The sequence below is a fragment of the Triturus cristatus genome, chromosome 6 (genome assembly GCF_964204655.1).
Source record: "Triturus cristatus chromosome 6, aTriCri1.1, whole genome shotgun sequence".
Taxonomy (NCBI): Eukaryota; Metazoa; Chordata; class Amphibia; order Caudata; family Salamandridae; genus Triturus; species Triturus cristatus.
Window position 1 is genome coordinate 842942053 of NC_140589.1, and position 72089 is coordinate 843014141.

The window sequence follows — 72089 nt, forward strand, 5'->3', positions numbered from 1 at the left end:
CCGCATTGCCGATCTGGATGGTTGTTGAGAATATCGTGAAGTGGTGTTATCGTGAGTTTTCGGACGGGAACGCCTACTCTGCATATGATTAGCGTTAGTTGTCGCTGTCAGCCTTGGTGATGTTTTTAGCAGCAGCTACCGCAGGAAAACTGATTATGTCGTCTGTTAGCACAGGCTTGTGAAGGGGCAATAAATCTATTGCCACTTTCGTGGCGGAAAAGTGCAGCTAAATCATCGATGTGTCCCGTAGTGCGGATTGTGGGCTGCTCGCAGCCCATCTTACCCCACAAGTGGCGCCTTGCTGAACAGTAGCAGCAAGCTGCTGTTTATCAGACTGAGCACTGACAATCGGAAAATATTTTAATAAATGGGCAAGCATTTATTTATATGTATGTATAAGAAGCATAGAGGGTTCCTGCACCACTTTAGGAACACCTTCATGTTTAAAGAATTGCACAACAAACATCTAAAGTTAAGATAAAGTCTGTCCAGTATTCACAAAAGTGTATTTCTGTAACATGTCAAATTGTTTCACTTTAGTACATAGCATTCTATCATTGCATTGAGGGGCGTTAATTGTAAGTGATAGTTTTCAAACGTGAATCTAGAAACATTCATGCCCTTGTCCAATCCCTCAACATAATTCCATTAGTGAATCAAGAGGCAAGTAAGTTGTCATGTACATCTGTATGTGGCCTTGGTCACATTATACATGGAACAGCATTCTAGCTGATTTAATCAATCACAAGAGAAGTTTTTGTCAGCACAAATCCTGAACTCGTGTATTCCAAGGTGCTCTCATATGTGATAACGTAGAAACAGGAGTCAAGCTGAAATATCAGAATTGCCTTGAATCACACTTTGGTCAAATGGGAAAGTATGTATGTATTATGTATGTGATTTCTAGAGCACAACTGTTACTCCAAGGAGTGTCCTGGCGCTAATGCAGAAGAAGAGCTAACCAAGGGGTAATAAGGATATGGACTCAGAATTTAGGGAAAAGACACGTTATTAGCTTTTTTCGGAATAAAGGGGTAGTCTCAATGAGTCTGAGTTCCAAAGTTGAGATTGATCCTAGGTTTTCTGGTTTTCACACTGTGCAATGCAGCCACCAGATAGGTTTCTCTTTCTCTCCTTCATTTTACATTACAAATTAATGCATTGACTTTAATTCTTGGTGCACCAGATTAGAGTGTGGGTGGCACATAAGCCTCATGAAGGCTCTGCTCGTTTTGGGCTTGTAGTTTCAAGATAACCCCGAGCTGAGCAGGAGCTAGGCATCTGTCACAAGCTTGGCTAAATCCTTTGGTTGCTCACCCACCTCTATCACATAATAGTTGTTAAATTAACAAAGGTATAGAAAGTATATGATCTGAACATGATCAAAGAATTTGGTGAAGCAGTTGTACCAACTCCACAGTGCAGGACTCCTTGTTATAACTTCCACAACTTTCTTGTTACTCCACATTTGAGTGCATAGATTAAGAAACTGACAGGGTGGTGTCACCAAATGCAGTGCAGAAGTCAAAAATGCTATGCTGCATTCAGCGACACGGAGGGAGCAGGAGAGCACAATATCTACAGAGATATGGCTCTCTCTTCCCCTTTCCCAAGCACTGGTACAGAATTTTGCTGCCATATGCTACACACACACCTTTGAACTATAGTGCAAGGGTGTGTGCGAGAGTATAACATAGGTTTTGCACGGAAAGGGTTACATTCCAATACAAAATACTATGCCTAGTCAACATTGAAAACTTTTCCTACATTGTATGTGTGCTGTACAGTGTAGCACAAATGTAAAGTCGGGAAAGAAAGGAGAAATGAAAACATTTCTTCTTTTAACTCCTGTAAACAAAGCATTATTTTTCTATGCAAAACCCTGACTTACATTTTTGATAGATAGGGTTTTGCATCAAAATGTGTGGCCCATGTAACACCACTGTGATGCTAAATAGTGCTTTGCACTGCTTTGTGTTACTTTTAGTTATTTTCCAGCGCAAAACAAATTTGAGCTAGAAAGTAAAGAATTCAAAAAATATTTTGTGCTAGTTTGCGTCACTTTTATGACGCAAAGCCAGTGCAAAATGTTAGTAAATCACCACTGCAGGACTGTATTGGAACATTGCAGAAGGTTCTGAGCCCGGCGGTTTTGCACAACGCTTAGTAGGGACTCTAAGCTGCATACTACATAGTGACTGAAGATACCAATGATCGGCTGGAAGGAAGGGAGCGGAGCAGCCCACCTGCTCACACTATAAAGCACTGACAGCTTTCCCACTGCACAGGATGGCATTGGAACATTTGAGGGGGCTCTGAGCCCTGCAGTTTTGCACAACACTTAGCGCCTAATTCTGATGCGGTTTGAAAATCTTCCCGACCGAATCGGTTTGTGAATGGTTTCTGACTGACTTGGATCAGAGAGTCCGACCGGCCGTTTACGATGCATCCGGATGCTTCCAGATAGGATTTGGTTGGACTCCCATTGACTTCAATGGGAGCCTATGTTCCGACCGAATGCATAGGCTCGCATTGAAGAAAGGGTTGGCTGGGGAAAATCGGGCACCCTGTGGCGGGCACCCCTTGGTACCTGCCACACTGTGCATGGCTATTAAGGAGGGACCCATGGGTACCCACACGAGCCCGATCGGGAAGGCTCTGGGTACAGAGGAGACTGGTACGGGCCCTCAAAGTCTGATTCCGACTGCCGATTCGAGTTGGACTGCACGATTCGGAAAGGCTGTCCGAATCCAGCATCGTAATCAGTTGTTCAGAAACGCGGCCCATAGGGATGTACGATTCTGCTCCGTACGGCTCAGTCATTCCGAATGCCGTCAGGTTCAGATTGGGATATTTCTAACGCCTAACTCGCATCGTACTCGGTTGGTTGGAAACCTTTCCTATTTGGTCACAAAGACACATTCTCAATCAGATTCAAATGGAGCAAATGTCGTTAGGAGGCCTTCCAAACCGCATCGGAATCAGGCACTTAGTATGGACTCAAAGCTGCATACTACATTGTGCCCAAAGATGCCAAAAAGCAGCTGGAAGGAAGGGGCTGGGCCACCCTCCTACTCGTGCGAAAAAGTGCTGACAGCAAACCCGCTGCGCTTCACCTCCTCGGCAAGGAAACGGTACTATTGCATGTGCTGGTTTGTTTTCAGTTTGGCTACATTATTTAGAAAGCGACACTTTGCTTTAGTCCTTCCCTAGTGTCAGCTGAACATGGGGAAAAGAAAGGCACCTTTAAAGCTCTCGTCTCCGCAAGTGGCCCCACGAGTCACTACGATGGCAAGCTTTTTGTTACGTGCATTGGTGAAGTGTTAGAGGAGGTAAAACTCATCGAGAGTCGATTATCCCTGACTTGGGATGGCTCTGTAGTTCATTCTTCATGCCTTAATCACCCTTTAGGTGGCCCTTTGGAGCATCCGGATGCCCATAACTCAGATGTGGAATGCTTAACAGAAGGAAACTTGCCAGCAGCTTTAGTATCTTCATTTCTACCTGTAAGGGTGGTTCCCCCAATGACTTATCTTGTGAGCTCATACAAACTTTCAGGTCAAGTGCAAGAAACATGCCTTAGTGCCCAAAAGTTCAGGCGGCCGTGCAAACCAAGAGAATGGAGCCCCTTTCTTGACATTAGGGTACATGGTCTGATGCTTTCGTGAAGGAGTTTAATGATGTATTTTGGGCAAACATGGCTTGAATTCTGTCAAGGGTAACAAACATTGAATCAAGACTGGCACATTATTGGACTGTAAGAACCATAGAAATCCAACACCTGGTCTTAGTCAGTTAGACACTGGTTCATCTAATAAGCTCTGCCATGTTCATCAACGAACGTTGTAAGATGATGTTATTAGATCAGACACCCATGAAATACCCTAGCTTATAGGGCACTTAACCATTCCCCTTTGTCTCTGCAGGCCCCTCAGTCCCCACACTAGGCCCCACCCCAGGCCTTGTACCCTAAATGTGCCCTCCCCTGCCTATCCTAAAACAGGGACTGTAATCAATCTACTGCCTGAAGCCACTCCGTATGTTGTGGTTTTTGGTAATGTCCCTACTTTGATGAGTCCAAAGTCTGAATCTAATGATGAACTTAAGAATACAGTGGTGCATTGGTTAAATAGGCATCCTAACTTGGGGACGCAGTTATATGGAGTGAGCAACATGACTAAAAGGGTGAATTAGTTGGGGCCTGATGTTAAGAGGTGGGCCGGGGATTGTGGGGTGATACATTTCAACAGGCACACCATTGCGGCAAGAGTCCTGACAACCTTAGATGCAATCAGATCAAATAAGGCCCTTAGTATTGCAGATTGAAAGTGGGTGAGGTATATTTCCTAGAGCACAAGTTTTTAGGTAGAGAGCAGTCTGAACTGGTGAAACCAACGGTACAGGGTCTCATGGTATTAAAAACTGTTTTGTACATGGAACCTTATTTACAAATGGTGAAGAGACACAGGGACTGGGTTCTTTGGACCAGATTCAGATTTTATATGCTGCATAATCTTATGGCTTCTCGAAGGGGCTGGACTAAACCAGGCTCATTGGGTCCCTTAGGCTGCGACAATGTGTCTCCACAGGATACCCTTCATTTTATAATGTTTTGTTGTTATTTTAAGGGACCCATGAGATTGCATATGAAGCCTTTACTGAAGTCGATGAATCTGAAGCAAGATAGATGGGCTCTTTTGTTCCTGCAGGTACTCTCTACTGGAAATTTGAGAGCGAGGGATTCTGTGCTTGATTATTCCTGTGGCTTCTTATAGCGTGCACAGCATGTTAAACATTTTGTTAGAATTGTGCTGCTGTGTTTATTAGCCTTTTTCCAATATGTATTTTATTTGATGTGTATGCTCTTTCAGGCTTGATATGTCTTGTATTTGTTTTATGTGCTTTTTTGGTTATATTTCTAACCAAATAAAGACTTTTGAACAGAATACCCCTGGGTGTTCTCTCTCTCCGTGTACAATCTCATGATTGTTGGGTTACAGTCTTGTTTTCTGATCACTTACTATCAGTGTTGCACAATACAAAATAGCTGCGGAACCTTCCCTGGATAAATAAATGCTTTGTGTCATCTGCATACATATAAAAGTATGTAAAAGGCAAGATCAGCACAATTTTAGGCAGGCTAATAGCCATGCTTGGAGGTAGACAATAGGCTTGAATTGTTCTATCTACACCTAAACCTTGCAAATAACCACCCCAAGTTTTCACTGGATGGAAATACGGAAGAGCTTAGCTGAACACTCACTGGTTTTCCTTTCTGTCACTCAATAGGGAGTAGTTCAGTGATATTCCTGAAAAAAGGACCTGTTTGTAGAGGTGCCCAATGGAGGCGTTGTGTGCTTTACTGCATCACAGATGTGTCTCCAGCAATAGGTACATCATGAAGGCTGCAGCAGGGTCTAGATTCTTCCAAGGACTTTCTCCAGTAAGTAGAGTACATTCCTTTGTTGTGAACTTTAGTTTGGGAGGACAGAGTCCCACAAGCGAATGGAATATTGAACTCACCCTGCAGTAGTAAACTATTCTTGCATCTTCCCTATAGTTTGTGAGCAGCTTGCATGTTGCAATGCAAGTACCTGTGTGTACAACATTCATTTCTAATGTAACTTACAACTATTGTGTTATCTGTATGTATAATTAATATGTACAGCACTGAAATATAGGATCATGGTAAAAGTAATTTTATTTTGAAATAATATTTTCTATTACAAACATTTTCACATATTTGTCCTGCAACCCTACACACAACTGTGGAAACTGGATTGACTCTGGTAATGTGGGAGCAAAACCTTATCCCACCATTTGTACACCGTAATATTGACCTCATGCGGTTCTCCCAGTTTACTGTATCAGAGACAGTGGTAGTCCTCCATTTCATTAAGGCATCTGTTAAAGGAGTCATAACAGCTCATTAAGTAATGGGATCCACCCAATAACTAATTTTTTAGATCAATTAAAAGTTAAAAGATTTTATCACAAAAATTCAAACAGTACAAAGTCAATGGCATGAAGGCTTTCAAATGCAAAGTTATACAGAGTATTGAAAATCAGAATATATTCTAAGTTTCAAATGAGCAGCAAAATTAAAAAGAATTTGGGTAGCATCCCTAGTAGAATAGGAAAGTCTTCCAGCTCACCCACAAAATCTAGCGGTTCTTATTCACAATGATTGCACAAGAAATTTGTATTTCCGCAAAACCCTCATGATATATGCAAAAGCATAATTATTTTAGCAAATCAGAACACAAGAATAATTTGTCATTACCTTAACACATAAACACCATCCCATCACCATCTGTTTCAATTGCAAATATTAATTCAGTCTGTATGCGTAAAATCAAGTGTTAAATGGCATATCAGTCATCATTATTAATGCAGAAAATGCAAACTTGAAAACCTATTCCACAAATTACCAGTCTGATTATTTTATAATCACTAAAACAATTAATACAACTTTATAAATCAGGAATTAATCCAGTCTGCATCACTTTCCTCTTTTTTTTGGAACTCTCCTCCACTATATTTAACTGGTTGTAGATATGATCCTTGGTATTCTCCATCTTCTACTATTCAGACCACTTTCAGTTTGTTGGTCTCTTCTTATTTTTATACCCACATTTTTTAATCAGACAACCATTAAAATGAATATAGGGTTATTATAATACGTAAGTTCCCTCCACCCAAATTATTGATCCTTCCACCAACCATACCAAACCCTTTCCTTTGTCACCAACCCAGGAACATATAGCTTCCCAATAGCACCTCTCTTCAAAAGATTGAAGTTCACCAGAGATATTAGTCAAGTTTTTGATATAGCACTTAATAATAGGACTGTTGTCCGGAATAAATGTTCAGCATCTCTTAACCTTTAGTACTTTGCAAATACTGGCTTCCTTTGCAAGAAGTATTTCTAACATTGAGTGGTTCTGCATCACCATAGCTCTAACAGCAATTAGTTCTGAATTAATTTGAATTAGCACTCCAGCTCCAGCCATGCTTAAGGCAAGTCTATCCACCATTGTAGAGAAATGTCTAATTTTCCACATCATTAATTGCCACACCTATAGGAGGAACAATAGCACCAATCATATCTAGAATGATCTGCCCAAATCCGTGTTGAACTCTCCTCAAACCAACTGCATCATCAGTTCCACTCATATGATAAACTGTAGGAAACACGAATGCAAGAAGACAAGGTCCAATCCAACATAGTTACGTGGCAAATTAAAATAGGTAGTCTTACCACACACCTAATAACTTTCTCTAAGAACCAGTGATCCAACAACCAAATGATCACCATTTATAATATACCTCCTTCCTCAAAATCAGTCTCTCCCACATATTCAGCCATACCGCCTTTAAGAGGTTCAGAAAGCACCATACATATTTCACCGCTCCTCACTTGTTCCATTCTCAATCCTGGATGTAGACTTGAGAATCTAAATTTGCTCTCCTATTGCCTTTTCTTCCTCCCAATCTCTCCCAATCTTATCCCATCATATTATTTTCCTTAATGAATGTATGCTCTTCTTCACTCAAATCACACACCTATCCTTGTTTAATAGTGTTAGTTTAATGATTACCATATGCAATAACATACTTACTACCATTATTAGATTCTCTTTTTTCCAAGATAGATACATTCTCCAGTGACACATTGAAATCTGACACATAAGGAGACATACAATAATATTAATTATTATTATATATACTAACAATCACTGTGCAAGAAAAGCCATAGGAGATGGGAAGCTGTGTATATGTGATCCCCACACCTGCAGAAGAGGGAAAGAGAGTACAAATAAAACCATTTCTCCTGTTCATAATCTCAGAATAGCTTGTATCATGTTAGTATAATTGTTACCTTGAAATCAACTGACTAAACTTTCCCTCTGCATCAATGTGTTGTGTTTCACTTCATTATGTACTGTGGTTAATTTAACTCATGTGGAGATGTATTCTACAAGAGATAGTAAGCAGAAAAACAGACTAACTAACATGATTATTATTAATATTATTATTATTATTAAAACAAATAAATCAATACTTTTACAGCATTCGCTGTGCTCTATTTTCTATTGAGACTAAAATAAAATAATTATAATGCCCAGTAATTTAAAGGTAAGAAAAATGTTCTTTAAAAAATAATAGGTTTCTTCTTTTCTTAATATTTTAATCAACCAATATATTTATTCAGGGACAAATGAATAAACACACAATAAAAACAATATTATAAATAATATGAATCTCTACAAACAACACAGTATTATTATACAAGATAAAATCATTAAGTACAATAAAAAGGTCGAACATAATTTGATCTTAGATACTGTGCATGACTATACAGATCCACGCCTGACCTCTTACTCTTAACCCACACATAGTATAAACATTTACTGATACCGAACATAAAAAGAGGTGAAGTGTCAGTCTATAATGTTCTCAATGACGGCAAGTAATTCCTAAAGCCTAGGGAATAGCATATGGGGCATATCCATTTCTTCCAATCAATATTTTCTACAGGCTTCCATTACACATATTACAGACTACTCAGCATGGCACCTTTGATCCATTTCTGCATGAAATTCTTAATTCCTAGAGTACTATGTTGAATAATAAAGAGGGTTTTCGCCTGAATCAGTAAAATGTCATCTAAATATAATTTGAAAGCTGGTTCTGATTTCCCTTCCAAGAATTTTTCTGATAAACCCCTAAGGCTATTCTATTGACTGAGACCCACAATATAATCCCAATGTTACTCTTTTAATCTGACTTTGTAGTCCTCAGATATGGGAGATGGGTTTACCCACACAGTTTTGAGTCCTAAGGTTCCCAACTAAACCCTCATATGAAGATGCTAAGGCAAGGTATCAGTGGGGTTAAACCATAAGCTCCCCTGAAGGCCTTTCCTATAAAGAGCACGCTCAGGTGCCAGCCAAAGTTGTAACCGGTAAAACAAAGGTCAGATACAATGACAATCAGTTTTCTTTAGGCCAGGGTTAAAATATAATGGCAAAAGAGGTGTGCTTTGGGGTAAATTAACTATTGATCTAGCAACGTTGTTCTCTTCTGTGGCCAGTACATTAACATTTTCAACACCCCAACTCTAGGCGCCATGGAAAGCGTCTGATTGAACCTTCGGTCTCTAAATCTTTAAAGCAGAAGACACAGGGTTGGTGTTAGAGGCTCTCTGGAGCTTTAAAGTCTCTGTACCTCTGTGTAGTATTACAGTGCTACTATTTTCAATTTGAGATTTCCAAGATAAGCTAATTTCAACTCTAATTCCTCAAAAAATCTAATCTTATCCAAGGAAAATCCCCCAAGCTTCTTTTCCCTCTAAAGTTCTTACACAGATGTATTGCCATGTATTTTGTCTTAAAAATTTTCATTTCTAGGCCCTTAGAATCAAACAACTTTTGAAATCGATCCAACAAAATCTGGATGCCTATGGGGTTCATGAGATTAGGATGGTGTCATCAGCTAAGAGTAGGACTGGAATTGACATACCTTTTAATTTCTGTAAATCGGGAATTCAAAGTCTTGTGGTGGCATGTGCTGTGTGCATTAATACTGCCCTCACTCACACTAATAGTGTGACATGCTTCATCATAGGGCTGCTGCAAAACACCCCGGTGCAGCCAATGCCTGGGTTGGAGCAATAGGGAAGGGAAGACAATACAACACAAAAGAGAAACAATGCAAAAATAGTGCTTGGGAACGTCAGAAGTGAATGTGCAGGGTGGTGTAGATTAAAACTAACTTGGAGGTGCCACCATGCCTAAAACTGTATTCCTGGGTCCTGCGGCCAGGGTTAAAAACTTGAAAGATGGTGGTGGTATGAGAGATATAATGTGCTCCTTACACCCCTCCTTACTGCCAGGTAGTTGACATCTTTTGGTTGTGTGTCAGTGCCCCTCGGTAAGGGTCACGCCAGCCTTCTTCAGGACTCTTCCTGTCCCAGTGTAATAGTTAAATCCTCAACTTGAGATAAGAGGGTGTCAAGACCCCTAGTTTCGTCTCAGAGGAAATCCCTCAAAGATAATCGTGGCTTTACTAAAAACTAACAGGGGAACAAGAGACATGCCAAAGAGAAACATTAGAAGGAATAATCTCCGGCAATGGAGGCAGACGTGTCCGGGTAGAGCTCCGTCGGAGGCTCCCCTACACGGGCTCAATTTTCCGCTTACAGTCGCCTATTGGGACCTTCGCCCAGCGCGATATTGTTCTGCAAGAAGCCTGAAGCTCCGATGCTGATTTCGCCCTGCCCGACTCCTGATTTGCGGCCCCTGGCTGTGTGAGCGCGCCGGTGAGCCGCAGCCACATGGGAGAACTGGGCTACGTGAGCCCGAGGCTTGGCTCCTCCCACAGGGCCACGAATTATGGCACAGCTTGTGCAGGCCACCAGAAATACATCGCGGCTACCTTCCCTGTAACCGCCTGTCCCAGCGACAACAAATGTGTCACAAGATGCTGTCTGGATCACCGCAGGGCCGCCTGCCCGACATCGCTGCCAGGATTTGATTATCTGGGATGGTCATCGCTGCTGTGAGGAGGTGAGGATGGCCTGGACTGGGGCTGCCCCCGCGACACGCTGCTCTGCTGCGGCTCCAAACTGTGGCCATTCCCACAGCGCTGGTTATTGCTGTGCTTTCCTGCCCCCCCGGGGGTGACAGACGCTCCTGCCACACGCTGCATTCTGCCCTTGATATCAGCACACCGCTGGCTCCCCGACCTACCTGTGAGACTACTGACATCGTGGCGAGGGCTGTGGGACGCTGTGGGGAGATTGTTGGTGCCTGCCCCCGCCGGTGACCGTAGCACACCCATCTGTGGAACCTCCGGGTTGGAGCCATTCAGGAAGCCCGATGCCATTTTTTGGAGAGGGCTCTTCCACTGTTCATAACAGACAAAAGGTAGGCACCGTTGCTCTGGTTATAGGCGCTCCCACAGAGACAGCACGCCTACAACTTCAGTGCGCCACATCCTGAGATATTGGCGAGTCTCCTTTGTGTGGCCCTCCGGGTGGACCTGGCAGTCATTCACGGGGGCTCCTGTGACCTGCACCGCCAAACATCTATTGCTCCTCACTGGGGTGGCACCATGTATTGGACCGTGTGGTGTGACTGTGGCACCCTCCCCAGAGCACACGCCCCACCTTGGCGGGAGCCTTCCACAACTCTTAAAAGTTACTTGCGAGGGTGCCTCTCTGTGGTGTGCCCCACAGCCGAGTTGTGGTGCGGGTGCTAGCGGGTGGCCGTGGTGACCTGTTGTTGATGCCCTGAGCTGCGGGGCACCTGCTGTTTACATTTACTCAGCATTGTTGTGTGGCAGGTCCCGAACAATTGTACTGGAACAACTTTGAGCTGGACATGGCATTTGTGGACATATTCTGTGCCTCATGTCGGGTGGCACCCGTGCGCGGGCTGGAACGGGAGGAGCACAGGCCCCTCTGCCCTCTACCAAGACCAAACCAGAAAAGATGGCGAAGCAGGGCCTCGCGGACCAAACCGCAAGCAAAGTGGACGCAGTGCTCGCCGCAGTCGAGCGGCTGGAGGAAACTATCAACCAGACTCGCACTTCCCTGGAGTCCAAGATCGACAAGGTGGCCATAGATCTCACTCACCTACATGCGGATCACCGGAAGCTGGTGGATCGCACCACCGTATTTAAAACCACTCTTGCAGATGTCAAACCACAAGTGACTCAAACGCATACACATGAACAGAACTTATTAAATCGAGTGGAATTTCTGGAAGAGAGGGCCGAGGATGCTGAAGGACGGGCACCGCGGAATAATGTGCACATAGTGGGTGTGCCGGAACGCTGGGAAGGTAAGGAGCCTGCCTCTCACATGGAGACCTGGCTCAGGGACCTGCTGCCTGATGGAACTCTCTCACCCCACTTTGTCATAGAGCGTGCACAGAGTCCCGGCGAGACCCCTCCCACAGGTTCGAATCTGCGGCCCCTACTCATACGACTCCTTAACTACAGAGACAGGGACTCCATCCTGCACGAAACAAGGAAGCTTCAAGATGTCCAAATTGAAAATCATAAAGTAATTTTTTTTCCGGACTATACCATACAGGTGCAGAGACAGAGGTTTTCATTCATGGCAGTGAAGAGACGTCTTTGGCAACACATCTTAAAGTACTCGCTGCTCTGTCCGGCACGCCTGCGAGTGGTTGCGAATGGCAAAATGCACTTCTTCGCTACATCGGAGGAAGCGGAGGATTGGATGGACACCTTTGCTGCTGCGGAGTTGCGGGACCCTGCCACAACAGCGACATTACCGAAGCTGAGGGTCCCCTTTCGTCGGCATCGGAGGGAGCGGAGGGTTGCGAGGGAGCGGATGCCATCTTCACCAACTGTGGGGCTCCTCTTGGACCTGGTCCTCAGCGGGCAGCGGGAGGCTCTTCAGGCGGTAACAGAAATCAGTGGCTCCTTGGTGGTCGAGGATGCTTCCAACTCCAGCCAACATGAACAGACAAGTGATGATGACCGCGAGTACGGCCTGCAGCCTTCTCAAGACTCAAATGGACAACCAGATGTCACCCCACAAATGGCTGATACCATAGTCTAAATACTGTGGGAATCCGTCGTTGCTCACACTGCAATCAGACGTTCTGTGGTCTGCATGGGGGGAGTGCAGTTGTCTGCTGAACAGGTGCAAATGGTGGTCGCTGATGGAACTTTCAACGCTAACATGGGACAGGTGGTGTCAATTTGAGCCGGGTTAGGAGGGTGGGTTCACTTATATAATTTGCTTCTGACACTTGTGTTTCCGCACACGCCTTTACATTGGTGGGTTACATTGTGTTGCTGCGAACAGTCCTCCTATTCCATTAAACTTTGCCTGAAGATGAGGAACCTCTGCGGAATAGATCACGCACTTTGTCAGTTATCGCAGTGCAGTGTGCAGCGTACCCCCCCCCCCCGAATGTTTTGACTGTTGTCTCTATTGAGAGTTTGGACGATTGCTAGTTGCATTTCCGCCCTTTATTTATGATTTTGTTGTTTTTGGGGGTTTTTATTGAGATGTCATCTATCACATGCCAGATTATGCAACACGTCATGCCACGATTCAGAAAGCTGGGAGAGTCGTCCATTGTCAGATTATTTGCACCGATTATGTTTGTTGGGCTGCCGCAAATACATTTCCTATCGGTAGATCACACATGTCATGCCTACACTTAGAATGGTTACATGGAATGTGAGAGGCCTGCATTCATCATCACGCAGGTATCAGATATATTCGTACCTCAAACTGTTGAAGATTGCATTAATCTCTTTGCATGAGCTGAAAGCCATTTTGTACATAGCAGCCATTTTAGTTAGCTATGTGCTGGCCATTTGCTGTTTCCCTCTCCCAGAGTCTTGCACATGCTCAAATGGGCCTAGCTAGTAGAATGCACTTGTTCCTAGTATAGAACTGTCAGGCTGTTCTAACTGATGTCAGCAATTTATTACTCCTCCTACTTGTTGACTGTGCAGTTTCTGTATGACCATCTATGTGCATAACTCTTCTCATGTGTACTTGTACCGCCTTTTTCAGCCCCTGTGTGGGTATAAAAGGACCATGCTTCTTCTGTTCAGTGTGCTACTTCACTCAGCACCGAAGGGTGCTGTGTGAATGTAGTTCCACCTCATGAGGTTTATTAAACTTTGTATTTTCTATTCCAGTTTCTGTGCCAACTTCTTCCTATTGGTCTGAGGACTCTGTGCAGAGAAGGGCGAACCCCTTGCACTGGTTGGCCTAGCTGAGGTCACCATCAACAAAACGACATCACATACAAATAGCTCTTCTCCAAGAGACTTATTTAGCCAAGATGGACATTCAACGCCTACATGGTCAGCTATATGCTACGGGGTGCACGAGTTTTGCCCGAGGTGTGCTTCTGTGGGTGCGGCCAGGGGTACCATTTAAAATTACAGATTCATTGGTAGATACGGAGAGTAGATATGTCGCAGTTAAAGGCACACTAGATGGCCGGCAGGTTGTCATAGCATCACTCTATGCCCCTAATACTGAGCAAGCTGCATTTTTTTATAATCTCTCACGAGTCCTGGTGCCATGGCATGATATTCCCATGTTCTTGGGGGGAGATTATAATAGTGTGCTGGACGTCTCTCTGGACCGCTCCTTTCCGCCCCTTCCAGGCACGAGCACATATATTTCCATGAAGGCGCTAACTAGCTGGGCAGCACAGTCGCGCCTGCGAGATATCTGGAGGCATCGCAATCCCCGGGATAAAGTGTACTCTTATTATTCAGGTGCTCATAGGTTGCATGTGTGGTTAGACCATTACATGCTCTCAGAAGAGCTGCTTCCACACGTCTCACTACTATCTAGGTAGGACACACTCAGATCACAATTGGCATGTGCTGGAGGTGGTCTGGGAACACCCTCGAGTGCCGATCCCCACCGGGCAGCTGCAACCAGATCTCCTGCTGGACGTGCCTTTTCGTAACCTGATGGCCACCAACATTACTCAATATTTTTAAAACAATGTGGATGCGGCCACATCGCCGCAGGTAGAATGGGATGCATTTAAGGTGGTGATCAGAGGTGCCTGCCTCAGCGTGCAGATGGGTATGTGGAGGCAGTTGGAGGGTGAGCTCACGCAACTTGAAAACAAATTACTCCAAGGGGAGGGCGAGGCGATAAGGGGCCACACAGCAACACTGGCGCAGAATAGGGAGGAACACTAGACTGATGGAACGACTCTGCCACTTAAACTATGCGGCTCAATCGGCGCAAACTCACCATATGGGGGACAAACCAGGCAAACTGCTGTCGTGGCTGATCCAACAAGATGCAGTCCTCACGACAGTGACATCTATCAAGACCGCGCGAGGCATCACTGTACATACACAACATGACATACACAGTGCCTTTGTGGAACACTATTCTGAACTGTGCAAGACTTATCTGCAAGCTATGGACGCGGACATTCTGAACTTTCTCTCCGCCCCCGCATTACCACAACTGACACCGAGTCAGCAAGAGAAACTGGACGCTCCTTTGCTACCGGAGGAAATTAAGGATAGTATCTTTTCCCTTTCAAATGGCAAGTCCCAGGGTCCGGATGGACTTCCGGTTTAATTTTTTAAAACTTACTCAGGCATATCAATACCAGAATTGCAGCGGGTGTACACAAGGGCATTGGAAGACTCGGCACTCACGCCTACGCAAAATGACGTGCTGCTGATCTCCCTTCTGAAACCGGGCAGAGATCTGGATCTCCTAGGCTCCTATCGCCTGCTTGCTCTGTTGAACACAGACTATCAGAAATTTGCCTCTATCCTAGCTAAGAGACTAGCCCCATTTGTACAGACTTTAATCCACCATGATCAAAATGGATTTGTCCCGACCAGAAGTACTTCTTTTAACATACGTAGATTATACGCATCGGAATGCTGGCCACGTTCAGGTTGTCTGGTACTAGACCTGGAAAAGACCTTCAACTCATTGGACTGGCCCTATCTTGCAGTGGTTCTGCAAAAGTACGAGCTTGGGGACGGATATTTACAACTGGTGCAACTGCTGTACCAGTGCCCTACGGTGCGAGTCCGCACGGGTAAGCTCATCTCTGACGCAATACGCGTTCGGAGAGGTACCAAACAGGGATGCCCACTATGCCCGTTGCTATTTTCCCTTGCTATGGAGCCACTGGCAGTTCTGCTCCGGGAGACCGGTATGGAATGGGGGCATTCCTCTAGGCGATGGACTCCACGCAGTGTCCTTATATGGGGATGACCTGCTGTTATATATCAAAGACCTGCATGCTATACCTCCAGCTAGATCAACATTGTTTCGTAGGTTTGAAGCAGTATTGGGACTCAGAGTAAACTGGGCTAAGTCGGGCGTTTACTCTTTCCAAAACCACGTGGTGGAGGCTGACATAATCATTAACGGTACCACACTCGTTTGGTATCCGACTATGTTCAGATATCTAGGAGTTTACATATATAGGTTCCCAGCGGATATACTGGATGGCAACCTAGTACGCGCCATCTCATCTGTTAAGGCACAGATGCAGTTCTGGAAGACCCTCCCATTAAACGTCATGAGTCGTATTACCTTAGTCAAAATGATAGTATTACCAAGACTACTGTATTACTTTGCAAACCTGCCTGTATATGTTCCGTGGCGTGTGTTTCGGGAACTGGAATGCCGGATTCGCTGACTAATCTGGAATGCGGGAAGGCCCAGAATAGCATTTCAGAAATTATACGCGCCACCTGAGCAGGGAGGTTTAGCAGTTCCTCATTTGGAACTCTACTACCTAGCTGCCCAGCTACAATGGGTCACAAAATGGTGGTGTGGCAGGAACCTATTGGATACAGCAACCGAGTCGCTCCCGTGGACACAGTCCCAAATATATAGTTTGTTTTATCCACTGGCAAAACTTCCCTGTCCAAAGCAGGTCCATATAGGGCTGGCTCATCGATGCTTCCGTAGAAGTCTGCAGCTCACCAAAGACACGATCCCTTATGCCCCGATACTGCCACTCATTGGGACACCCAGAGGCGGAAGCACAGTGACAGATGTAGCACTGTCAGCCTGGCATGAGGCTGGGGTGAAAACAATGGGAGACCTATATGTAGATGGCACTCTTGTGCCCTTTGCGACTCTGGCAGCAGATAGTGATATACCGGAGGGACAGTTCCTCCTACATGCAGCTATTGTACGGACGTTGACGCTAGCATGGGGAGATCTGACAGCCGATCCGCCAACACACCAGCTGTTGCAGTACCTACATGTCATGAGGGAGGGGCCACATGTAGTCCACTGGCTGGTGCAGGCCTTACTCACACACATATTGAAACCACTGCAGAGTCTCCGAACACGCTGGGCTGTGGACAGAGGTGGACCCTGGACAGATAAGGAGTGGGAACGTGTCTTATCTAGCGCCATACACATACCACACAACTCACGGTTTAAACTTATACAAACGTACATATTGCACAGAGCATACCTCTCACCGGACAAAATAAACAAATATTTCAACATCAGCACCTCTGATTGTCTGAGATGTCAGCATACAGATGCCGACTTCTTGCATATGTTGTGCTCCTGTCCCCTACTACTGCCCTACAGGCGCGCTATAATTGAGACACTCACAGACTGCACTAACACTAACACGTGGGAGGTTTGTATACTGGGATTTTATACTCGCAATAAAGCTAACAAGGTAAGCTCTAGATTTCGCGACCTCGGCCTAATAACTGCAAAACGGCTAATTACTAAATGATGGAAGCATAAGGATCCCCCTGAAGCACTCAGTTTGAAAAAATCCCTAGAGGTGTGGGCACAGGCGGAGAGCATGGTCCTTCACAGGGAAGAAACGGCGGGGTTGCGGAAGTACCCCATAGCACAATCCTGGGATGATATTCTCAAAGCCCTTACACATCCTCATGTTATACCGCATACACCTCCCGTACAACAGGCAGGTGACGTTACTTGAAGTTTTGGTCGATGAGTACATTATGCCATGTACAGCGCTGATGTCTACCGTAGCTGCCGAGCTGGAACACAACCACGCAGGCATTGGTGACATTCCGTAGGTACATATTTAGTCATAAGCTGCCCTGGCATCTACACGACTGTGATTAGAGCAGAAAATGCAGCCCGCACTCATTACATATAATCCAGCTTAGCCGCACCTTAACTTGGATGGCCACTCGCCTAAAGATCTCATACTCCCTCTGGTATTTGATATCTCTCTTCTCTTTTCTCCATTCTTTCTTCCCCCTCTCTTTTCTTTTAGTTGAAGTTCATATTTTTGCAAAAATTTAAAAAAAAGTTGATATCCAGCATTACTTACTATTATACGTACATTTTGCACATGAGGAAATGCGATCTGAGTCTCAGAAGGTGCTAGGAATGCCGTGAGTATCTCTCCGACACCTGATATATCTGCGCACTGACAACTTCTGAATAAATGGTGCATACACGGGAAACACACTTTGATATGTCAACAAAGACAACAGTATGATTATGCAGTTCGAACTTATGGTACCTCATACATGCATACCGCTATGTGCGCTGCAGATGTAAGTTTTGTTACAATTACTTGGAGGGAACACCTGACCTTACGTGCATAGGCCCATGGCAGCATTTCTTTTACTGTAAGCTTAATATATGCAATACTGTGTTACAACTGTAAAATAAAAGATAAAATGCAATAAAGATATATATATTTTTTTTAATTAGAAGGAATAATCTCCCTCATTTTGCTCAATACATATGTATCAGTATGCATATACACTCAAGTGAATTTCATACAGTCAATCAATCCACCCGAGACCTGGGTGCACTACCTTGGGGTAACTCGTATCCATAATCCTTGGAATACATTAGGTATTGTTAACCAACCCATCGTACTTGTAGTCTTCCGGAAGAGGAATATGTACCAGCGTCGCTAACACCATACTCTGTATCCGTATAATCCACCAACTACATAAGGAAGAGTTTGGTGTGTCCTTACTCATCTAGGGGCATATTATCAAGGATGGCGTTAAAATTATCGCCGGTTTAGCGGCAGAAAACTGCCGCTAAAACGGCGATAATGGGCTTGATAATATGACCTTGAGAATTCCCATAGAAGCCCATGTTGACACCAGAAAATGGGCTTAAAACTGCCGCTAAACCGGCGATAATTTTTAACGCCGTCCTTGATAATATGCCCCTCAGTTTCACCGTCAGCAATGCTTGAAAACGAGGTAGGCAAGGAGAGACCCCCTATAGTCACACTATGGAAGGAAAGGCGAAATGTTGTCATTGTAAATAATCACAAAAACCACCCTGATATATCACCAAATTACCGCCACATAACTCTTTGTAGCACCCTCCCCACACCAAATAATGATCGGGTGCTTGTTCGTCGTTAAGCTACAACTGTCTGCTATCGTAGGCGCCCGTTGCATCAGAAATCTTGGGGCATATTATCAAGACAGGCGATAAAATTATCGCCTGTCTTGATAATATGCCCCATGATGTTTTCTAAAATGACCAAGGTGGAGAGTAATGATGCGCGACAGGGCAAACTACCAGGAAGTTTAAAAGAAAGCCTTGTGTTACTCAACAAAAACCCCAGTTCTATGCGACTGTTGCCGCCCCGTAGCCGACATGTGCGGTATTTCCAAAACATGTAACGCGCCCGAGGGCTGCAGGGCGTGATCGTTCAACTCATGATGATAAGGTGCCTAATGTCGGTCAAAGCACAGGATCAGTGCTATTACAGATTGCTCCCAGCGTGACCCCTGCCTCGTGTTTTCCTAAGCCAGACCCCAGTACTACGGGACAATTGCAGCACTATTGATGACATGTCTGTTATTTTCAAAGAATGTAAAATGCCCTAGTCCTGCAGGGCCTGATGGTGCAGCATACGATACAGAGCTTAGTGCCGGTAAATCTGTTATCCGTGCTAATTCCAAGTACCCCCAGTGTGCCCCTAGTGTGCCCCCAGCGTGCCCCCCTCTCTCCTTACCTCAATAGGTAATATTAAAATCACCTGCAACTAAGAGAAACGGGCTTTCACTAAGACTAGTCAAATGCATATCAACAAGGATAATGTGAAAGGCTCGCTATTTTGAGGCAGACATTGGTTGCAAATCCTATACACATTCGGAATGCCTTAATATATCTTCTCAGCACCAGAACTAAAATGTCAGGTGAATCAGTATCCAACCTTTTTACCTTGCAACTCATTGTTATTGTAACCCACATAATTAATCCAACAGAAGCCTTCCAATCTTGGATGGGAGAGAAGGGACAACACATTTTTAAAAAAAACAGCATGTGCCCCGGCATTTTCGCCAAAGTTTCCTCTAGCAAACAGAAATGGAGTTGTTCTGCAAAGGTATTCCAATCAGGATCAAGTAATTTGTTCTTAAATCCTGCAATGTTTACCATAAAAGACAATGAAGTGTTCTCATACATGACAAATTCCCAGAGATGTCCATGAAAGTACGCTCAATGCCTTGGCTGATGGAATCATTTCTAACTTCGAGAGATCTTAATGTTTCTACAGTTCTCCCACTAGAAAATTGAAGACCTCAGCCCTTTGTGTGATTATTAGGTTCAGCAAGAGCTATAGAATTATCATTAGTATGGGCCAGCATTAAATTCATTCAGTCCACATTGCTGAGTGATGGAACTGCAGGACGTCGATCCTTATAGCCCTGTTTGGGGGCACTATAACAGAAGAGTTTCCCATCCCTGAGCCAGAAACAGGGTGAAATTTGAGCTGGATTTTTAAACTTTGGCGAGCCATAGAAAGAGTGTACAAAGCAATTAGTCCCTCAACATGTTTGTGATCCTTTAGAATCAATTTCACCAAATCAAATGGTTCAGAAACACCTGAAATGCACTGGCCATTCACTATGTCATCTCAAATGAGGGAGTGGTAGTGACACTGGCTCCCGATCCAATAAATCACTTTATTTCTTAAAAACTCACCATCTCCCCTCACTCGAGCTCCCAACTTTGTAACATTAACTACAAATACTGATACTCCTTTATTGGAGGACCCACTTCAGGATCTACCATCCAAACTGTGCAAACTGGCCACTTGCACAGCATGGCAATGGTTGCATAAAGGTTTTCCACAGTTGCTCCCATTACTAGCAACAGGCGGGCAAAATGCAATGTTGTGCCGCACACCGCTATACCCACTCGTTCCACAGGATGACACATTCCTAAAATGGATTGGGTTACTTATGTGAAAACTATTGAAAGACCTGCTACAATCATGCCACATAAAGGAGGTGAAATAACCAGCAACACTGTACGATGCCACACCAGGTATAGGGGAAGACTATGATTTTATTTTCAATGTTTACACCAACAGGTAGCTTTCTATTAATGTCCAATGTCCAGGCCAAAAGGAACGTCTTTTCTTTCTTTGGATGAAACATCCAAGCTTTGGAGTTCATCTTCTCTCCTGCTTCTCTTGGTGGTGACCTTCAGGAGAATGATAAATGAACCTGAGAGATTAAGTCTCTTGCATCTACTCTAAACTATCACCATCACCCTTGTGTTTCACACACTGTTCATGTTTCTCACTAGCAGAAAGAGACACCTGACCTACATGAAGGCAGACCCAGCCCCTTAATCTGTTCACCCTACCACCCTTGCAAGCATGCGAAAATAAGTATTCTCCACACTTGCCTTAAGCAACAACCTGGGGTTTGAGTTGTGGCATTCACTTCCTCTTGGCCTCACTCCCGGTGGCAGATCTAGGTTTCTGCTGATCTTGCCTCTTCCCCATGTCTCTGGTTGTTGGTGGTCGCAGGACCCACCTCCTTGTTCTCCCTCTCCGTGGTTCTCTGTCTTTGGTGACTCTGATGTTCTCATCTCTCACCGCTTCTGGTTTTCTGGCATCCTCTTCCTCACCTCCCGATCATTGTGCCATCTGATACAGTTGTTCCACCACCATTTCAAACATGTCACTCCTCCCACTGATTTCCGATTAGCTTAGCAACCTGGAGGCATCCACACAATCTGGTGCTCTATCTGTTCTTCCTGACAGGCTATCTGTAGCTGCCATGTTGGAATTCCATCACAGGAGGGACCCTTCTGTTGCAATTCCAGAGTACAAGCTCTAAAAACTTTTCTTTCCAAAATTGCTCTCACACACCTGATTAGAGCAAGGCAGCCTGTTCAGCTGACATTGATTGATACTCTCTTGGTCTGCTCTGCAACAGAGAGATCCTATCACTTTTTGTCCACCTCTTTCAAGTCATTAACTATATGACCTAACTTTGAATATATTGTGTTTTTTAGGCCCTCCTCCCTAATTTGATCATCAGTGGCATATGTCTGACTGACATGTCAATGGTGCAAGTGTGTATGTGCAAATAACAACAGGTACCACATGTGGAGGGGCTTTTGGCTGGAGCGTGAGAGACTAGATGTCATTCAATTGGTGCTATTCTCGATACTGCACATTTGTTGTGGCTCCATGACTTGATTATCCATCACAAATTTGTCTGCCTCCACAGGTCTCTTCCCATGAGGACCGGATTTACTATGGTCTACTCAAGCATCAAGCTGCTCGCCAGTTCTTCTTATAAAAACAGTTGTTACTTTTGATGGGGTTTTGTGGTGATTAGTTGAGTCCTTCTCTTGGTGTAACAGGGCCTCTACCTCTCCAATGACTGAGAGCTTCTAATTCCCTTAGAGTATGGTTCTCCCCTGCATGCTTTTTCACTTTAGGTGGCTTACTAGCCCTCTCAACAGGTCAGCTGCCTTTCTCTTGCCCATTTAGGCTATGAGAAAGTTTCTGTCAGCCTTGCTCTTTGTGAGGAATTCAAGAAAGATGTCCCAGCCTGGCCTCTTCTGGGAGATGATTGATAAACATGGTCCTGCCTTTGGCCCTGGTGTGTCCTGCACAGCAGGGATGTTAAGAAGATTTATAGCTTACAGGTGTACACCTCCTCCACCACCCCTCCTTCCTCCAACAGGCTCTTTGGACCTGCAGTTCCTATGAAAGTAGCCTCTTCATTGCGCACAGTGAGGATAGTGAAGACACTTTTTAGCGCAAGCAGCTGTCTCTTTCTCCTTCCTCCAACAAGCCTTTGGGACTTGGAGTCCCCAGGAAAGCAGTCAGGCATTCCACACAGCTGGGATTGTAATGGTGCACTATAGCACTAGTAGCTTAGGGAGTCAGCCTCCTATGCCCCTCCTCCTCTTTCAACAGGCTTTTGGGACTTGGAGTCCCAAGGAAAGCAGCTGGGCATCCCATCTTCTTATTAATTTCAAAATAATCAAAACAAAAAGTTCAAAATGATCTTCTCTTTATTTTTTCAACATTTCTTTTCAATTCCTGCTCCCAGTAATTTTTCTCTTTATTCATGCATTTCAATAGGAATGTTCACTTTATTTGATCTTATTTACAGTCTTTTGAAACTTTTCAAGGTTGTTCTTCTTCCTCTTCTGATTGACTTTCAAGTTTACTTGAAAATGTTTATTGGCAAGGATTCATTGGTTTGTAGATTTCGATTCTCATTTCAATTCCTCTTACACTGAGTTAGACATGTCAATTCAGGTGATGAATACTTTTTAATGTTGTGTTTTCTTTCTTGCTGGTCTTTTAGCAACAGGTGATTCACTTTCAATATTTTCTAATTCTAGTTCAATCGCTTCTGAACTTTCACTAATTGTCTTTAGTCTCTCGTGTTTCTCAGGTTGACAATGCTTTCTTTTGCAGGTTCTTTTCCATGATTTATGTAATCAGTTCTTTCCTTTTCAACTGCTTCTCCACTCACTGATGGACGTGAACCCGAATGATTCTTCTCAACTGCACAATTCACTGTGAACTGCTTTCTTCTTCATTCATTGTTTGGATCACAGACCACTTCTTCCTAGTGCTACACATGCATTTGACTTTGACATTGAAACAGCTATTCACTCAGATTCCCACTTTGAAACTAGATAGCGGCACCACTGGTATGGTAGAGGTATCAGGATCTTCACCAGAACATACACTTTCACTCGTATGGACTTTTATGCCTTTGTTTTTTTCACCATTTTCAATATCCCCTCCCACTTCTGGATTTACACCATGAACTTGAGCTAGACCTTTGCACCGCTACTGTAGCTGCCACCTTCACTCTTTTCGTATGAGCTACATGGATCCACTGCAGGATTCCAGCAGACTTCACTGCAGTGTTTGCTATCAAGATTACCTGATAGTGTTTGTGACAGTGCTTCTCTAAGCAGTTCTTCCACACGTGTTTTCAGACCACTATCCAATGTTGATGGTTCAATCCATGGCATGGTATTTCCTTCATTGTTTTTGCACACATGTCCACCTAATAAGACAGGTAGCACCATATCAGCCAGATCTTTTCAGTAATCTAGCACAATGTCACCAGTTAATGAAACTAATGCCGCTGAGGAAATATAAGCCAAACTCATTGCTCTACCCATGCAAATTTTGATACATCTGAAGCTCAAAACAAGAGGAAGAGTGTCAGGCCTTTTCAAACCAGCAGAAGCACATACTTTTGGCCAATTTGTTCTTGAGCGTTCCATTAATCCTTTCAACCACTCCAGGAGACTTAGGACGAGATCTACAATGTAACCTCTGATCAATTTGGAAGGCAGTAGAAATTATCTACAATATTTCATTTTTTAATTGTGAGTCACGATCTACCTCAATAGAAGTTGGAAAGCAAAAATGCAGAATTAACTTCCTTAACAACAGTTTAGCAACAGTAGGGCTATTTGATCATTGGGTAAGGTAAGCCTCAACCTTTTTAGAAAACAAGCAGACAATGTTCAAGATTTTGATCCATTGGAAACTGTCATCTCCACAAAGTCTGCTTGTAGTCTTGTAAATGTATAATTTATTACAGTCAATGTCCTTTTCCCTGATTATATTTCTGGCAAACCAAACACATGGAGCATAAACTTTCAGCAAAGTTTCTAAAATGCATGTTTTCTGAATATTTTCTTAATGTTTCGGAACTTAGAGTCTTGCCCTGAAGGAGACAGTTCCTGAAAATACCTTGCAATGGGATATAGATTGGCATCTGGGAAAATGTATTTGTTTTCAGAGGGAACGTACAAATCCTGATGATTTTTTGTGTAACCTATTTTTTCCCATCCTTTGTAGCTGTTTCTTGAAGGTCTCTCAGCTCACTCAGAAGTGTGAAGTGAACTCAACAAGAAACAGTTCACATTTTCTGCATTTTTTAAAGTTTTTATTCTTGGTTCACCATTTTCAGTTACCTGGAACACTATTTCATCTTCAAAGGCCAGATGTATGACCATTTCGTTTTGCGGGTTGCAAATTGAGATTTTTTTTGTGACTCACAAAAACGGAATTTACTAATGTTTCTCAGACACATTAATAGGGTCTAAAATGACCTGCCTCATCAATATTCATGAGGCGGGTCGCAAATTGTGACCCTTTGGGAATGGGCTACAATAACTGGGAAGGTGGCCTGCTGGAGACAGCAAACCACCATGTCTGTGTTTGATTTTTAAATAAAGTAATTATTTTTTCAAATGCAAGCCGTTTTCCTTAAAGGAAGAATGGGATATGTTTAAAAGAATAAAATGAAAAGTTTTCTTTTAATATTTTAAGGGCAGGCAGCAGTCTGTGGGAACACTGCCTGCTCTTAAAAAATATTTTCACTGCTGAACACGAAGGGGAAGCGGTCCCCTTGAGACCCTTTCCCATTTCCTATTGACTTACCACCAATTTGAACTTGCAGTCACAAATCAATCGTACAGCCCCCCTGCAACTTGCTATTAGGAAGGGTTGCCCTTGGCACGCCCCTTCCAAATAGCAACTCGCAAACACTATTTTGCGAGATGCTAATAGATTGCAGACTTTCAAAATAGGGTTTGTACATGCTACAACCCTTTTTAGCGGTCGCAAACATCCCAATTTCCTGTTTGCGATGGCTAAAAATGAATGTACATCTTGGCCCAAGTGTACTGTATCTGGATACTTAGTCAGCATAACTATTTCCAAGATTAATCAAATCTTTTCCAGCATTATGGGTAGCACACTTTACTACAGAAATCTATTTTTGCTTCTGTGTTGTTTTCAACAAATCAAGGATATTACGGCTAATCTTTATCAGAGCTGCAGAAGATGTCTTAAAGCTTCTCTGTGACCACAATCAACCAAATTCAAACACAACACCAAAACCATACTGGCTGTCTGTATAGACTGTTGCATTCCAATTTTCTGACAAGCTTGTGACAATGAAACCAACCACTTGTGCTGAAGTTACATCCAGCAGAGAGAATGCTTCAAGAATTTCAGAAACGTAACACATGGCACAGGCAGCCTTGAATGCTCCATATTGGTCTCTCAATCAAAAACCATAAACAAAAATACTCAGATCAACTATTTCCAGAGGAGTTTCATTAATATATGGTCTTGGTCTTGTTCATAATTAGGTAACTGCAGTATAATCATGTTCATTCTCATCATCCTCATACTCATTTTGGTCACAGTACCTGTCTTCATAATCTTTAGCTGGAATAGGAAGCTCCATTGCTGGATTAAGTGAATTACATCCCTTAATCAATATTTTATCTGTTGCAAGCATGATTCGCTCATATCTGGTTAATCAACTGTTAGTCATGTGCGGGTTAACAAAATCTAAACTGAGTGTGGAATGCATGCAAATAAAGTTTGGCCTATCACTGTTCCTTCACTTTGTGAAATAGCCATGCAAACAGCTGCAAACAATTTCAAACAAGCAGGAAGACTTACGGCTACAGCACCCAACACAGCTAAATGGTAGGCTACGGGTATCATAATCCCACAATGCCTCTGGGTAAGGATTCAAAATGCACATTCACCTCACTCATGGCAGTACAAAAAGAAAGTCAAATTATAGACATGCATTACAAAATATTTGAAATGCATCTGAACTGTCAAATGGTACTAGATAATTTATGTCACCATGTGTCAAGCTTATTAAGGGTTTCACAATGAAGGACAAATTGAAATTCTCTGAAGACAGTAGCCAAAAATTCCCAGAAACATCGTCACTCCCTCCATGTGGTAGGAGCACTCAATTTCGAAATTCCAGAAACACCTTCTTTGGAGACTTTCCCTGACCTTTCCCTGATCTTTCTCAATATGGTGACCAATAAAAAACATATCTCCTTTTTAAAATACTGCATCTTTAACGGGGAAACTTTGTGACCACTGTTAACTGAATTATTCACTAATGCAATTGTATCCAGTTTGTAATCCTCTTTAGCCTTTCATGTGACAAATAGGTCATCAATATACTGCATCAAAACTCAGTTCCAGTGCAACTCAAATTTTTTAGATCTTTCTTCAGAATTTGACTAAAGATTGAAGCAGTTTCAGTATGCCCTTGTGGGATCCTACGCCAAATGAGAACTTTATTTTGAAATTGAAATTAGGGGTGTGTGGTAATTCCTGCTCGGCCAGCAGAGTTCACAGATTTTTCTGGTCCGCTTGTAGCACGGAGCAGGACAAAGACTCCACCAACCACTGCGTGGTGTAGTTTACCGGTGCCCACCCCTAGTAAAACCTGCCAGCAAGGTCCCCTCTTGCCAATATAAGCATCACTGTTGACTGAAAGAGCATGCGAGGATGGAACAGGCAAAAGCACTTGCAGACTCCACAGCCAATTACCACTTCAGAATTCTGTATGGTGCAGTGGGATTGGCTGGGGTGCCCCACCTCTCCAATCCTAGATCGCCTTACACATTATCACCACCGGCTTGTCCCTGAAGACTGAAATAATATATTCAACACACAATGGGATTGGTTGTTAAGCTAGTGTGACCTGGAAGCCTTTTAAAATTACGGCGACATGACATTGATAAAACATTAGATAGGGACGACGGAGTCATACAAAATGCTAAAGTCACCGGTCGGGTGGTCTCTCTAAGTAATGGACAAGTGATCATCGTAATGAGAGATAAAAAGGACTAATATAAACAATCCCTGAAACTGTTTTTTTGTTAGTCATAACAGCTGGTATTGAATATGTTTTCTTTAGTATGTTAATAATTGAAATTACCCTCATAACATGAAAAGTGTGATGGAAACGACTGACAAAGTAGTAAGGAAAGTGATATGCCGGGGCATGTTTCCTGGGTAAAGGACTTTCTTGTTCCTGATGAAGAGAAACCTCTGGAGCTCAGAGAATCCAAAGGGAACTGGTTGTTTCAAGCAGCTTGAAAAGTCCTGGAGAAATTGCATAAAATCCATTAAACTATTGTGTTTTTTGTGGTGTCAAGTAGTTGTGAGACTGGTAGTCACAGGGTGAAATCCGTGGGCACACAGTTTATGTTACAAACCTGTGGGCTAGACGTTGCTGAAGGCACCCAATTGAATAACAGAGTGTGCCACTCAGTGATACTGTATTTGTATGATAAAGCATACCTAAGCAGGCAATAACCATTAATAATAGATTTACTTCTGCGGTTATGGAAAAAGTCTTATTCTTCTTTAGCAAAGTCAACTTTCCAGCAACAGAAACCTGCATCCCCCTCTATCACCGACTTCTGAAAAGCTCATTCTGAAAATGGAGCAGTCGGAAGTTTTATCAGAGCTCTGATCAGAACATTTGTTTTAAAGAATTCATATCAGTAGATTTTTCCTAATTTGAATTTTGAAGGTTAAGATTTTGAAGTGCTATTCTTGCAATGGATCCCTTAATCCGGCATTTCCAGGAGAAACACTTACAGAGGGGCCTCCAGTTTAACACTGGGCCGCTGTTAGTCTCCCTTTACGCAAATGATAATTTCCTCTATGTTAGAGAGCTCGGCACCAACCTGGAGCCCCTCATAAGGGAAATAATCTGCTTTGGGCAGTATTCTGTCCTAGGCATCAACTGGCGTAAATCCGTTAACTTCCCCTTAACCCCAAGCACAGTGCAATGGGAATGCGAATTCCCCCTTGAATGGTGCACCAACTCCGTTAAGTATCTGGGCATTCATATACACCTGGACATGGCCCACATCATCCGTCTAAATTACGGTCAAGCGATCAACGCCCTGGAGGCGCAGGTCGAGCGCTGGCTGCGATTGCCATTGTCCATCGCTGGCAGAGTAGCGATAATCAAGATGGTGGTGCTCCCCAAATTTTTATACCTCTTCAATAACATTCCTGTACCCCTCCCTAACAGTTTCTTTTTAACATTATGCTCACACCTTATCAGATTGGTATGGGGAGGCAAACAATCCCGGGTGCTCTGGCAAATACTGACCCTGCAGTATGAAAGAGGGGGGTTTGGAGTGCCCGGCCTCAAATTGTACTACTTAGTGGCCCAATGTTGCTACTCTTTTGCTTGGTATCTCCAAGACGCTAGAATCCCCTATCTCCATCCTGAGACAGATTTCGTACTGCCTGAGAAGCTATCCGTGGTATTGCCCATGGGTATACCGAGAGACCCCAACGATATACAGACGGTCTCCACCACCAGTTGGGCATGGGACAAACTGAAGCCGATAACCTGCACATCCACACTTTACGCATCGACTCTTCCCCTTCCCAATGCTCTCTGGCTACCAATCATGGGAGAAAGACTGGTGCAACGCACTTTAGCCAAATTTGCCATCACTAAAGTGGGGGACCTGTTCCCCGGTGGACACGTCTTTTCTGTGGCAGACGAGGAGTGCTTTCATGATGCCACCGGTCTCGTTCACCCCGTTGTCTTTGGTCATCAACTCTCCAGGAGTTCTACATTTCATATCTAAACTGTACAAGGCTTGCTCAGCCATCATTCCAGTGAAAGACGACCAGATTCACAAAGACTGGGAGGATGACTTGGGGAACCCCATCACGGATGACCAATGGGTCAAATGTTGCACAGTGTCAAAGGAGGTCTCCTTCAATAGTCGCCAAAGACTGCTCCATTTTAAATTCCTTGGTCGGGCATACATCACTCCAGCCAGGTCCCACAGGCTTGATCCCTTCAGACCACACAGTTGTTGTAAATGCCGTACCCTCATGCAGACTTTGCCCATCTCACGTGGACATGTCCCAAACTACTGCCATACTGGGAGTCAATACACAAGACATTAGGAGACATGACTGAAGTAACTCTCATTCCCACTCCAGAGATTGCATTATTGGGATTCGTGGTTAACTTCCCCAAAACAATTTGGAAATTTGCCGCTCTTAGTTTGCTGCTGGTCAAAAGGGAAATCGCACTACAATGGGGCCGGAGAGGAGTGCCCACATTACAAGGTTGGCTGCACAGCTTAGCATTCTGCAATACCAACAGTGAAATGTACTCCTCTACTCTGCCCCGATCATCCCATCCCAAAGATATATGGGGGCCATTCAGGGCTTATACGAAGGCTGTCCGCCAAACCATCGATTCCCAACTGGAGCAGGCCATGTCCTGGTTAGGGTAGGATAGTTACCCTGGGCATCACAATCACCAGTTTAAAATGACGTCCATGCTCATTGCCGTGATGGGTTTCCTTGACTGTGTGCATATGTCTGTTTTTTTTTCTCTTGGCAGGAAAGCTGGGTGGTGGGCTGATGAAGGAAGCCTCTAAAGAGCGCATCAGGACACTGTGCTTATATTTACAATCATTAACCACTGATTCTTTCTTTATTTCATGACATTATGGCGCTGATATGTTTGACTTTCTTGTTTTACTCATTTAAATGCATCAATGACAGTGAGCCCTCATGTTTGTATTGCAATTACATGCTAAAATGGTAAATAACGTTTAATTAAAAAAAAGATTTTGAAGTGCAATTTTTGAAAATGTGAAATGTAATTCTGTTTTTCATCAGAATTGTTTTTGCATTTTTAAATGTTCAACTTCGGGAACAGATACAGAATCTACATTTTGTAATGCACAGAGAAAGGTAGCGATGGAGTACAGGGTAGCACCTCAGTTATAAAAAAGTGTTTTTCTAAGATTATTTTTTAAAGACATCTGTCAGAGTTGGTGCCACTCAAGGTAATATGAAACATCCAGCTACCACGGATGTGACCCCATAGAAGTACCTAAGGACTCCAATGCTAATTCAAATAACACAATTTTTACCTTGGCACTCTTCAAATTTATAGCACACTACCATTGAATAGTGTTAACAATCTGTATAGATATCTATATAGCAATTCACAGGCAAGTAATCCAATAAGTCGATTTGAGCAAAAAGAAAATGTTTTTTAATATACTAATATTGTTCCATTACTAGTTGTGGTGATAAGGTACCATACATGAAAAAACCACGATCGGGAAAAGGCACTCGGCGCCAAAATCGGGGAGGCTTATCACAGCCTTCGACGCCTTACTTAAAACCGTCAAAGCCCTGGATCTCCACTTGAAAATTCTTTATTCTACAAACCTACGACAAATATATGAAGTAGGAGTGATATATATTGTGAAAATTGCCAATAACACCTTTTGAAGGACTAATACAGGAATACACCTTATTTAAGTGAATCTTTTCCATAAAACCAATTTATTCCTTGGCGGTTGACACACATTTTATGGTCCCTTGTTATTTTACATACAGGATACAGGTGCGCCTTATGTCCATGAGAGCATTTTTGAACTGCTGCTAATGGATTTTAAAGCCTTGAAGAAGTTACTAATGTAACGAAACACGTGTCGGCTGTTTCCATCTAAGACAACGCTAAGGCTACATGAACAGGACTTATGGATAATTACAACGAAAAAAATTGCAATACTTGTAACTGTTGACAATATTGTGTTGCAAAATATCACCACAAATAGTAATGTAACAATATTAGTATATTAAAAAACATTTTCTTTTTGCTCAAATTGACTTATTGGCTTACTTGCCTGTGAATTGCTATATAGATATCTATACAGACTGTTAACACTATTCAATGGTAGTGTGCTATAAACTTGAAGAGTGCCGAGGTAAAATTCATGTTAACAGAACATTTCCCACCCTTCTGGGTGTATGCAGTTTTGAAATGTCTTGTTCAATAATTTTACCTTGAAAGATTAGACAGTGTATGCATATACTTGTGCATATTTCAAGTACCAATTTCTTAAGTTGCTGTTGGTGGAAATCTGGAATATGAACATGTCCATGTGGCGTAAGATTTTTCCATTGTTTGCCATCCTCAAACACTCTTTGACCTGTGCAGTCAGTGCTTTGTGTCCAGTTAGTTATCCATGTATCACACCATGTGACCCATACAGCCATGCATACAGATTGCTATGGCACAATAACAGCCTCAAAGCCTTTTCCTAGGCTGGCATTCTCACAAGACTACTGGCAGTGGCAAAAAGTGCAGGTTGACCACTTGACAGTTATTTGGAATCCACAAGCTTGACCTGGAAGCAGAGCCCCCAAAAGGGAAAGAACTCTGGGGCATATTATCAAGAAACATAGTTAAAATTATCGCTGCTTTAGCGGCAGAAAACTGCAGCTAAAGCGGTGATAATGGGCTTGATAATATGCCCTTGAGAATTCCCATAGAAGCCCATGTTTTGGTGACAATATGGGCTTCTATTGGAATTCTCAAGCGCATTTTATCAAGCCCATTATCGCCGCTTTAGCTGCAGTTTTCTGCCGCTAAAGCGGCGATAATTTTAACTCCATGCTTGATAATATGCCCCTTTGAGATTCAGGTGGAGGGAACGTCGGATCTTCCATGGATGTGAGCTGTTGGAGCTTCCATGTCACATGTTCCCAGTTTTAATGTGCATATGTGTGTATAATATATATATATGACTTATGTGTCACACATGGTAACAATGCTAGAAACACAAATGGTTATTATTTTTTAAAAATCTTATAATAATAGAAGTTTTACATACTACATGGCAGCAGTGTTTTAGTTCGATAAAATAACAATTATGAGAGACTGAAAATGGTGAAAGGCTGAGACAAATCTTCCTATAATCGAACTTGTGACCGTAGCACTATCTCAGAGAAAGTTCAAATTCATCAGCACTTTTATTTAAAATAAAAACTGGGCGCAAAGCCTTCCTTTCTTTAGCATTTATCTGGGCTTTAACTCTTGCAGCTCTGAAGTATAACAAGCCAAAGAGAAATGAATCCTGCTCCCGAGCAGGCGTAAGTGCTTTTCCACTCTTTCTTGCTTTCGTCTTCTCTGACCAGCGCTTGGGTAGATCCACAGTAAAAACAAGTAACAGTCTGCCTGATACATAAATAGAAATAAAGGGGCATATTATCAAGGACGGCGTCAAAAAGTATCGCCGGTTTAGCAGCAGAAAACTGCCGCTAAAGCGGCGATAATGGGCTTGATAATATGCCCTTGAGAATTCCCATAGAAGCCCATGTTTAATGACAATATGGGCTTCTATTGGAATTCTCAAGTGCATATTATCAAGCCCATTATCGCCGCTTTAGCTGCAGTTTTCTGCCGCTAAACCGGCGATACTTATAATAGCAATATAAATAACAATGTATATACACCCTGGGAATACCTAGGCTCAAATACCCTAACACCACAGTCAGAATGTCATTCCTACTACATACATACCAGACAGATCGCACAAATCAATCTTCCATACATATACAACACATATCAATACAATCCAACATTTTTATTACACAAGGAACAACATGTCCATGAGAGCATTTTTGAACTGCTGCTAATGGATTTTAAAGCCTTGAAGAAGTTACTAATGTAACGAAACACGTGTCGGCTGTTTCCATCTAAGACAACGCTAAGGCTACATGAACAGGACTTATGGATAATTACAACGAAAAAAATTGCAATACTTGTAACTGTTGATCATATTGTGTTGCAAAATATCACCACAAATAGTAATGTAACAATATTAGTATATTAAAAAACATTTTCTTTTTGCTCAAATTGACTTATTGGCTTACTTGCCTGTGAATTGCTATATAGATATCTATACAGACTGTTAACACTATTCAATGGTAGTGTGCTATAAACTTGAAGAGTGCCGAGGTAAAATTCATGTTAACAGAACATTTCCCACCTTTCTGGGTGTATGCAGTTTTGAAATGTCTTGTTCAATAATTTTACCTTGAAAGATTAGACAGTGTATGCATATACTTGTGCATATTTCAAGTACCAATTTCTTAATTTGCTGTTGGTGGAAATCTGGAATATGAACATGTCCATGTGGCGTAAGATTTTTCCATTGTTTGCCATCCTCAAACACTCTTTGACCTGTGCAGTCAGTGCTTTGTGTCCAGTTAGTTATCCATGTATCACACCATGTGACCCATATAGCCATGCATGCAGATTGCTATGGCACAATAACAGCCTCAAAGCCTTTTCCTAGTCTGGCATTCTCACACGACTACTGGCAGTGGCAAAAAGTGCAGGTTGACCACATGACAGTTTTTTGGAATCCACTAGCTTGACCTGGAAGCAGAGCCCCCAAAAGGGAAAGAACTCTGGGGCATATTATCAAGAAACAGAGTTAAAATTATCGCTGCTTTAGCGGCAGAAAACTGCAGCTAAAGCGGTGATAATGGGCTTGATAATATGCCTTTGAGAATTCCCATAGAAGCCCATGTTTTGGTGACAATATGGGCTTCTATTGGAATTCTCAAGCGCATATTATCAAGCCCATTATCGCCGCTTTAGCTGCAGTTTTCTGCCGCTAAAGCGGCGATAATTTTAACTCCATGCTTGATAATATGCCCCTTTGAGATTCAGGTGGAGGGAACGTCGGATCTTCCATGGATGTGAGCTGTTGGAGCTTCCATGTCACATGTTCCCAGTTTTAATGTGCATATATGTGTGTATAATATATATATATGACTTATGTGTCACACATGGTAACAATGCTAGAAACACAAATGGTTATTATTTTTAAAAAATCTTGTAATAATAGAAGTTTTACATACTACATGGCAGCAGTGTTTTAGTTCGATAAAATATCAATTATGAGAGACTGAAAATGGTGAAAGGCTGAGACAAATCTTCCTATAATCGAACTTGTGACCGTAGCACTATCTCAGAGAAAGTTCAAATTCATCAGCACTTTTATTTAAAATAAAAACTGGGCGCAAAGCCTTCCTTTCTTTAGCATTTATCTGGGCTTTAACTCTTGCAGCTCTGAAGTATAACAAGCCAAAGAGAAATGAATCCTGCTCCCCAGCAGGCGTAAGTGCTTTTCCACTCTTTCTTGCTTTCGTCTTCTCTGACCAGCGCTTGGGTAGATCCACAGTAAAAACAAGTAACAGTCTGCCTGATACATAAATAGAAATAAAGGAGCATATTATCAAGGACGGCGTCAAAAAGTATCGCCGGTTTAGCGGCAGAAAACTGCAGCTAAAGCGGCGATAATGGGCTTGATTAAATGCCCTTGAGAATTCCAATAAAAGTCCATGTTCTGGTGTGAACCTGGGCTTCTATTGGAATTCTCAAAGGCATATTATCAAGCCCATTATCGCCGCTTTAGCGGCAGTTTTCTGCCGCTAAACCGGCGATAATTTTAACGTCGTCCTTGATAATATGCCCCAAAGTTCCTAATCAACAATTTAAAAGCGCAGTAAATCATATACAGCCCAGTGATTTAATATGAATCTCAAGACCAGATATGTAGCAAGTATGTACATATGGGTTTATTCACAATATCAAATGGTTTTTATAGTACATTCACCAAGAATGAAGTACATACATAGTTTGCTCAACTGTCAAAACACCAATAGCAATATAAATAACAATGTATATACACCCTGGGAATACCTAGGCTCAAATACCCTAACACCACAGTCAGAATGTCATTCCTACTACATACATACCAGACAGATCACACAAATCAATCTTCCATGCATGTACAACACATATCAATACAATCCAAAATCGTTATTACACAAGGAACAACAGGGACAAAAAATAAAGAAACCTTATTTCGTACACAAATATATTTGTTTCAAATGCTTATTATACATAGACCATGGGTTCTGTTTTATGCCTTAGATCACTCGAGATCACGCGGTGTTCGGCCCACCCCCTAGAACAGTTCAGAAGAAGGTTATGCTCTGTGATATCATAACCAAGCTCTGTTGAAAACTATAAAACAGAAAAGAAACTACTCATCTGTAAGAAAATGTCTTTTAAAAAGCACATCTTGCTGACATCACTCTTCCTATGTGACTCTACTAACTGGGAGTTACCACAGATGAACTTGGCACCTCGAAGAGGTCAAATTAAGACGTTGACGCTTTGTAAAGATATGTAATAAATACATGCCAGTCAGTGGTCCCTTCTTAAATAATTCACAACAAAGGCAATAGGAACAGACTGCTACCATTTGGAGGACATCTGCATTTAATGACTAACGTCATCTTCAGAAGCTGCCTTTGAGGGGCACAGGAGGGCAGCTCTTCTACACAGGGCAGTCTGTGCCTCACAGTGGGCACCTGAAGCACAGCAGATGGCAGTCCGGCAGAGAGCCACTGTTTACAGCAGTGCAGCTGCTCCTGTTGCCCCGCCACCTCCAACTAGCTGGTGCTGAGGGGCACTTATCGCTTCTGCTGCAGCCCTTCATCCACCACTTCCTGCCGCTCAAGCAGCACCTGTTGAAGGTCCTTCATTTCTCGCTGGTAGTGCCTAGTCTTCCCGGCAAAATCCTTCTCCTTTATAAAAAGTGTCTGCACTCAACGTACACTCACTGAACCACATTGCCGGTGCTTGCTTCAGAATATCTCCATAAGGAATTTGCTCAACTCACTGAATAAGGCTAGTTGGGCTAATAACAAGCAACTCAAGTCAATTATTGTTGTGCAGAAAAGGTGCCAGGTGCAACCCGAACAAAAACCCCCATCTCAGCTTTGTTCAACCTCTAAGGAGTTAACGGTAAAGCCTCTCTGAGACGCATGCGATCAACCACATATGAGGAGCATCACGAAGTTTCTGACATCACTTCCCTTGAAGCTGCACTCATTGGTTGAGCTACATCTGCCGAAGCTCTGCGATGATGCATCAGATGCCACATCAACAAGAGTCGGCATCTGGCTTATTCTTAGCATGATTTTATTTTTCATTTTTCATTGCCTGTATCTGAACATGCTAGAATGCTAATATTTAAAGGCCTGTGCCTTTTAAATGGGAATGTTAATGTCATGTTTTACAAATGTTAATTGACATCCTCTCTTCAAGAGAACAGCACCTGTGAATCCTGATGCACAAGCGTGAGGTGGTGCCCTAACATTTATAACACATGAGACGCAGATTCGGGAGTGAAAAGCACACCAACACCTGATGATGGTAGTGAGCAACCTTTAAGTCATAAAACATGAGCCAACGACCATCATGTCCTAATTTAAATGTTACTCACCTTTTCAAATACACAAATGTCCTGATTAAAAATTAGGGGTGGACAGTAAACTCCCCTACACAGAGGTTGGCAGAGTTTTTGCCGATCTGCAACATGGAATGACAATTTTACACATTTTTCCTCAGTTCCTGCACAGCACACCATTTATCACTCAGTTTATTTATTTGCGTAATGGTTGTGGAGGCTCCTAAGAACTTCCAGAAGGTTTCCATGTTCAATCATTTTTCAATAAAAGGTCTAATTCCTTCCTTTGCCTCTTTTGAAAGTCTATTTTATTTAATTCTGGGAACATCTGCATCAGATTTTACCCTAATTTTAACTGGTTTAGCACTTCTTGTCAGTCCTTTCTCTTTACCAGAGAAATCCAACACCCGTTCTTTGACAGCATGATTTAAATCCAGAGGCATGTCATCTTCTTTTAAAGCTGGTATCAATTGAACCCTTGAATCTTATGATTTGATTTTAAACACTGAATTATCATCTTGTGGTTCAATCGTAGCACTATCCAGTGTGCAGGAAAACACACAATTCATTTTACAAAGCAAGTTTCTGCACAACAAATTTACAGTACTTAAGTCACACAAAACAAACTAATGTTTGTTCTCTATTTGTCCCATTTTAACTCCGAGATCTGCTCTAACCTGATTAGCAATTAGTTCATTACTGATACCTACAACTTGAACTTCTCAAGAGGGGAGGTTTGGGACTCCCATAGAAAAAACTGCAGAACGGGTAGCCCCTGTATCAATTTAAAAAGAAACGGGTGACCATTGACTTCACCATCAATATATGGGCCACTTTTGTCTAACTCAATGACTGTTCAAAGTAATCAATCCTTCTCTACTGTCAGGTACTGTCATTGTGAATGACACCCTGAAGAAAACTGAGAAGAACAATTACTTGAATCAGTGGATTCAGTTGTCACCTAGTACTATATGGCATTTTATTGTTGATGTTCTGCTGCATCGCTGGGGCTGAAAGCATCATCAAGCAAATAGTTTCTGATCATGCATGCTCTACACAGAAGACAACTGCATTGGAACCATGGACAATCTATTTTTCTGCATCTGGGGAATAAACTCATTCTGAATTCTGTATGAATTTTGTCTACATTATCTTTTCCAGTGCCTGATGATTTTAACACAGAAGTGACAAGCAGTGTTCCTCTTCAACATTTCAACATTTACATTTATTCCGGAATTGTTCACCATCCCTTTTTGACCATCTTGATTTTGCAATGATCCATTTTCCATTCTTGCACCTTGCGTTTGAACCATTCCATTCACTCCAACATGTCCAGATTGAACCTAACCCATTCTGAACCCATCAATGGATTCTGGGCACTCTTCTCAAATTGGTTTGTCTGGGCAACCATCAATTTCTCCTTGATTTTTTTCTGCTTCGTATCCAACCAGTCCAGCTTTAAAATCTCAGCACACTTCACTTTGCTGTTTGTGACTACTCAATTCCAGATGCGAACCCATAACAAAAGCATAACAAAACCACTGATATCATATGTCTCAGGATCATCAACTCCACTGTGTCTCTTGAAAAATATCTGCATGAGCTTCTAATATTAAGCATGTGCTGAGCCATTTGGCTCATTTTAGGTTCTCAATATCTTTGCCCAATTAATCTCCTTTTCAGTCACCTTTCAAATGTTTAGTCAGCTATCTATATATTTAGCTACCTCCTCAGAAGGAGCATTATTAGGAGCAACCTCAGCTGGATTTTCAATTGGCCAAGCAACAGTAATCGTACATTTGGACCAAAAGTAACTAGTGATTACAATCTCCAATAATGATTTGAAATCAGTCCACAGCATTTGTGAAACCGTTGTCATCCTATGAACCTCCTTGTACCACCTGTCAGACTCATCTTGCAATTTTGAGAAGTTAGTAGTAATAACATAGAGATCAGCTGTTGTCCACAGCACATGTACTAAGATTCCCCCAGTACTTCTATTTATTTAACTTCCAAAATTGTTCCTGATCCTACTTCTGAATCAGTAGCCAATCGTTTCACCTTGCTTTCTAGGTCTTTAACCTTCTTTTTATTTTCTGTCCCTCTTTTCAACCCCTATGTGTTTCTTCATGTCACTCCATTACATTGTTTTCTCAATTAAATCTTTATTTTGGGCTCTTAAAGTCTTTAACACCAATTCCTTTATTTCATCATGAGTCAGGACCAATTTATGATTTTTTCTCACGTTCTTCATTTTTCTAATATCAACCTCACATTCATCAGCTAATTCTTCTAATTTATAATGTGCTTCATTCACACATCTGGCTGCTTCTTTAATCAAGTACCTAATTTCATCAACATTGTCTGCCAAATGTCTGTTTAGATCAATTGGCTCGTAATATTTCTCTAGATTAAATTTTTAAAGGCCCAACATTAATAGTTCTCTCTTCGAGTCTCTTCGACCACAACTGTAGTAACAGCTGCTTCAAATTAAATTTGAGAAACAACTAGAGAACCTCTGCTAGTACAATGCTGTCATTACGATTTCGGGGTGGCACTCGCTAAAGTGCTCACAACCACAGGTGTAGATCGGCTCTGTATCTATACTGCTCTACTATCTCTTGCTGCACCCATTTCAAGTATTCCACCAGAACCAGCACCAAGTCCTTGTATGTCTCTGTTTAAAACAGTATTCTCCGCTCTTTTTAACTTCTGCCAAACACGCTATGTGCGAATTCGATGCTAGGGACTCATCGCACTGTTTTTAAGATATTGTATTGAAAACTGTGTCTGATTACTTGTAAAATATCTGTGTCAGAAACCCTTTACCTGCTGCTTCACGCTGTTTTGCACAACCTGCTCTTACTCGTATTGGCTGGTCCCCGTTCCGCCACGGCTTGTGCCGGTTGATGCGGAGGGACGTGAGGCCATTTTCGGGACGCTCAGGGCGGACGAGCAATTTCCGGTTCCAACTAGGTCAGTGCTCCAGGTCAGCATTCTAGCTGCACGCCCCGCCCACTCCGCTTACTTAACGCGGCTCAGGGCGCGGACGCGCGCAGCGGCACGCCGGCGGCGTGCCAAAGGTGCGCCAAAGGCAAGCCCGTCTGCGCCCGTCCGCGCCTGACCGCCGCCAGACGCCCAGACTTATCTGAGAAAGTTGTAAGTACCAGACTGCCATTATGCTGTGCTACTCGAGTGTGGAGCTTCACCTTCTAAATCCTTTTAGATTCTCTTCGCCCAGTGCTCATCAACTTCCTTCAGTGGTCCATGAGAAGCCCCTCCCTGCAATGAACAGTAGAGTGGCGGCAAGTATCTGTCCCCCGGTGCCGGATATTCCTTGCTCGAATGCCACTAAAACTGCCCTGAACTCTCTGTCGGCCTTATACCTAAATGGCAGGTCCATACCTAAGCACGCGATTGAGCTCTGGAGTCTTTTAGATGAAGAGAAACCCGGAATTTGCTTTATTACTGAGACCTGGCTCCATGGTTTCTCATCAGCGAGCGTAGCTTTAGCGTTTCCTCAGCAATATCGTTTGACACGGCTTGACAGAGAGTCGGGAAGAGGCGGTGGTATTGCAGTTGCAATGGCGGCTCCGGCCGCAATCCGAGTACTAGATTCACTCTCCTCTATCCAACTAGAGATTCTAATTTTCGCAATAGATTTCCCTGGTTCAGAATCATGGAATGGGGCATTGATATACAGACCTCCGGGCTCGAAGACGCATTTTGTTAATCAGCTGCTAGAGCTTATTGCACCCCATGTACTAGCAGCAGATAACTTTATCCTACTTGGAGATTTTAACTATCATGCCGAATTGCCGCTTGACCCCGACTCAGTCCATCTTATCGGGGCAATGCTCACATTAGGATTGACACAGAAGGTGATTGGACCAACCCACTCGGCGGGTCACACCTTAGATTTAATATTTACAAACTCCTCTAAATTAAATACTAAATCCCCTTGCTCGGCATTATGGACCGATCATTCCATTCTTAAATTTAGTATGCCCTTAACCATGCACAGCAATGACAGTTTAAAGAAAAACACTTGGATACGGTCATGGCGCAAACTCTCAACGGATACATTTTTATCGCATTTTGAGCCTTTATTACAAGGTGAGAAGGTCGATGCGGTAGATTCCGTTGCTATTAATTTAGAATCCTCCATCTTAAAGACCCTTGATAAAGTTCTTCCTCTTACAAGGGTCCAAGTAAAAAGCAATGCTTCACCATGGTTCACTGCGGCATTAAAAACCGATAAACAACAATGTCGGGCCGCTGAACGCCAGTGGAGGAAATCCAAAACCGATGAACACCGCAGGAATTATATAAACCTCCACTCAATCTATATGAACAATATCAAATCTGCAAAAAGGGTCTACCTTACTCAGCGTATTAATAATGCAGCTCATTCGAGTAAAGAGCTGTATAAAATACTGAAGGAATTTACTGCTCCTCAGGTCGAGCAATCTTTTTTTGTGCCCACTCAAGACTGGGTTGACTCCATCGCTCTGTTCTTTGATAATAAAATCAAAACAATATATGCCTCATTTCCCTCTCGGGCAGATGATCATGGCTGTCATAACACTAACATGAGTCAATTCAGTCCTCCATTAGAATTAAATAATGCCCCTTTATTAACTGAGTTTGACCCTATAACAAAAATTGAAGTCAGCGAAAGTTTAGGAACGATCAAGTCTGGTTCCCCAGCCGATCCCTTTCCCCCCCGCTCCTGTGACAAAATTCTACCACTATTTGTGGATATCTTAACCTTTGCCTTTAATCTGTCTTTTAACCAAGCCACGTTCCCGCGAAGGTGGAAACTGGCACAGGTTAAGCCTATCCTCAAAAAACCCTCAGCCGACCCAAGCGTGCCTGCAAACTACCGCCCTATCTCCTTGCTTCCTTATTTTGGGAAGGTATTGGAGTTTTTAGTCAATAAACGTCTCACGGTTCATCTTGAAACCCATAAGCTCCTCGATCCCTCCCAATCCGGCTTCCGTGCGGCCCATAGCACGGAGACCGCAGTCATTGAAGTAGTGGACAACATCAGACTAGCCTTGGACCGTCGCGAATCTGCAATTCTGGTCCTTTTGGATCTGTCTGCAGCATTCAACACCATCTCCCACAGTATTCTCAAGCATCGTCTGTGGGAGATTGGTGTCAGAGGGAGGGCCCTGGACTGGTTTGAGAGTTATCTGGCAGACCGTTTCACTACGGTTTCCGTGGACGGGATCGTTTCCTGCTCATACCCAGTAACAGTCGGGGTTCCGCAGGGCTCTATTCTCAGCCCAATGCTGTTTAACGTTTATCTAACACCTCTAGCCGATATCATCAGGTCTTATGGCTTTGACACACTATCATATGCCGATGATACTCAGCTGTTTGTGACCTGTGACCCTGACCAGTCTGACGTTCAAATTCGTTTCAAGAGCTGCTTGATCAAGATCAATGACTGGATGAATCTAAATAGGCTCCAATTGAATGGTGGGAAGACGGAGGTCATTTTATTTGGGAAGGCCAAACAGCTCTGAACCTGTGACTGGTGGCCATCAGAGCTGGGCACCTGTCCTTCGCCCAAGCTAGCAGTCCGTAATCTGGGTATCACTATTGATAACTCTCTATCCTTGAAGACCCATATAAACCAAGTGCTTGGGACTTGTTTTGGGATTATGCGTATGCTACGTAAGATCTTTAAATGGCTACCCATAGAAGCAAGGAAACCTTTGGTCCAGGGTCTTATCATTAGTCGTCTGGACTATGGTAAAGCCCTGTTCACTGCACTCAACCAGGATTTGCTTTCCAAACTTCAAATCCTCCAGAATACGGCCGCCAGGCTTGTTTTGAATCTCCCCCCTCGCACTCCCTCTGCTCCCACTCTAAAAACCTTGCATTGGTTGTCGATTCGCCAAAGAGGGCGTTTCAAAATACTATGTGTCACGCATAAGATAATGCATGGCACTGGTCCATTATATCTGGCGAAAAAACTCCAATGGTATGTTCCAGGACGCTCTTTGCGGTCCAGCTCTAGACCTCTTCTTGTCCAACCGCGTATTCGGACAGCCCGTAATGGAGGCCGATCCTTTTCATACTTAGCTCCTATGCTATGGAATAGACTTCCACTGGATCTGCTTTCTATAACGGACCATCTACTCTTTCGTAGAAAGCTGAAGACCTGGCTTTTTTCTCAAAAAGCTTAGATACATGAACATTTTCGGTCACTCCCCGGTTTCTTTGTCTTGGTTGCTAGCGCCTTGAGACCTTTGGTGATTTGTGCGCTCTACAAAAATCTTTGACATTTGACATTTGACTTTGACATTTGACTTTGACATTTGAACGTTGTCAGTATATTAGGTAGGTCTGGAGTTTAAAGATCATTATAAAAGTTATCCACCTTGCCTAAATCAATATTCTGTTCTTTCTCCTCACTGGCTTACTTTCTAACATCAGTTTCATCAATTATTGCTGGAAAAACTCTTACACCCACCATGGCAAACCTCCCACCAACATTACTGTTGACAATCCCACTTGTTTTCTAACAGCTGTCTAAACAAGCCCTTCACTTCCTTTGTTATCTTCTTTCTTTTCTTCTTTGTGGCCATTTTACCCCATCTATTTGATGACTCAAAATGCGTGGGTGTAGGTAACAGCTTTTTTTCATTCATTGTTTGTTTCAGGAAATCTAGCTTTCTAATGTTAAAAGTACCCTCTAAAGGAAACTGTAAATCTTTATCAGAAGCAGTGTAGTCATGCCACTCAGAAATTCAGGTACACCTATAAAACCTAATGTGTGTAATTATTTTGTATGCAGGCATTCCCTTGGCAGGTAATTTCAGGAACAACAGAAACCTTAGGCTTTTTCAACACAGCACATATTTATTGTGGTCCAAATCAATGACAGCACAGCTTTATGGTGACATCTCATCATTCCCAGCATGGCTCCCTGAATAACTAGCTAATCACAGAGCAACTCCTCCACTTCTACCCAAAATAAACCTTGCCTGCTCAGCCTAAATAGGAAGGAAATCAGCAAGTTGAGGGAAGACAAATCTCACAATCAATGGACACAAGAGCAACAGGAAGAGTACCTTTCACAGTACTATTTAAATCAGAATTCACACTAGGTAGGAGCCTGTCCAGCAGTAATCCACTCTGGCTAAAGTACCTGCTCCCATGCACTTAGGAGCAATCACAATAACCTGTATTAAATACACTAATCTGAAAAGGAAACGTATACATGTTGAAACCCCTATCTATGTGTATGTGGTGCCTTGTACTACACACTACATTTTGCAGACAAGTTAATCACAGTATCTTGAGATCTAGGATATCAATGAATCTGACAATCAAACCAAATGACAATAAAGACAATTCTTTATGGAATAAGAACTGCCAGCATGAATAACACATGTTATTAATCCACCAGTTGAGACTAAATTCAGCCAAACACTTCACACATCACATAGCAATCCACCTTATAAATTCAAACCTCAATACACACCACAGACACCACAGACACACACCCAAATTACAGAACTGTTCTACCCTCTTCATACTTACACTCCTAATTGATCAGGAACCAAACTGCAAGACAGACCACTTGGCAAAATCTTGACAACAGGGGGCCAATTACGACTGCGGTCAGAACACCAACAGGCTGTCTGTGGTGGTCCAACCGTAAACAGCCCTTCAGTCCGACTGCAGGATTACTATTCTGGCAGTCATACCCACTGCGGACAGAGGAAATACCGCCGCCTCTGACAGGATCTGTGATCCCTTCGGGGCAGTGGTCGCAATCATATTCCTGAAAGGCAGTGGTGCTGAGGCAGGCACCGCCATCAGGATTACGATATCCCTTTCCAACAGCCTTTTCATGTCGGGAAGACCACCATGAAAAGGCTGTTGGAAACAGAGTTTTTGGGCCCCAAACTGGGCCCCCTTCCATTGTGAGGGCTCATGTAATGGCCCCACTCACCTGTGTGCACTGAGTGCCATGCACAACATGATTCATGACCAAGGCCGGATTGGCAGTAGTGGGCACCAGGTGTTTTCCCAATGGGCTGGAAGTGTGGGGGCCGATTTTGGAGAGGTGGGGGCTGTTTTTGTTACTGGTTGCCGGTTTTGCAGCAGTGCTGAAATATCGGCCCCCTATAACAAAAGCACTAGCAGTGCTTCACACTAGCACCCTCCACTTTCCCGGGGCTGTTCCAATTGAATTGGCAGGGCAGGTTTGTGGTTTCAGTCCGGCCCTGTGCACGGTCCATTGATGTGCCTTTAGTGCTCCTTATCATGGTAGCATGTGCTGCGGCCCTATTCCTTGGCCATGATAAGGAGCACTTTCCTACCACCTGCAAGGCAGTCACATCATAATGTGGCTGTCTGACTGCCACCTGCTTGTTGGGCTGTCTACTGACCGATGCAAAAGTGGGCCGTTGTCCAAAGTACCATCATTGTAATCGGCCCCCAGGTAAGACACTGGAAAGTCTGCTATCTTCCTGGACTGGGCATTAGGGTAGAAGGAAACCTAAAAAGAGTCTCTTAGAAAAAGGAGGTGCTCTTCAACATGCAAACATCCTCTGCTACCAACATTTGTGGGAGCATACCTCTAAATCTGGGCACACCAAAACTTACCTCATTCAGTTCTCCTGCAGTTTTCTCCATCAGAGAGAATGTCAAACCTCAATTGCATTAAGGAACCTACCAGAACATAAAATTAGCATTGTAAAAACTACTAATTATGTAATGGGGGCCACTCAATGACTGAGTTCTAGGTTAGGAAAAGTTAAAGGATTTTATTACAAAAATTAAAAATGAGCGGCATAGAGTCAATGCCATGAAGGTTCCCAAATGCAAAGGTATACAGAGTATGTTAAATCCATTGTTAATTCAGTCTGTGTATGTGAAATCAAGTGTGAAAATGCACAAAATGTAAACCTGGAAACTATTCTGCCGTAATTCTAGCCACTTTTCACTTCTCTGGTCAGATGAACTTTTTAAAGTTATGCACCCAAATATATTCAGGAAGTGTGGGGTGAATTCCTGAAAATATGGCTGCATGGTGTGAGAACTAAAATCAGACACATGTATACAGAGTTTGTTAAATGAGAAAATATTTTAACTCTCAAATGGGCAGCAAACTCTGCACGAATTTTGGTTAGCCTCCCTAATAGAATATGAAAATCTTTCGGTGCACCCCCAAAATCAAGGTATGGATAGGAAATTAGTAAGTCTGCGAAATCATCATGGTTTGGGCAAAAGAATAATTTCCATAGCAAATCATGACACAATAATTATACACGTCATTGCATTAACACAACAGCGCCATCCCAATTCTTAAAGAAAATAGCATTTAACACCCTCTGTGCTTATGTCATCTGAAAATGTTCAAACAAATATGAAACCTTAATCAATAAGACTCTCTCTGAGTGAATAAATGCAGCTAAGAAACAAATGAGATAGATACTAGTTGCAATCTTACTTCTGCACCAGAGAAAGTTCATTGTGAGCATTGCAATAAAGCAGTGAAAATAAACTAATATGACCTCAGGTTACTGCGTGCTGCACTCTGTGGGCAAAAGATGTATAGAGAGTAGGAGACAGGAGTGAGTGACAGTGATGGATGGCATAATTAAAAACATGGATGAACACACTTCTACACATCAGAGGAATTTCATTTCACTGGCAATTGGTAATTCAGTCTGTATATGTAAAATAAAGTGTCAAAAGGCCTGTTAGTCGTCATTATAACACACAATTTTAACTCGAAAACGATTCCACAGTAATTCTAGCCACTTTTCACTACTCAGGCTAGATTTACTTTTTTAAGTTATGGCACCAAATATATTCAGGAAGCGTGGGGTGAATTCCTGAAAATATGGCTGCATGCTGTGAGGACTAACATCGTACACACACAAATGTCCAGTCACAAAACCAGCCTGCAGTTCCAGATTCATAATTCGGACCTGGTGGCTAGGATACGATCATAATATGGGCACATCCATGCACGTTTGTGCAGAGGGTACTTGGATTCCAGGAACCACAATCGTATGGTGATGGACCTGCTTATGTAGAAGGGTTTTGCCCCCCCCTCCCCCACGTCACATTTAAGTGGAAAAACATTTCAGGTCAATGTATAGACGTACATTCAATTTAATTCATATGATGGGGCAGGAGTTTAATTTTGCACTTTATTGTTTATAATTTTTATGAGCATTGTAAGAACATGAACTAAGATTACATTTCTGCCCGGAAACAGGTCTAGCTTATGTAGTCATTACTTATATACTTTTTCAGACCCACTGCATTGAGAACTGAAGTTGAGTGGGATATGTGACAGGTTAGCCATATTGATTTGTGAATCAGTGAGCAAGCAGCGATATTTGTTCCTGAACCTGCAGCACATTTGTCACATTAACAGATTTGTTTTGTGAATCTGTCATGCACACAATATTGTTTTTCTCCCGTCCGCGCTAGGGTAGACGGCGAAAGATTATTTGTACATCTTACTCTGCATGTCTAGATGTTTGAGAATGAATAAATCGGTACTTCTTTGTGACTGACAACCAATGCATTTCTCTGGCCACCACTCTGGAACTCTCCTGGGTACACCCACTTCTTCCTACGTATGGTGGGTAATGTATCAATGGCACATTGCAACTCATTATGCACACATATCTATCACTTGCGCACATAAATTGCACTTTTATGGGTAATGCGTGGGTTTCTAAGTATATATTATGACCTCTTCCATTTACAAATGTACTTTAGAGTTGGGAACATCTTAGTGAAACGTCCACATTGTAAGTAATTGCTTGGTTGTGCATATGACAGACTGTGTTCTTCTATAGAAAAATTGAGGCGGGTAATTTTGTAAGGACATTGGTGTACCTGCTGCAAAATAAATTCGTAATGCTAGTTGGCAAGCACAAAAAAGTACTGAACAATGGCAATTATTTAATAATAAGGTTTTCGACTGGAAATATTTCTGTCTGACAGAAGTAAAAGGCCACAATTGCTCACACAATGTATATGGGAAGATTTATTTAATGAACAGTCTTCTTATGTTGCAATCGCAAAACTTGTAGGAGAAAATCAATTATTCTGTACAAAATGACTTCCAAAGAAATGGCATTTCCATTGTGCACAGTTTGTGTACAGTGTGAGATTGCTTCACATTTCTGTCATCTTACTGCAGCATGTTTCTTTCAGGTGTGGAGTACTGATGTTATTAATTTTTTCATGGTCATAAATTAAAGAAAACGTTTTCAAGTCCTCACAGTAGTGTGAAAGGTATTGGTAAAATGAGAAAAACACATTTTCACACTACTGCATATTTAGACAAATAAATGTTGATTCACAAAAGCGGTAATAGGTAAAAGAAGTAGTATTCTTGTAGTACTATTTAAAGTACTGCTATGGGCCGTTGTGAATCGACGTTGAAATACCCATTTTTGATGTTTTGGGGCGAATTCTTGATTTATAAGTCCCTTAGTTTTAAATTGAAGCAATCTGTGCAATTTTACCCAAGTATTTTGGAGAATCTAAATTGCAAGGTGTGGGCATAACCGGAATAATTGCCACTAGCAAAATTACCTTATAATTACTTGTAATTACCATTGGAATATGATCCAGCATTTAGCACTTTGGGGGTGATTATGATGGCAGAAGGCCCGCCACGCGCCACGTGCGTTGGAGGGCCCTCTGCTATCGGACAGCAATTTCCCCCCACCACATTATGAAGGCGGGAGGAATTGCTTTCCGACCGCGGCAGTCGCAACGATCGCCTGCCACGATTCCGCCACATGCAATCATACCGATTGCCTGGCGGAGTGGTCAGCATGTCTGAAATGGTGGCTGTGCCTAGCAGGCACCTTCCGCCAAATTACGATGCTGGTTGTAGCCAGCCTCTCCATGGCGGCAAAACTGCCATAGAAAGGCCGGCTTAATTGGTTTTGGGGGCCTGTTACGGGCCCCCCTTGTGTTGAGGGGAGGTGGTGGTGCACTGGGGAGGTACCCATGGTACCCCCTGCATTTCCATGCACTAAGTGGCAAGAACTTTTATGTGTGCCAGGAGATTAGATTTGTTAGTTTTCAAATCACATAGTTTGTATAGGAACACAATTGAAGGCATAAAGACAATGTTAAAAACGGCAATATAAGAAATACATAACCATGAAACAAACAATATTTAAACATATTACTGGATGAACATCTCTGCTACCCAGTTCCAAGAAATAATAAAATTTCTATTTCAAGACACTCAGTGAATTATGACCTTCAAACTGTGCCTTATATCTGCTGTTGGGACCTTAGATTCTTTGAGCCATTATGCTCTTTTGTATTATAAAGTCTCGTTCATAATCTCCATATTAAGCCAAAAATAGTTCCACCATGCTAGTAATTTAGGGATCTAGGTCACAGAAAAGGAGGGAAATTGCAGTCACTGGGCCCTCTTCACAAAGGCCTTTCGAAGTACGTATGACAGTATCCTGTTTTACTCTTATATGAAGCCTTGCTTGCCCTTTTGAATTGAACTTGAGTGATTTTTGTTCACATAAAATTAGTACAAATAGAAAGGACTGTGCCCTCTTTGCACTTTTCCTAACAGGGAGTTGGAAGTTTAGTGGGTGATTCACAAAGGCATTTAAGAGAATGGAAGAGAGAACTACTCCCCATACACATAAGTGCATTTGGGAATCAGCCCTTAAGTGTTACTTACTCCTGTCCTTTCTAACTAAGGGGCAATCTTTATTCCTTAAAGTGCCTTATATTGACGGCAGATTAAAATGACATGCTGTAGACTTTCTGGATACTTTAATTGACATGTTTATGTTTCAGTGGCTGCCATACTCCTTTCCACATTTTTCTTGTCATTGCTGTCTTCCAACTTGGCATTGCAAATACCTGTCTTTGGTGAATATTAACAAGCATCAGCACAGAGTGCTGTTGGTTGCTACCTACAGAATTAATGCTTTGCTATTGAAGACATGCCCGATTTCTAGGCCTGGGAGGAGTTCGCAGAGTTCAGCAAGCAACGAGTGCGTTATGTCATGCAGTTTGTGCTGATTTTTAGCACCTGGTGGTTGTTCTGCATTGTAAAATCAGCTTGAATGGCACCATGAGCAGCACAAGAGTGTGCTGCTTTGTTCTGCCTCTCGAGTTGATGTTTTACTTGAGCAGCAGCCTCCTCAATGCGAACAGAATGTTTTTCAACACAAGCGTACGTTACCATCCAGGACCATCCGCGACTGCCAGCATTGGGAAATCTCGCCAGGAGGTGGTCTGCAGTAAGATTTTTCTCGGTCGTTGCTCGCCAACTTAATGTTGGTGAGCGCGAGCGAGGAAAAAACTCCTCTACGCTGAGTTTTTCGGAGCTCTGCGCGCTACGCAGAGTACAGAGGGAAAAAACTCTTCAAACTCCGCAAGTGGAGTGGAATTTCATGCCCATGCTTGGCAATTTCCCATTTGTAACTCTCTTTTCCTTTCCTACAAGATTGCTGTAGGCCCTTCAGTGTCTCTAACATAACAATTTTGCTCTCAGAGGGACGAATTTTCAGATACAAACAAGTTTTTCATGTTCAATACATGAAAGACGTCCTTGGTGCCACAGACAATTTTGAAGGTTTGTCTAATTTAAGATGTTCAACCCAAGGTTAAATAACCAAGAGTACAATGAGGGCAGTCATCAGCTTCACAGCATAAGGCACAGAATTGTTCTGCAATTTCTCTTGTGTTGATTCTAGCTAAGCAAGTTTGGCCTCATATACAGCAATTGGAAAACATTTTGGGAGAATACTCAATGTTTTCTATGATACTTTTTTGTTGGCTTCAAAGCTAACATTTTGATCATTCCTGCGAATTCAGGCATCATATTGTAAAATATTACTTTACTTTGCTGTCCAAGCTTTGTCCACCAGCCGGGAGTGTTATCATGTTTTAATGTAAATGTAATATGTGCATTGCCTACTGACCTTCTCCTTTCACCTCTAACCCATGGATACATTACTTAAAACTGAAGGTGTTAGTCACTTGAACTAACAGGAATTCATTAATCTTGACATTAATTGATTTTTCTGCATTAACTTAACTGGAGGCTTAATTGACCTTAATTCGTCAAAAATCATCAGTTTAAATTTTGCTCTGTTAATTTTAAGGTAATTTGCTCTACTGTAGGAAGCTGCTGCCTTCCATTGAACCTGTAATGCCTTTGAGGTTTGAGAAAACAATACCTAAACACTGGCATACAACATAAAAGGCATTGAAATGTTTATGATTCTAAGAATGTCTTGGGAAACAGCCAACACCTTCTTCTAAAAATCATTATGATTCCTATCCATGTTAAGGTCTTTGAGTTTTTTCAACAACTTCTGTTGTCGCAAAGTGAATTGTTGATGAACAATCAATGGACACTGCACAGAATGTCACCCCTTTTGATTCTGCATACTTGTAAACAGTATGGGCTAAATCAAAAACTCAATTGATTGTCGAGAGAATTCATTACAAGACCAGAGGCTACCATTATGCACATACTTTTATTTGCTGCCCAAACATGCATTCCTTTAAAGAATGTTAATACGTCATAAAACAAAGAACGTTCATAACATCATAAGAAGACAGTTCACACTCCAATCTTCCTCTTTTGTTCGCTGCTCCTGATACAACTAAGTGTCTCTTTAATTTGTGGCATTGATTGCAAGCCATTTGTACTACTTTTATAATACTCCTTTATTCTGTAGCAATTTTTTGTTATTATATCATTGCTTGATTATATATTTTGTAGTATTTTTCATATTATATCATTGCTTGTTTGCCTTATATTTGTTAATACTTGTATTGACCCTTTTCCCTTTTAGTCCTCTCTAACCCTGTCCAATGTATGGCGGGGTAGGGTAGGTATCTATTCCTGTTTTAGTGATTCCCGTTTTTACCGTATTTGGTTTATTAGATATGCTGCTTACCGGTTTTGCTTTGCAACCTGTCGCCTGTCTATGACTTCCGCTGTCTATTTGCTTTGATTAAGCCCATTCTGTGGCTTTCCTTTTACCTTGTTTTGCCTTTTTCATATTAAATAAAAAAATATAAAAAACAAAGGAATCACTCTGCTTGATTCAATTTCGCTCGCCTCTCCTAGCAACCTGCTGGGAGACGCGAGAGCGAGTCACTGCCTTATTCATATGACGTGCCCTTAGTGACATGTTGCCTTGATCTCATACGTGTCCTTATTGACGCGAGGCACGGACTTCTCCATCTCGGTGGCACATTGTTATGGTTACGGCTCCTCGTTCGAGCGCATAGCGGTGCATGACGGAGGCCTCCTGTGCTTGCTCTTCACCCTTTTAAAACACGATCGCCACCTGGTGGACGTTTATTATTTTAACATTGCTATTATACAAAGCCTTTAGTCTTTATTCCTGGAGGAATCTCAGTTGAATTCAAGGGAAAGAGTATTCCCATATTTTTCATGATAAGGGTATATAACCCCTATTAAGTCTCTCTTTAACCTTGAGTAAGCCTTGTGGCAATCCTTGTCTTTTTTCTATAAATACTTTCTTTAAACGAAATGGATATTAATAACCCACAGCCCCCCAAGGAGGTGCTTATGGGTGAGAGCCTTAAGAGGTTCCTTGAGGAAGAGCTCAGATCTTCCGTTAAAGAAGCAGTTGACGTCGCTTTAACTAAGAGGAAGAGAGTGTCTCCTGTTGAGGAGATCTATTTTTCTCTCTCTGACCGAGACTCGCCTACAACCTCTGGTCCCCTAAAAAGAGGGAAGGGTCCCCAGAAAAGGAAACATTTGAAGGAAGCATTAACCCATGCTGATGATTTAGGTAGCCCTCGCGCTACAATAGATGATGGTGCTCATTGCAGAACAAAAGATAAATCCCAATATTTTGGGACATGGAGGAAAGTTGCCGTAGCGGCATGAGAGAGAGAAGTAACCTTCATGGTGCAAATGATTTCGATGATTCCTATAATTCCCATTCCGAAACCTTAGATTATGAGGATTTGGACATGGACGAATTTGTTTTTGATCCTCAAGATACCTTTGATAATCTGGATGAAGATTTGGAAAAACCTTCCACTTCTTCTTCAATTAAGGACCCCCTCAGAGGGGAAATGTTTAATCCTACATCTATCCGACATCCCTGCAGTTCTAAATGGTGGCCAATTGACCACGTTAGCAAATATCTATCTCAATAGGTGAAGAAACCTCTGGACAGAGAAACTCGCAACCTTTTGCGTAATGAGTGTCCTAGACCCTCTTCTGAGGACAAGGTGTGCAACACCCTCAATGTCGATCCATATTTGATTACCTTTCTTTTTAAATTGGGTAAAGATCCCAGGAAAGGAATAGAATAATGCTTGAAGCAGTGCCAAGATAATCTTATTGATGTCCTTGGACCCTTATCTAAGATTCTGGATATGACTGAAGCACAAGAGCAAATAACAATCTGGTCAATATTGATCTTTTGAGGGATTGGTCACAACGTGTGATTTGTTTTCTTGGCAATGCCAACGCAAATCTAATTACTGAACTTCGTAAAGCGGTTCTCTTAAGGATGAACCCTAAACTTGCTGATCTGTCTTCTAAGGAAGGCATGAGTGATACCAAAGGGCTCCTATTCAGCGATACTTTTGTGACATCTTTGGGCAAATATGTCTCCACCTTCAATGCTTTTAGTAAAACACAGTCCAGCATGCGGAGAGTTTTGGGGTTTGCCCACTTTTTGGAAGGGCTGGCAGGAGGGGACTGCCTGTCAGCTGCAACACCTATAGGTCCCATTTTCCCCCCAAGACCAGAGAGGTTCCTCTCACTTCAACAGTGGCTTTCTTTCAAACTCAAACTTCTACCCTCAGAGAGGGAGGAGTTCAAGATCCTGTGGCAGGAAACCTAGATCTTCAAATCAAAGTTACCTGACTTGTTTTTCTCTTTCAAAGGTGGGAGGAAGATTGAAACACTTTGCACTCAATTGGTCAAGGATTACACACGATCCTTGGGTTCTAAAAACTATAGTTGGCTTCAAAATAGAATTTTGGGAACAACCTTTTCAAATCAAGATTCCAAGGGAGATGACCCTAGACTCAGAGAATTCAAAACTAATAGAATTAGAGATTACCCAGATGTTAGACAAGGGAGCCCTCATAAAGATTCCTTTATCCTAGATTTCAAAGGGTTTTATAAGTACTATTTTCCTTGTTAAAAAGGACAAAGGTTGGCGTCCTGTCATAAACTTAAAATACCTAAACACGTTCCTAACTTTCAGACATTTCAAGATGGAAGGGATCCATCTTTTGAGAGACATTTTACAGGCCAGGGACTGGCTGGTAAAATTGGATCTCAAAGATGCCCATTTTACAATACCCATGGACAAAAAGAGCCAAAAGTACCTTTGTTTTACTTGGAAGGGAACTCTTTATCAGTTCCTGTGTTTTGCTTTTGGCGTGTCCTCAGCCCCTTGGTGTTTTACCAAAGTCCTTTGTCCAGTAGTGATTTACCTCAGAGAGGGAGGAGTTCATCTAATTAGTTCCCTAGACGATGTTCTCATTATGTCTCAGGACAGAATAGAAATTCAGAAACACTTACAAATGGCCATAGACCTTATTCAAAATCTGGGATTCATAATAAATATAGAGGAATCTATCATCAAGAGCTAGAATTCCTCAGATTCCAGGTAAATGCTATCCTTTCCAATCTAATTCTGCCTCACAAGAAAGTTACCAAGATAAAGAAACATGTCTCTTTTATCCTAACAATAGAATTAATACGGCTAAAAGACCTAGCCATAGTTGCCTTCTATCATCTTCTATCCAAGCTATTTCTCACAGCCCTCTTCATTACAGGGATCTTTAAAGACTAAAGGCTTTAGGTCTGAGGAAGGGTTTATGGTACGAGGACTCAGTTCCCCTCTCAAAAGATGCATAAGAGGATCTACTCTGGTGGCTAGAAAACCTTCAGGCATGCAACGGGGAAGCTATTTTCAGAAATGTTCCAGACTTTACTCTAGAGTCAGATGCAAGCAACCGTGGCTAGGGAGCCCGCCTAAACAATCTAGAAACCTGGGGGAGTAGGTGCTTAGAGGAATAATTCCTACACATAAACTGTCTAGAGATGTTACCAGCTCTGAATGCCCTTATGAGCTTCAAAAGCTTTTAAATAACTACAATGCCTTGATCCGCTTAGACAACTTCTCTGTTGTCTCATATACAAACCGTATGGGGGTGCAAGATCCAAGACTCTTTCAGATATTTCCAATCAGATATGGTATTTTTGTTGAGATCAAAAGATTACTTTCAGAACGGAATGTATTCCAGGAATTCAGAATTTAAGGGCAGACTGTAATTTTCTTTTGTTCCACGATTCCAGCAATTGGAAATTGAATCCAGAGACGTTTGCTCCAATCCAGAAGTTATGGGGTCCAGTTCAGGTAGACCTGTTCGCCAGCAGATTAACTCACCAAGTTCAGAAGTATTTCAACTGGAGACCAGATCCCAATGTATCAGGGGTAGATGCCTTTCTCCAACCTTGCGAGAGAATCAAGGGTTACGCCATTCCATCTGTCTCAATGATTCAAAGACGTGTGTGGAAAGTGAGACTGGAGTCATGCTCCATCATTCTTGTAACCCCCTTTAGCAAATCCCAAGTTTGATTTCCTGGGATAATGAAACTGGCAGTTGATTTTCCACGTCTAATTCCATCATCTTTAGGTCTACTCCAAGGTCCGGATGGAGAAGAACATCCTTTAGTTCTAGATAGGAGGGTGAACCTTCTTGTTTGGAAGATTTCAGGGGTTCTGACAGATAATCGGATCTTTCAGGAGAGGCTAAAAGCCTTTTGGAAGATTCATTGGCACCAGGAACTAGAAAAATATATAGAGGTGTTTGGAGAAAATGGTCTTGTTGGTGCATGGAAAGGGATCTGGATCCCTTACAAAGTTCTCTGTAACACATTGCCAATTATCTAGCTCATCTCTTTGAGTCAGGTCCTTCTTATAGAACTATCAATTGTTACAGATTGGCTATATCTTCGGGTCACGCCTTGATTAATAATCTTGCTATTGGTAGCAATCCTTTAATCAAAAGAGTTATGAAAGGAGTTAGACTAAGGAGACCCCCTAAAGCTTGTTATGAATCCCAAGGGATGTTAACTTAATTTTCAATCTCTTCCTATCCTAGCCTAATAACCATTTACTCTCCCTTAAACAAATCTCCATGAAATTAGCAACACTTTTGTGTCTGATCTCCTTTAGAAGGGTCTCAGACAGAAAAGCCTTAGAACTTTGAAATAGGTTCTCTTCCTCTGAAGGTGTCCACTTAAATATTTGGAAAAACGCAAAAACTATGTCAGAATCTTTTTTCTACCCCTTTTTTCATGAGTGCGTTGTTAATTGTATGAAGTGTTGTGAGAATAACATTTCAACATTCAGACCCTTAAATACTGACCAACTTCTTCTTTCATACGTTAGTCCTTTTAAAATTGTTTCTTCAGCCACCTTAGCCGGATGGGTCCGTCTGATTATGCATGAAGCTGGCGTAGATCTCCCTAGATTTGGGGCTCATTCCTCTAGTGGTGCAATGGCTAGTAAAGTATTTTGGTCCGGGAGGATCCCGGCCCGAAATATTAAAAGCTGCTGATTGGTCAAATGCAAGTACATTCTCAAAGTTCTATTTGAGACCAATTGAGCATGTTAGCAATGTGGCCTTATATGGCTTTAAACATGCATAATGGTAGCCTCCGGTCTTGTAATGAAGTGACAATTATCCAATTATTATGCAGAGAGAATCTTGTTTTAGTTAAAGACAGATGGAGGCTAACATTATTCCACCCTCCTCTCCCTGAGCAGCATGGGCTTGGTACTCATTTTTTAACTTATGTTAATGTTTTTTAACTCTCTGAGATTGTTCTTTTTTCTGATATGTTCATTTATTCATAGACTTTCTTTATATATTTTACTATATAGTGTTTTTTTGTCTTTCTTAGGAGCAATCTAAATGCCACGCAGCCTAAGAGGAAGATTGGAGTGTGCACTGTCTTCTTATGATGTTATGAACATTCTTCGTTTTATGATGTATTAACATTCTTTCAAGGGCTGCATGTTTGGGAAGCAAATAAAAGTATTTGCATAATGTTAGCCTCCATCTGTCTTTAATGAAATCAAGATTCTCTCTGCATAATAATTGGAGAATCGTCATTTTCATGTAAGGTCACTTGAAGTGGAGACATAACATTTCCTTTTAGTGAATGCATTTTAACTCATCTAGAATAACTTTAATGTAAACCTTACAATCCCAGTCAATGAAGTTGATTAGCCTATATGATATACAATCTTGAGATGGACCTGTCTTATCAACTGGAACAATGTCCACAACGAGAGCAGAAAACAAATTGCACTACAATGATCATATTAGGTGATGGTTCTGGTAAGTCTACTGATTTTGGGTGGCTTATGGCCAGGAGCGGCCGTACCGGTAAGAGCAGTGGGACCGGGTGGGAAGGGTGGGGATTTCGACAGACGATGACAAGGGAAAATTAATTATTTATTTAATATTCCCTCATGCTCGTCTGTGGAATTCCCCCCAACCCGGCCACACAGCCCCATCTCTCTTAATTGCACGGGCCGCTCCTGCTTATTGCCTCCCCCACACTAAAGTCTATAAAAACATCTTCAGGCTCAGCCCTTCTTTTGTCAATGTGCTAGCTAACTGTCTCCATTGAAGGCAAAAGTTACATTCCATCTATATTTTACCTATGGCCAGTAGGGAATCATCATTAAATATTGTTAGACTTGGGGGTCTCTAGTTGGCACAGGTATGCACCTGTGACAAATAGGGACCCTCGCCTCTAGTCAGGGTAAGGGGGTACACACCTAAAATAACCCCTGCTCACCCCCTTGGTAGCTTGGCACGAGCAGACAGGCTTATCTCAGAGGCAGTGTGTAAAGCATTTGTGAACACATACAGTAATCAAGTGACAACACTACAGATGGACACCACACAGATTTTATATCAAAAATAAGTATTCTTTATATAGATTTACCACAAGACCATTAAACGACAAAAACACACAATACTGTTACTTTAGATGGTAGAATTTAACTTGGTTCTCTTAAGTTCTTAGATGCGACACTTTAAGTCAATGTAACTTTTAGATGCGACACGCAGGGCAACGAAAGTGTTGCAACAATGTTGATGCGATGAAGTTTTTGGTGCAAAGAAATAAAGACGTGAAGATCTTCCAGATACGGCACGCTTCTCCGATGTTGCGAGAAGACTCGACGCTTCAGTTGCAGCAGCGACACACTTTACGCGATGCGACGACAGCGGCCTTGGCAGCGACACTCTTCTCCATCGTTTGTGAGACGCTTCCGCTCGATACGATGTTGCAGCGGCGACACCCCTTTACGCGATGCGACAACAGCAGCTCCGACGGCAGCACGCTTCTCCGTGGATGCAAGGCGCTTTTCTTGATGCGTTGCAATGCGACAACTACGATGGCTGCGATGGCGACACGCTTCTTCCTCGATGCAAGACTCTTCTCTTGATACGGTGCAATGTGTCAGCTACGATGGCTGCGATGGCGACACGCTTCTTCGGCGTTGTGAGACACTTCCTGGATGATGCGAGACGCTTCTGCTCGATGTGATGCTGCAGCGGCGACACACTTTACGCAATGCGGTGACAACAGCTCCGACGGCGGCACGCTTCTCCTTCTTGAGTCGTGCTTCCAGCTCCTTGCAACACGCAGCCCCTCAGAAGGCCCGACAGCAGCAGCAGGCACTTCCAAGGAACTCTGGGGAGCTGGGGGGTGAAGTCTGTTGTTCCTGAGACTTCAGCAGAAGGCAAGCTCTTTTCCAAGCCCTTGGAGATCCTTCACAAATTGAGCAAAAGTACACACAAAGTTCCTTTCTTCTCTCTTTGGCAGTAGGCAAGCCCTGTAGGCCAATCCCCCAGTTTCAGGGATAGCCTCTCCTCAGTTTCTTCTTGGTTCTTCTCCTCAGCAGAGTTTCTTCTTGTTTCCCAAAGTGATCACATTTCTTGGGATCAGGCTCTCAATACTTATACCCCAAAATCCTTTGTCCTCTGAGGGCAGAGGGGCCTTTGCCTTGTTCAAACCAGTTCTGGTCAGTCCTGGAGCACTTTGCTTAACTGACTCCTTCTTTCCTTTCAGAGTGCAGGGCAGATACATCAGACGCACCCCAGGAGGTGGAGCCAGCATTGTGGAGGGAAGGAACAGCCCTATTCAGGTCCCAGGTGCAACTCCTCCCACCCATCTAGATGCAGATGTCTCTATTCACCACTGGGACACCTCACCCTGTCTCCTGGAATTCCCCAGCCCTGTCACTCAAAACTCCAGACAGGGAATACACAGCCTAGCAGAAACAGGTTTGAATGGTTAGAAAAGAAAATGTCTACTTTCTAAAAGTGGCATTTTCAAACACAGAATGTTAAAACCAACTTCACTAAAAGTTGTATTTTATCATTCTGAGTTCAAGCATGCTAAATTCGGATTTCTACCATGTTCCCTGAGTCAGTTAAGATTATAAAATGTAATAACCAAACTGCCCATTCTGGCCAATGGAGAACAGGTAGCCTTGCAATAGTGAAAAACAAAAATGGCTGTAATTGACTATTAGAACATGCCACACACACCAGGGCATGTCCTACCTTTTCCTTACAATGCCCTTGGGCCTACCATAGGGGTGTCTGATATGAAGAAAAGGGAAGGTTTAGGGACTGGCAAGTGAGTGTACTTGCCCAGTCAGCATCACAGTACCAGACTGCATGCAGGCTCTGCAATGGCAGACCTTAGACACACTTTTGCAGGCTGCTTCTGTGGGTGGCACAACCAGTGCTGCAAGCCCACCAGCAGCATTTGTATTTACAAGCCCTGGGCACTCCTGGTGCACTGTACTAGGGTCTGACAGGCAATGCACCCTGCCCTTTGGCCTACCATAGCGGTGTCTGATATGAAGAAAAGGGAAGGTTTAGGGACTGGCAAGTGGGTGCACTTGCCCAGTCAAATCTAATCAAATCAAAACAAGCTTTATTCGGTTGTGCAAAAAAACAGCCATAAAAGCACAATATATTGACAGTTAGCAAAGTTAAAAATTTTCAAGAATAGAAAAACCATCCTAAAAATATCATACAGCTAGCAAGTTTGTTTAAGCACAGTACAAATTACTCAATCTACCCCAGGGAAAATAATTTTCTTAAAATATAAATTCTGCCAGCAGAAGTTCAAGATGGAGTACATAAAAATGCTGAATGCAATCACGACAAAGTGACAATAAGCTTAAAAGCTACAATTAACAAGTATTTAAAAGAGGAAAATAGGTGCAGCAATTTTAGAACAAAAAACAGGCGCTAAAGGCATTCGCACAATTCCCAAAAGCTTGTAAGAAGGAAAAAACAACCCGTACTAAGTCGAGGTTCTGCCTATGCCTAACAATTAGTTTCAGAAATAAGGCTATAGATTTAGCAAAAGGTTCTGCATCTAGATGTTGGAGAGAAAGAAATGCAGGGCGGCACCTACGGAGACCCCAATTTTTAGAATCGGAATAAGCCACTGTTTCCTCAAATCCTGATTTTGCAGAACAGCGTAATATGAATTGTGGTTTGAGGGGAAGACTCATCGCAGGGGCAAACTTGCAGAGGTTTTTCCCAGGTGTTAATTTTGGGGAAGGTAACCAGATGATGGAAAATATTAAATCTAAATCTGGTTAGCAAAAACCTCTCGTGGCCCGAGAAATTAAAAGTTAAGTAAGGCTGAATTGTCAAGGTTGTTTGGATCAGTAGTGAGTGTTGTACAGTGGGTTTGGAAGCTTCACCAGACAGTCTCAGAGACTCTAGATGAGCCAAACATACCTTTTTAAGCTGTTTTCTTGGTATTACAGCGCTTAAAGTGGGGGAGTAAAACTATTGTAGCATGCCAAGGTCACTGAGGAATTTCTTAATATAAGAAATCCATCCGATCTTATGTGCGTTATCTAGGGAAAGACAGTCCTCAATGAAGCCTTGAGAACAGATGGTATAATTTGATGACCAGATGCAGTGCCATAGGAGAAGGGGTTGAATCCTAATCAGGTCTGTAAGATAGGGCAGACCTGCTTCCAGATGGCAAGCATAGGTCGACGTGGCCCGCGGGACAGCCAATAAGAATCTCAAAAAAGTATTTTCTACCTTTTCTACCTTTTGCACCTCCTTGACCTTGGCAAATCCCCACACACCAGCCCCATAAATTACACTACTGATACATTTTGTCTTATAGATCTCTGAGAGTTCTACCATAGGTCGTTTACCTAATTTATTTGCGATATTAGCCAAAGCAGCAGTGGTTCTCATAAAAGTGAGTTTTCTCGATTCAATAGCGTGTTTCCAAGAGCTTTTATGGTCAAATACAATGCCCAGGTACGGATATGTGGTAGTGCTCTCTAATTTTTGGTTTTAAATGAAAATGGATTTTATGTCCTTATTCCTTGACCCAACAGACATTACAAAGGTTTTTTTGATGTTAATCTTCAGGTCAAGGTTGGCCATAAAAGTATAATATTTCACGAGAGCACACTGTAATTCCATAGGGGTACGCGCTAAAATTACCGCGTCGTCCGCATAGAGTAGAGCCGGGATTGGGCGATTATTTATGGTGGGGAGGTCCTGGGATCCCGTTAACATGGCTTTTTCCAAGCCATTGGTGTAAAGATTAAATAAAAACGGGGCCAGGACATACTCCTGTCTTACCCCCCGGTCCACTCTGAACGACCTTGTTACCTCTCCCCCCATGCCGTATCTAACTCTGGCTGTGGCATCTGAATATAATTCACGTAGTAGGGTTATAAGGGGCTTCTCTATTCCCATCTCCGCTAGAATTGACCACAGCTTGGAATGGGTAACGCAATCAAATGCTGCTGAAAGGTCAACGTATGCCATATATAAAGGCCCCCCCTTTTGCATCCACATATTTGCTTATTAATAAAGATAAATTGAGGGCTTGCTCTGTACTACCCAAGCCCTCTCGGAACCCAAATTGTAGGTCAGACAAATCTTTGTTATCGGATACCCATTGCTGAAGGCGTCCCAGAATAACGCGGCAAAATAGTTTCCCCAAAGAGTCCAGCAAGGAAATGGGCCGGTAACAAGATGGCGATTGACGGTCCCCTTTTTTAAATATGGGCACAAGAATTGATTTGGACCAAGAATCAGCAGGGCCCAGAGCACAAGATGCTTGGAGAAACCTAGTTAAAATTGGCAACCATAAGTCTGTGGTAAATTTAAATAAGTCAATTGGGACCCCATCGGGGCCTGGGGCTTTACCATTTTTACTGGTCATTAGGGCGGTCCCCACCTCCTCATAGGATATATTGATAGGGAATGGGAAAGTTGAAGTACTTGACACCGGTAAGGTTAAATCTATTGCATTTGGGGGAAGGCTAAATATGCGCTCAAAATGATCAACCCATAAGTGTTCGTCAATTGCTACATCAATACTAGGGTTAGCCGATGTATCTGTTAATAATGGGGACTTCACAACATTCCAAAAAGCAGCGCTATCCTTAAAAGTGCAGAATTTATGCAGTTGGTCCCATAAATCTTTTTTTTAGGTTATTCTTCCTGTGTTTTAAAGCCTGACTATAATTTTTCCTGGCGGTAGCGATTTCCTTTGTGTTTCTAACCTTTTTATGGAGGGCAGCTTTAAGATTTTGATGTGCTTTCGAACATGAGGTGTCAAACCATCTTCTAGCTTTATTTTTACTATTTTTGATTTTAACAAATAAAATTTCCTAAATTGCAGCTAGAAGTACTGCAAAGTTTTCCATGATTTCCTCGTTCGAGGTAGCTGGATCAAGACATTTATCAATCACTGGTCTTAAACGTTTGACCAGGATCGTTGTGATAGCCGTCTGATCCACTTTTTCCCACCTTAATGAGAAACCATTTAACCTATCTAGTATTAAGTTGTTTTGAGATAAGGTTTACTTTATACTAAACATCTCGGATGACTTGATAGTATTTAGGGTGATACTGATTGGAAAATGGTCGCTGATAGCGATATCATGGGTTTTACAGGTAAGTAACTGTTTACCCGCTGCCGCGGAGAAAAAAATAAAATCAATTGTACTTTGCTTGCCTCTACCATTAAAAGTAGGCACAACAGGGATAGGAGGATTCACCAAGTCATTAAAAAGGTCAAAATCTAGGCCGAACAAGATATCGTTCAGGGAGTGCCCAGCCAGAGTATGCGAAAAATGGGTTATTGGGTCGCCATGTTCGTCCACAATACCACAGACATTATTTCCACTCCGAGTACATAGATTTTGGTTGAAGTCCCCACCCCATATTAGAACCAACTCCTTGTGAGCCTTCCTTGATAGTTCTAGGAGGGAGGAGTGTATCTCCTTAGTCACCTTCAGTAAGCCATCCACAGGGAGGTTGTTATAGAAATTCACAATTACAAGGGCCTTAGTATTGTTCTGATGGAGAACAAGTATTTTGAAATTTAAATCCGATTTTAAACAGACTTTAGTTTTAAATTGTAGAATATTAGATACAAATATAGTGAGGCCACCTTTTGCTCTACCAAAGGGAGAAGGTGAAGCTGGGGAGAAATACGTTTTATAACCCTCCACGTGCAATTCGGAGGGTGCCCATGTTTCCTGCAAGCATAAGATGCCAAAGTTGCGGACGAAATCAAGCCAAATATCATTTGCAACCTTTGCACGCAAGCCCGACACATTCCAAAATAATATTTTCGAGCGTGGGTCCTCTTTTTTTGTTGTGAGTTTAGGGGACCTTCCCATGGATTCCTCGCAATGGGCGGTCTGTGACATTGGTTGAAGGGTTGGTTCGATCGTAACACCATCTAAATTCAGGTTATCCGGGTAAACACCAGAGGTAGATGTATAAATCATGGTGTTGGGCGACAGACCCTCCAACGGAAGTCAGTCCACCCTTTCCAGTTCAGGGAGGTGATCAAAATAATTAAAAGTTGGGATATTGTACCTAATTCTGGGCCCCTCTGTCAAGTCCGCATTTAATAAACCCCTTTGAAGAGTAATAGGGAATAAGTGGGGAAGTTGGGGATAGAAAAAACTCAAGTCCCTGGTGGAGATATTTCTATCACCACAAAGAGCAGACCAAGTGCAGATATGTTGGACCGCTCGCCTGTCCCTAAAATTGATCACAATGCAGTCCCCTGGAACATCCTTTCTTCTGTTACCCAACCAACTTAACCTTCTCGCAAATAGTATTTCCCCAGATATATTAGGCGGAAGCGGCCTGTTCTTATTTAGCCAGTGAGCAGCTTTGTTTCTTAGCTCAGAGTAGGTTTCAGAATTTTCTTGGGATAGCTCCGGGACTCCCGCCAAAACTATGGTATAGGGTAGGGATTGTGGAGGGAGATCGACGTGCGGAAATTACCTCTTAGGGTTAGTATTCATAGGAAGTTCCCTGGACATACCAGGGATATTGGTCGTCGATTCCATGGGTACCATATCTTTACGTGGAGCACCTGCCCCACTTTCCGTGATTTTAGGTTCAGGTACCCTTAAGGCCACCTGGGAACACCTGATCGTAGAGGCGGTGTTCCTCGGTGTTTGAGGCGTGAAGGGGTTATTAGCGGATGGTAACTGTTTATTGTTTCCAGAGCCAGAAGCATGGGGTCTAGTACCTGATTGTAAGTCTATGATCTTCATATGTGCACTGACCAGCGGTTGCTCTGGAACAATATAGGTGTTTTTCAGTACTTTCTCCAGATTATCTATCTTTACACTAATACATTTAACCCTTTCAAAAAGTGGGGACAATAAAGATTTCATAAGGTGCTCGATTTTAACAAAGAGTCCCTCACTGTGTGATAGAGAAATAGAAGGAGAAACTGCTATTTCAGATGATTGAATATGTGAGCCTATATCATTAGGAAAAAAAAAATATAATTTCTGGTATATTATTGCTAACAATTTTCCCTTTTGTTATATTAGATTTGTCAACAACTTTCTTGAGTTTAGTACCACCTATACATCCTTTAGGTTTTTTTACGGGTTGCCCCTCCTTGTTAGTGTGTTTTGTCTTACATCTGGCCTTCTGACCTCTAGTTATTGCCCTCGGGGTGGGACTGTCTGCTCTTTGCGACAAGGCTGAGAGCAAGATCGATGTAATAGGTATGTCAAAAGACCTGTTACCAGTGAAAGACTCTGCCAGGGCGAGGGGAACAGGAAAGGAGTCACTAAGGGAGATGGTGGGAGTCAATGATTGTCTTGGTGGAATAGGAAGAAGTTCTGGGGAAACGATGTCCAAGTTAGCAACAGTATCCTGGGAACTAGAAGTATGATGAGCCCCCGGAAGGGCAACAAAGGATGGAGCAAAATCGAATCCTGAGAGGTAATGGTGAGGGTCGATGTATTGGTCGGGAGCACGGGGAGAAAGGAACCTGCAGGAAGGGAAAGGCGGCGTTCTGTATTTTGAATTGCGTTAGCAACTACCCCAATAGTTTTCTGCAGCATACGGTCAATGGCTGTCAGACTGGGTAGTGGTTGGTTTGGACTGTCTTTGTGCTTTGGAACGTGGACAGATGGAGCGGCGCGCGTCTTCCCCATTCTTCAGATGACGGGAGAATAGTTAGTGAAATATCCACAGGAAACTGGTGTTCTCAGTATTTAAACGGAGTTAATAATTACACGGAAATCAGTAGGACACAGCAAACAAATAGTGCACAGGTTCAATAACTAGACCACAAGACGCAAGAGGGGGGGCCCGGCCCGGACTCACCCGGACACCAACGGACACCAACGGACACAAACGGACACAAATGGACACAAACGGACACAAACGGTCCCGCCCTTGTCCCGGGCTTCTCCCGGCGCGTCCCGCGCGCGTCCTCGCGGGACGAGGGACCAGGCGGAGCTTTATGCGCCCCCTGGCGCGCTGTAATAATGCGACCTGCCCAATGGAATCCTGGGGCTTGTAGTCTGCAGCAGGCGACCGGCGGAGCCAAGCCCGGCCGGTCGCGGTTCAGGTAGGGTCACGTGGGCAGCACAAGGAAGCGGAGCGGAGCAAAGCCCTGCCACGAGGGGTGAAGAAAGAACAGGTACCCACAGGAGCCAAGGAGCCACGGAGCTACTCCCGGCGATCAAGGTCACAGGTTCAGCAAAGGACTCGGCCCCAGGCGGAGCTTTATGCTCCCCCTGGCGCGCTGTGATGATGCGACCTGCCCAATGGAATCCTGGAGCTTGTAGTCTGCAGCAGGCGACCGGCGGAGCCAAGCCCGGCCGGTGGCGGTTCAGGTAGGGTCACGTGGGCAGAACAAGGAAGCGGAGCGGAGCAAAGCCCTGCCACGAGGGGTGAAGAAAGAACAGGAACCCACAGGAGCCACGGAGCCACGGAGCCACGAAGCTACTCCCGGCGATCAAGGTCACAGGTTCAGCCACTTCCCCAGTCAGCATGACAGTACCAGACTGCATGCAGGCTCTGCAATGGCAGACCTTAGACACACTTTTACAGGCTGCTTCTGTGGGTGGCACAACCAGTGCTGCAAGCCCACCAGCAGCATTTGGATTTACAAGGGTCTGACAGGTAAACCAAACCAACCAATCATGGAATCACAAATCATACATTAATTTACAATAGGGAGAGCATATGCACTTTAGCACTGATCAGCAGTGGTAAAGTGCCCAGAGTCTTAAAACAGCCAACAACAGGTCAGAAAAAATATAGGAGGAAGGCAAAATGTTCAGGGATGACCCTGCAAAAAGGGCCAAGTCCGACACAACCCCCTTCCAGCCAAAACGTAGGGTAGACCAATCAATACCTTGATGGGCTTCCCTGCTTTGGGCGATAGAACCTGGACCTGACCCGCAACTACAGGGGCATATTCCAGTTCTACGCCAATCTGAACCCATTTCAATTCCTCTGTCCATACTCTCAGGGCCCACCAAGCCAATCCATGGGGAACCCTTCTCCTCACCTGTGGATACCACCTGTGCAGTACCTAACCATAACTGTCTCACAGGTGTGTCCCAACAGACAGAGCGCTAAATGCCACAGTGGCGCCCGTCCATGCCTGGACCACGCCCAGCGCCTGAACTCCTGGACCCCACGCTCGCCACGACGCCAGACTCAGATACAACGCCGACTCCCTCCACGCACTCAACGCCGGCCGGCCGACACAACACCTGCTTCCAGGCAGCCCCGAAACGGACCCACGGACCCTTCTCCTGCCGCACCTGCAGCTTCACCTGCGACAGACCCTCCAAACCTCCTAGAACTGGACCCAACCACCTCCGCTGCATTCTGCTCAACACCCGCTCCACACGCAAACACGCCGTCGAGCTCTGGGACCTGCTCGACACCCTCGCCCCAGACGTGGCCTTCCTCACCGAGACCTGGTGGAACGACTCCTCGGCACCCGACATCGCCATAGCCATCCCGGACGGCTACAAGATCACCCGCAGGGACCGCGTCAATGGAACCGGAGGAGGAATAGCCATCGTCTACAAGTCCACCCTCAAGGTCACCACCCACGCAGACGACACCCTCAACACCGCCGAACACCTGCACTTCTGGATCCACACTGACCCCAACACCACCCTCAGAGGAACACTCATCTACAGACCCCCCCGGGCTCAGTTCAGCGACTCCATCGCCGACCTTGCCAGCACCCACGCACTCGCCTCCACGGATTACATCCTCCTCGGGGACCTAAATTTCCACCTCGAGAACAACAACGACGCCAACTCCGCCACTCTTATCGAAAACCTCGCCAACCTCGGCCTCAGACAACACGTCACCGCACCCACCCACGCCGCAGGCCACACGCTGGACGCCGTCTTCTCCACAAGTACCCATATCGCCTTCGACCACACCTCCGAACCCCTCTGGACCGACCACTGCTGCATCCACTTTACCTTCAAAAAACCAACCACCCACCACCACACCCAACAGCTGCCATGCCGCTGCTGGAACAAAGTCACCGAAGACCAGCTGACCACCACCCTCGCCCAGAACCCACCTATCAACCCCACCTGCCCTGACACCGCAGCCCGCAACTTCAGACAGTGGATCGACGACTGCGCCAACACCGTCGCCCCACTCAAGAGACCATCCAACAGCCACGCTAGCAGGAGAGTCACCTGGTTCACCGATGAGCTCCTGACCTCCAAACGCGCCTGCCGTAAGCTGAAGAAGAAATGGCTCCACAAACGAACGCCAGAAAACCACGCAGCCCACAAGGACCCCACCCGCAGACATCACCACCTCATCAGACTAGCCAAGAGATCCTCCTTCAAAGACCGCCTGGATAACAACGCACACAACAGCAAAGAGCTCTTCCGCATCGTGAAAGAACTCTCCAATCCCGACGCCAGCGCCAACGACATCCCACCCTCACAAGAACTGTGCGACTCACTGGCCATCTTCTTCCACCGCAAGATCGCTGACATCCACGACAGCTTCAACTCCACGACTGCACCAACGATGCATGACTCCACCCCCCCCCCGCGATCACCAACGACGACGAGACACGCAAGATCATGAACTCCATCCACTCAGGATCTCCGTCAGACCCATGCCCACACCACGTATTCAACAAAGCAGACGCGGCCATCGCACCCCAACTACGGAAGGTCATCAACATCTCCTTCGAAAAAGCAACATTTCCGGAAAGCTGGAAGCACGCCGAAATCAACACCCTCCTCAAAAGCCCAAGGCGGACCCCAAGCACCTCAAGAACTTCGGACCCATCTCCCTGCTCCCGCTCCCGGCAAAAGTCATCGAGAAAATCGTCAACATTCAACTGTCCCGCAACCTCAAAGACAACAACATCCTGGACCCGTCCCAATCCGGATTCAGACGGAACCACAGCACCGAGACAGCCCTCATCGCCGCCACAGACGACATCAGACGCCAACTGGACAGCGGCGAAACATCAGCCCTCATCCTCCTGGACCGGTCAGCCGCATTCGACGCGGTCTGCCACGGCACCCTAAAGACACGCCTCCAAGAAGCCGGAATCCAAGAGAAGGCCCTTGACTGGACCACGTCCTTCCTCTCCGGCAAAACCCAGAGCATCCGCCTCCCACCTTTCCGGTCAGAAGCAACCGACATCATCTGCGGCGTCCCCCAGGGCTCATCCCTCAGCCTGACGCTGTTCAACATCTACATGGCCCCCCCTCGCACAAGTAGCCTGCCACCACAACCTCAACATCATCTCCTACGCCGACGACACCCAGCTCATCCTCTCCCTCACCAAGGACCCCCACACCGCCAAAACCAACATTCACAAGGGCATGAAGGCCATTGCCGACTAGATGAGGAGCAGCCGTCTGAAACTGAACTCGGACAAGACGGAGGTCCTCATCCTCGCACCCACCCCCTCAGCCTGGGACAACTCCTGGTGGCCAACCGCCCTAGGGACAGCACTGACACCAACCGACCACGCACGCAACCTAGGATTCATCCTCGACTCCTCCCTCTCCATGTCCAAGCAAGTCAACGCCGTCTCCTCCTCCTGCTACAACACCCTGCGCTTACTCCGCTGGATCTACAAATGGATCCCGACCGAAACAAGAAGAACAGTGACACAGGCCCTCGTCAGCAGCAGACTGGACTACGGCAACGCACTCTACGCAGGAATCCCAGCCAAACACCAACGGCGGCTACAACGCATACAAAACGCCTCTGCCCGACTGATCGTCAACGTCCCCTGCCGCAGCCACATCACCCCCCTCCTGAGAGACCTGCACTGGCTCCCCATCAACAAGAGGATCACCTTCAAGCTCCTTACCCACGCAAACAAAGCACTCCACAACGCCGGACCAGCCTACCTGAACAGCAGACTCAGCTTCTACACCCCCACCCGCCAGCTCCGCTCCGCCAGCCTCGCCCTCGCAGATGTCCCCCGCATCCAACGTACGACCGCCGGTGGCAGATCCTTCTCTTACCTCGCTGCCAAAACCTGGAACACCCTCCCAACCCACCTACAACAGACCCAAGACCTACTCGCCTTCAGAAGACTCCTCAAGACCTGGCTCTTCGAGCAGTAGAGGCACCCCCCCAACCCCTCAGCGCCTTGAGACCCTCATGGGTAAGTAGCACGCTTTACAAGTACCCTGATCTACGTTCCCTTTAAGGCGCGCGCGCGCACCTTCGCCGACGTCACCGCGCACTCCCGGATGTGGAGCACGCGCAACAATTTCAGGACGTCCCGGCGGAGAGGCGCCGGCCGCGCCGCCGCTTTAAGAAGCGAGCGGCGCCAAAACCAGGCACTTGTTCCAGTGGTGCCGGCGAGGAGTCGTGGAGAGTGCAGGTAAAGGGGCTTGGGGGCTTGGGTGCTTGTGGCGGGCTTGTGGCGGCTTGGGGGGGGCTCGGGGTCGTGTGGCTGCAGAGCGCGGGACTGATTGTGGCCTTTTGTTTATGTATTGATGGTAATCACAGCCCGTGAAGGGGCTCTGATTACCATCAATACTTAAACAAAAGGCCACAATCGTCCCTGCGCTTTACCAACAAAACAGTAGAGTCGGTTTAAAATCACAGCGTGTACCAAAGTACACGCTGTGTTTGTAAAACTGGCTCTACTCTGGCTTTGCTAGTAAAGCGCGGTGCGGGGACGATTGTGGCCTCTTGTTTAGGTATTGATGGTAATCGGAGCCCCTTCACGGGCTGTGATTACCATCAATACCTAAACAAAAGGCCACAATCAGTCCCATGAGTCATGACGAGACCTAAATCAGATGAGGTTCTTCGATAATCTCGATTGGTTGGTTCTTGCGATCGTGGTTCCATGTAGCTGGAGAAATCGGTAGATTGAGACCAATTAATCCTCCGGGTCCTTGGCTCGACTTTAAAGAGGCTCTCAGTGAAGAAGTGCTGCGAAAACAACAATGCTCCAGGAGTATATGCACTCTAGTGGAAGCCAAGGATTGATGTATAAAACTCAAAAGTACCACACAATACTGGCTCATACTTAATGCTCCTCCAAGCTTCTATCATGGAGCAAACCAGTCAGGGCTACTTTGAGCGCAACAGCACATATTTTATGAATAGCTCTCAACTTCTGAGACCTCTGGAGCAGATAAACTGGGACACAGAGAACTATAAGGCACTGTATCCTAGAACTGATGCTGAACTTTCAGTGATCAGATCAGGTCCATAACATAGACCTCACCCGCTCGTGTTCCTAGTGACTGAAAGAGTGAATAGACCAGTCCTTTTCTGGGCTAACCATGGATTTCCTGATCAAACTAAATGTGAGAAGGAGAACCCTCAATAAATGAGAAATCCATACAACTAAGAAGAGGCACAACTTCATCGGTTTTCAAACAGGATAAAAGGCGTACGGCAAGGTACATTTTTTGTGGTTCTCTGGGCTTTGTCGCATCCCAGTGGAAATAAAAAAGAAGTCTCATACCTTGTCGAGTGTAAATGATTGTTTAGTCAGATATTTTAGCCGCTTTTTGGATCCCTTCACTGAAGAGAATTCTTTCTAACACATCAAGAGTCCTCACTCCTTCCAGCAGAGCAGAATTAGCAAGCCTTCCCAGGTAATAAAGATGGGGAGGCCTTAATTTAAGCACTGCACACACACACTAGGCCTGGGCGAAGCACTACGCTACGCTCGCGTAGTTTGCGAAGTTCGCGCTACTTCGCACTACGCGAACTGCACGTAGCACAGTGCGAACACGCGTAGCGTAGTGTTGCGTAGTGCTGCGGTCATTTTTTGCTTGCTCGCGGTCCTCAACGTCAAGTTGGCGACCGCGAGCAAGCAAAATGACATCCTGGCGAGACTTTTTCCTTGTTCGCGATCGCGAGCATGGAAAATAAACCTCCCGGCGAGATTCACAACGCGAGAAGGTCAGGTTTCTCATTGCGAGGGGTCGCGTATGCTCGCGACCGCTCGCGATGAGAAACTACCAGTTCGCGTTGAGAAAGCTGCAGCTCGAGGAAAAATCTACTCGAGCAGCAGAAAACTACAGCTCGCACTGTGCAAGATGCCATTTTCAATGATTGCACAGTGCCGGTTGCTTGTCCGCACTGTGAAATCATTGAAAACAACATCTTGCACAGTGCGAACATGTTACTTCGCAGTTCGCGAAGTGCTACGCGTAGCTCGCGTAGTGCGAACTTCACTTTGCGTAGCTTCGCGAAGTGCTACTTCGCGAACTACGCCCACCCTTAACACACACACTGCTGGTTGTTTATGAATGTCATACTAGGGAAAGAGTATTTCAAAATGTCAAACTTATGCATGTATTTTATGAACATCTCCATTAGACTACCTATGAATAAAAAGGTGTGGTGCCCTGGAGTTTGGTGTCACTTTAGCATCCTCTTTCCCCCCTGTGGTTATTCTAGCTTTATTGTCAGT